This window comes from Myxine glutinosa, chromosome 5 (assembly GCF_964187855.1).
Source record: "Myxine glutinosa chromosome 5, kmMyxGlut1.1, whole genome shotgun sequence".
NCBI lineage: Eukaryota > Metazoa > Chordata > Myxini > Myxiniformes > Myxinidae > Myxine > Myxine glutinosa.
In genome coordinates, this window is record NC_136265.1 from 16,146,015 (window position 1) to 16,217,871 (window position 71,857).

A 71,857-nucleotide genomic window follows, 5' to 3' on the forward strand; every position below is an offset into this window, starting at 1 on the left:
TGTGCAAGATTGAGCATCATACGTTTGATAGATGGACCAGTTTCAAAAGCAGGACACGACTGGCCTTTCCCCTTGACTGCTCTGTCTCGATTCCCCGTCTTCTCAACGACAACTACCTCGTACCTACTGTCCCATAAATCCTCACTCATGATCCACCAAAGGTTCCCATTCAACCAGTCCACCAATCAGTTGGCCGGCTCCAGTCATTGTTGTTTCTAACCAGCCATAGGGCACTTCATGCAAATGAATGTTCAAAAGTCCTGGCTTGCCCTAGACTGATGAATGAAACAGGTGGTGGGGAAAAATGTCTCGAATAAATTAATAATGATCTACAAAATTAAATATCACCTGCCAGTAATATAAAACCTACCTTGCATGACCCATTAATGTGATACAATATTTATAATGTGAAAGCGATGAAAGACATTAGTCAACTGACAATAGCAGTGGCTCAACCATTATATATTATATTTCAGGACACATTTTTGAGTTTGATCCTCGTGGCAAATCTAACCAGATCTTAACCTTGTCATCGTCTATAATACGTGTTTTCATCACACACTAAACATTGGAAGGAAGTGTAAAAATCACCTTTTCCCACCTACATGAGCATTTTTTAACGAATGTAGTGCCCTTACACCCATTTAAATATTTAAACTGGTGCACAAAATGTTTCAAACAATGATATAAATTGATTTGAAGTTTTATTATAAAAGAAAATCCTCATTACCATTCAGCCCTCTTTTTTTTTTTTTTTTTTTTTTTTTTTTTTTTTTTTTTTTTTTTTTTTTTTTTTTTTTTTTTTTTTTTTTTTTTTTTTTTTTTTTTTTTTTTTTTTTTTTTTTTTTTTTTTTTTTTTTTTTTTTTTTTTTTTTTTTTTGTTTTGTTTTGTTTTGTTTTGTTTTTTGTTTTTTTTGTTTTGTATACAAGATCGAGGCTCGTGAAAGAGCGAACATTAATCACACAGAAAGACAAACACACACATAAAACAAATAACATCGGGAGCGGTAGACAAGATGGGGAGAGAGGGGGAAGGACACAAACACAACATTTGAGAGCAGGGACCGAGAGACATGGAGACATCGAGAGATCTGTGGGAGGGAGAGGGCTTTGGGGGGGAGGCATGTGAAGGGGGGGAGGCATGTGAAGGGGGGGAGGCATGTGAAGGGGGGGGTGGGAGAGGTATAAACATATGGACACTTCTCTCAAATATCTCACTAAAGATCACAGGGCAGTGAAATAATTTATTTTAAACTAAAAATGTTCCCAGAAGTAATCAACCTCCTTCATTCCTCTTTTCTCCCACCTCTGGAACAAACTCCCTCACTCTCTTCAATCCCACTCCTCCCTCCAGGTCTTTAAAACGGCTGTTCACCACCATCTCTTATCTTATCTTCCCCAATCCAAAACCTAGATCTTTTCTACCCCCGCTAATTTCACCCCGTATCCACTTTTTTGAGGTGCCGACTTCTTTCCTGGAAGTCCTTGGTGTCCTTGCCTTTTATACCTATCCTGCCTCCCCCCAGGCCCTCTCCCTCCCACACATCTCCCGATGTCCCTGCTCTCAAATGTTGTCTTTGTGTGCTTCCTCCCCTTCTCTCCCCATCTTGTCGACCGCTCCCCTTTTTATATACTTTGTTTGCTTGTTTGTTTGATTTGTTTGTTTGATAAATGTTAGCTCTTTCACGAGCCTCGACTCTGTATACAAGAAAAAGAAAAAAAAAGTGAGAAATAGAATTCCCAAAATTTCATTTGGACCTTGTGAGAAAATTGTATCTGTCTTGAGAAATTGAGTTGAGTACCAGCTTGCTGGGATGAATGATCACGGTGTGTACCCCGGTTTAGAATAGGTACACCGTATCCCTGCGCATCGTAAGAGGCGACCAAGGGTTGGTGTCAGGAAGGGCATCCGGCCATAAAAAAAACATTGCCTCAAACAGGGAACCATGATTGTCATGGGGCCCGCAAGGCCAACCCCCGCTCTAGCGGGGAAAATGGCCTTAAAACGATCATTCATTCATTCATTCATTCTTGAGAAACCAAGGTGCTTCATGTTCGGCTCGATGCTGGAAAGCTACATAGGCAGCCGGCCAGCAAGCCTAAAAAACACTTAGCATGGCATTTTTTGTTAGAAGCTGGCAACCACGCCAATTATCTTCAGAATACCTTGCTGAATAACATAGGGGTGGATGCCAGGCTCAAATTTGCATATTTCGGACATAATGGTCAGTTTTGACCATATATGGTCAAAAATGACTATTTTTGACTAATACGCATTTAATCTACATTTCATCGGCTTTCAGAAAAAATAACACGAAGTTCCGAATACAGGCTCTTTAAACATAACCTCGTTATTCTTGATAAGTGTCAATGTTGAGTGTCAATTCTTGATTGTGCCAACTCAATTTGAAGTGTCAATTCTTGATTGTGCCAATTTATTGATTGTGCCAATTCAATGTGAAGTGTCAATTCTTGATTGTGCCAATTATTGATTGTGCCAATTCAATGTGAAGCATCAATTCTTGATTGTGCCAACTCAATGTGAAATGTCAACTCTTGATTTTGTCAATTCAATGTGAAGTGTCAATTCTTGATTGTGCCAATTATTGATTGTGCCAATTCAATGTGAAGCATCAATTCTTGATTGTGCCAACTCAATGTGAAATGTCAACTCTTGATTTTGTCAATTCAATGTGAAGTGTCAATTCTTGATTGTGCCAATTATTGATTGTGCCAATTCAATGTGAAGCATCAATTCTTGATTGTGCCAACTCAATGTGAAATGTCAACTCTTGATTTTGTCAATTCAATGTGAAGCGTCAATTCTTGATTGTGTCGATTCATTGTGAAGTGTCAATTCTTGATTGTGTCAATTCGTTGTCAAGTGTCAATTCTTGATTGTGTCAATGCATTGTGAAGTGTCAATTCTCAACAAGTAATTCTTGATAAGTATCAATTCTTTGTTTTCCTCGAATTACGAACGTACCACAACACTTCAGGGACTTTGTCATGGCACACCAGTTGTGAAGCACTGAACTACAGTATAGATATGAAGATTACCATTTTCTTCACAGTCCGTCCACACAACCATGCTTTCCCATAATCCTTACACACAACCTTGCTTTCCCACATGTACAGATGTATATCATCTCCTCTGCAGTTATCAAACCCATCCTCTTGCCCCCGGTACACAGAATCCTGTGGTGAGGTAGTTGTCTTCAAACAACTTGCCTTCTCTTCCTGGAAGACAAATCTGACCGAAGGCAACTTCAGATCATTCCAGAAAACCCAGAACAAGTGTGTCAACTCTCAGGGAAGTCAGAAAACAACGTCTGTCCAACCTCAAGACTGAACTCTCAAACCTGCCTCCTCCTTCAAAGATTTGGTGGCTCCTTGTGAAGTCTATCTCAGGTGTATGCTTCCCCTCCATCCCTTCCCTCTCTTCAAAATGGCACCACAGCTGATTGCTCATGAGAACGCCGAACACCTCAATTCTGTGTTTGCTTCCAACTCTTGTATACCCAACCCTTCACTCCTACACCTACTCTACCCTCTCATACACAACTGTTCCTGGATAGTGTGTCTTTCCCACTTAAAGTGGAAAGCTTTCTAGCAAACCTTGACTCCAATTCTTCGACAGGCCCAGATGGCGTCAGTGTACATGTACTCAAAACCTGCTCTGCTGCTCTTCCTTATGCTCTTTGTGATCTGTTCACTTGATTATTACCCCGCACACACGAAGCGAAAAGCGGCCTTCAACATTTCATTCACCTTTTCCGTATGTCTGTTTGCCCGTCTACAATTGTCAGTTTATGATCGAGGAACAACTTAATTTCAATTGAATGTTAGATTTTGAACACGAATCGGTACATGAATCAGAAAATATGTACTTTGAAAGTACTTTGGCCCTGAATTCTTCCAGATAGCACATGCGCAAAGAGGAGTAAAATAATATTTTTACTCTGTCTACCTATCCGACAGTCAAACAAACTTGAAAATAATTCGAAACAGGAAATTGACTGTTTTTAAGGACATCATAAAGGACACAAACACCAGGCATGAATAACTAATGTAACACGTTAAATAAGGTGGTGTAAAAGACACTGCATCAATGACGGTAAACTTCCAAAAAAGATTTTCCTACAAACTGTAAATGTTTATTCTCCAAACTCCAAACTCTCTGCTAATGGCATCCAAGGCCTCTACTCTGGTATTAAGCATGTAGCTCTCAACGGGATCGTCTCCTCTCTGTTTAAAGGCTGGAGTCCCTCAAGGCAGTGTCATGGACCCATTCTTGTTCCTAAGCGTCATCAATGATCTTTCTGATTCCCTGGAAAATCCTGCTCATCTCTTTGCTAATAATTCCAACCTCTGCTGTACCTTTGACACAGACAAGGCCTTCATTTGAGGAAGGATGAGGTACTGCTCTCCCCTTTGGCCTGGCACCCTTGCCTCACACCTTGCCCTTCTTGATGCCATGGAAAGCAAGGCCCCCAAAATAATTGGGATCTCCCGTGACAAAGCTGCATGTTTAGTCCTGTTACTCTCGCATCGCAGACATGTTATGTTGGTGGCCTTTCTCTACTCTACAGCTATCTTTATGGTCTTGCACCCTCTGCCCTAACATGGGTCTGCTCTTCGGTCTCTGCAGGGCACACATGGTCGGCCAGTAACCCTCTTCTTGTTAAACTGCCAAAATCCAGACCCACTGCTCACCCCACTCATTTCTTCCTCTTTCCAACTTCTCCAATCTGTTCAGTCCCATTCTTCCCTCAAGGGCTTCAAGACAGCCGTTTACCATCATGTTTACCTCAGGCCATTGTCCATCCATACCAATGATTTATTCTACCCCATTCCCAAGCACTCTCATTTTCCAGGTAATTGTGATTTTTCCTCCCCCTCTCCCCGTATCGTTTGTTAGTTGTCGGTTGTTTGTTCCTTATGTTTCATCCCTGCTTTCCTCTTCTTGCTTTGTTTCATTCAGCTTGAGTGCAGCTTGTTCACTCCCATGTGTCCCTCTCCCCCTCCCATTGACCTCACTCTTACTCTCACTTAGACTCTGCTGTTAGTGTTTCATTCTTCCACGAGCCTCGATCATGCATACAAAAAAAACTAACAATCTCGCACAAAGATGCCTCCATTCGATCAAGTATAGTATTGGGACCTTAGGAGTGATACACCAGTCTTTGGGTTTTGCTAAAGTGCTACAACTGTACCTTCCACTACAACGACCCACCCCTCCAAAAAAAACCACAAAACAAACAAAGCAAACACCCACCCTTCCATCACCTCTTTTACATCTTCACAGCTTGAAACATTCATACACTTTTGTCATGGTTTTTGAGTAGGTTTAAACATCATGAGGACTTTGTCTGTCCATCCGTTACAGCGGAAAAATTATTGTGTTCTGGGTAAAAACATAAATGGATCACCTGTTTGTGTTGCAATTGAAATGAATCACATGTTCGTGTTGCATTGAATCTCAATAAAAGTCGTAAAATGTATTTTCGGTGTCACTGTGGTTTCCGCTTTGAGCCTGGGAGGTCGATGGTTCGAACCATGGGCCGAGACGTTCTAACCCTTACTTGACGCTCAGCATTTAGAGACTAGAGTATGGCCTAACCCCATGGGTTGCCATGCTATTGGAGGAGGTGGGGGATACCCTGCTGATTACCTTCTGATATCCTTCACTACCCTGCTGATTCCACAAATAAAAGAGAGATGTCTTGGTGCACAGCCATTTTGATGTATCTGCATGACGGTCGTGTATTATTACGGCCTCCTCAGTCTGGCGAGCCGACTAGTACATGAGCATCAGTAATTTGCAGGTCACAGCACCATAAACATCCTAACGTACAGTAGACTGAAATTAGAAAATATAATTTGATGCAAATGTGTTGATGGATATGCCTCCACCCATGTTAGATGTGTTACATTTGATCTCAATTAAAGGTCATGAGGGAGAGAGGGAGGGAGGGAGAGAGGGAGAGAGAGAGAGAGAGAGAGAGAGAGAGAGAGAATCGCACCCGTGTCCGAACGAAGTGATTCAGTGTGGCATTTAAAATATGAAATAGGCAAAGCCTAGAATGTACGAAACCCTCTAGAATTACCTTTTAAAACCCTTTATGAGGCTGAGACTGCCATTCTGTTTCTGTCAACTGCAGCATCACATAAGTTCATTTACACTGAGATTGAGTGCCCTTTGTCAATTGCACTCTTTCATTCATCACTTTCACAGGAAACTACACGGAATATTATTTCGTCTCCAGAGGCCTAGTTATTGACTTCTGGCTGAATATAAGTGGGGCTGCAGACGTTTCCCAAAATTATGATCAAGTCCCTACTTCCATCTTATGACACACATCGACACAGCTTGCCTTCCATCCAATTAATTATTTAAACATGTTTTGCAGAGAAGGTCATTGAGAAAAATGAAAAAGAACATCAATCAAAGGATATTTTTAATAATATAGTATTGTTCAATGCTCGCTCCAGCAATAATATAAATGTTCGGTAACCGACTAACCGTACAATAACGTACAGTCTTTGTGAGCAGGCCGCCATCGTAATGGAGAAAAGGTCTACCAAAGGTACCGGAAACAAGTCTTCTGTTGCTACTCTTTTCTTCTGGGTCCAGTGCCATGAAAGCCAGGGAGGTTTGGCACATGACCTTTCCGAGCCTGGAAAAACGTGTACGAAAGGGTTATGGTGTCCACACCGATGAGACGTGGATCGTCGACGAAATCCGGATCAATGTAGAAGAACACCGGGAGGTCCACTTCCTCACCAGAATTCAGCCACTGCTCTTCGAAGCAGAAACACTAGGAAGAGGATAGAAAGTGTAACTGAACTACAGAGAGGAATGAATTATATGGGTTTAAGCTCGTAGATGCCAATGCCATTCACAATCAAAGTAGAGAGATAAGTCATTTGATTGTATGTTCATAAATCCTTGGTATGGCGATGCTTATGAACAGAGTAATATATGAGGGGGGCTTCTCCTACCTGCGCGTATCATAGAGAGCTTCGTAAGCGAACCTCTATGGCAGTTGCATGTATATGTAAATCCATTCAAAATTTCACTGTCATTCCCCATTCCCTTGGGAACAAAATTTCATGTTGTCATTTCAAATGTCCCTTCCATGATACGCCATCTTGTCCCTTCCATGATACACCATTTTGTCCCTTCCATGATCTGCCATCTTGCTCACGTGATCTTGCTTTGGTCTGGCGCGACCGTTAAATTATTTTCACCTGGTGATTAAAATCAATAAATTACAATACAGTACTGTACAGAACGGATTTTGAATTCGAAACCGCTCATCATTTACGCCAGCTACACCGACTTATTTTTTCCACGAGCTACACCGGCTTCAGTTTTCCGCCAGCTACACCGACTTCATTTAAGCCAGGTACACCGATTTCAGTTTTCCGCCATCTACACTGACTTCATAGAGAGCTTCGTAAGCGAACCTCTATGGCAATTGCACGTATATTAGAGAGCTTTGTAAGCGAACCTCTATGGCAATTGCATGTATATGTAAGTCCATTAAAAATTTCACTGTCATTCCCCATTCCCTTGGGAACAAAATTTCGTGTTGTCATTTCAAATGTCCCTTCCATGATCCGCCATCTTGCTCACGTGATCTTGCTTTGCTGGCCGATTTCTCAAGCGTTAAACGAAGGCCACACAAAGAACGTGACGTATTTCCGTTTTATTTTTCTACTTCCGGCTTTCTTCAAATTAAGGCTTAATTTCCGTTACAATGACAGGAAACAATCCTGAATACACTTTAACTACCTTTAGAGTCGACACCACCACGTAGCTCACATCTCTCAACTAAACAATATAAAAAAGCGATCCTTATTTTGCGAGGGCTGCGTACTCGATCGACTGACCATTGTCGACGAAGCTCTCACTCTACGCAATGCGTATTTTCATATTATAATCTATAATAATAAAAGGCAATATCCGTCCATCCATTTATCTCCTCCATAACTCCAAAACCATGAAACCTAGAGGCCCCAAACTTTGCATGCATACACCTCCAACAGATTGTAATGATGAAAACTGGGTGTTTGGGTGTGTTATAACACACTTTTTGAAGATGATTAACGAGGTGCTCATAAGAAAAAACCCGTAAAAGCTTTACCAATATAGCGGCCCGCCATCTTGGTCAGCCCACTGCCACTCACTGGGTTCTTAAGCCGCCATTTTGTTTTGGCCAATTCAAACATGCCTTGCCTTGGAAACATGATCGATTATCATTACATAATTGAAGCATATCATCAAAATGTGGATTCGGATATGAGGAGTGGATCCTGTAGACTAAATAAATGTCCAAATCTGGAGTGAAATCTGACTAAATTTACCATATCTAGCGATTTTTATAACTAAGTGTATATATTCATTTATTTAAGCGGGGCTGTCATTCTCCTTCTGGGGTTATATATTTTTATTTAACTTAATAATAATTCTCAACTTAATTCATACTTCCTTGGGATAGGGGTTCACTCCACTGTACCTGCAATCTGTTTTTAAAATTCCTCGGCCATTTCAGCCAGAAGTAATCAGCTTGATATTGCTTGCCAAGGCAGCCATTCCGTATAACCCATTTTGTTGGAGTGCTTGCTGGAGTGCTTAAGCCGCTTGGCGAGGGCTCGACAAATGGTCAGAAATACCTGTGTACTTAATTAGTCACAAGGCCGGGGAAGTTTAGGTGTGCTATAACACCCTTTTTGGATATGATTAACCACCACTTGGTGAACACTATTCAGGCTGCTTTTGCAAGCCATGGTGCTGCAGTAGACAGAGCTCCCTTTTTGTTTTTAAGTACTCATTTTTATTGACTAACATTTTTGTGTGATATTCTAATCCTCTCCTCCTTCCTCCTCCTCTTCCCTCCCCACACTCTCCTCTCCTTTCCCCCCCTCCTCCTCCTATCTTCATATTCCAGTCAGTAAGCGACTCATTGTTACCTGGCAACGCCAGATACTTTTGCTACGCCAGTAAATGGTAAACGCCTCTCCTTCGTTCGAAGCGAATGCCCAACCAAAACACGTTCAGGCTTTGTTATAACATCAGCATTTAATCACCACACTTTATCAGATGACGAGGCTTGAGGCAACAGTACACCAAGAAGAACAAGACACTGGAACCGCCAGGACGCGCATGCGCAAATAGCCATGATGCATATGCCTACGTCACCAACAGTAATCACATTAACATATAATAGCGCTAGTGTACACAAAATGACAGATTCCCCCCTTCCCCTCTCCCACAAACACTCCCCTTCTTTCTCCTCCAACCTCTACAATTCCCTCAATCATCCCCACTTTTTTCACTCCCATCCTTCCTTTTCTTCGTTAAATAGTCACATGCACAGTACGTTCGCATACCAGCCCTGTACATGTGGGGCGTGGCCCTAAATAACTGAATGGTGATTGGCCAAATTAGAATCTTGCTTTCTCATGTTTCGGTTTTGGCCAATCACTATTCAGTTATAAGATCCCGCGCTTTTGCGTTTAGGGCCCGCTTGAAGGCCTGCCTTTTTTACAATGAAAAAAGGTAAAAAGTCAAACATTTGAACAGCCTTGGACGTGCACCTTGACCCCATGGCCAAGGCACAACGTCAACAAGGCTGTCCCCATAACAATACACATGCGCCTCAACCCCAAGGCTGAAGCACATGGTCATTCAAACGCATGCATCATGCCCGCGCTTTTGCCATCAGCTTCCTGCTATTGCAACAGCCTGATGGTGGGAAGATGAGACGTCCCCATCTTTATATAAAAGGAACCTCATTTCTTCTGTAGCGCTTTATTCTAAAATGTTTCTTCTGTCAAATAATAATACAAATGGGACCGATGGAAAGGTAATAATCCATTTACTTTGTTTGGAAGCTAATAATCGATTTACTTGGAACCAAGATTTGTTTGTCCAGTCACCTCTTCCTGCCTGTTTTTAAAGCCTGTGTTTCTGCGATTGACGAAGAAGAAGCGGGACCTCAAGCTTTAATGTAGTGGTTCCAACGGTAATAGTTATTATTCTATGACAGCAGAAACCCTTTACATGGACATGGGAGGAGCACACAAATTATATACTGTAGAGTAATACTTATCGAAGCAATATAAAAATATATAATAATATACGGAAGGAGCACACAAACAACAACAACAACAACAACAACAACAATTGCGTGTTATAAAAGATCCTTTTTACCTCTGCCACCAAAGGTGGATGGAGGTTATGTTTTCACCCCTGTCTGTCTGTCTGTTTGTGAACAATATCTCAAAAAAGTTATTGACAGATGCGGACGAAATTTGGCAGAGATGTGGCGTATGTGACAAGGACGAAATGATTAGATTTTGGGGAAGATCCGGATCCGGCCTGTAGAATTTTTAAAGTGATTCTTCACCATTGAGTGATATGGTCAACCAGGCGGAGGTATGCTCTCTACTGAGTGCCGTTATAGTTTCACATGTTTTACTTCATTTTACATCCACATTCACAGACATGTAATATGTTTAGTCAAGTACAACATGCTGTCCTTTGATTAAACCCGTCAGTGAAGTGACCGGAGGCACGCCAGTGGTATTGATTCAATATAGTTTTAAAAAATTGAAAAGGTGACAATTAAAACAAAGCACAGCAATATTAATAAATTACTTCTAAGCAGTAACTATACTTGATGAGGGCACAAATCGAGAGGGAGTCCTTACAAGACGAACACGGAACACGTAATCTCAACTCAACTCCTGCTGCAGGCCTGGCAACAATAAAGACAGAAGAAAAAAAAAAAACGGGAGGTAAGAGGGAAAAAATGTTGTCTCTAACAGTGTCGGCATGTTGGTATGGGTGCTGCTTGTTGGTATGGGTGCGGCATGTTGGCTGTGGGTACGCTTTACCCGGCGGTGGTTTTGGGGCGTGTTGGACATTGACAAGCAATGGAGTTATTGGCCTCGATGTGGTTAATTTTTGCCTGCAGGTCGGCGACAGCACTGCCTCACCCCACATCCCAATATACTGTTACGTTTGTGGGGGGTAGGCAATGATTACCTTAGTCCAGGTATAATTGTATAGTATACCATGCTCCGTATGTCGCGATGAAGAAGAAGAAACCCCATGTATCATAAGTAGGAAATTTGTTTGGGCCGGATGTCGTGTAAGCGCGTGTAAGTGTCCCCATGAGAGGGGTGGGGTTATGTTAATTAGTTAGGGATTATGGGTAATTAATCCCCTGTATGTAATGGCCTCTGTTATTTCCCCTCTGTTCCTTATGACAATGCAGCAAACACACATAAGCAAGAAATTGCGCATTTATAACACTAAATAAAAGTGACCGGAACAAGACATTGAACCATACCGCTGGCGCTGCCAGAAGCCACATCACCACATCAAGCAGGCAGGCCCGTAAGGCCACACCCCGAAGAGCAGCGATTGGTCAGGACACCAAGAGCGATGAGATGGCACCAGCTGATAGGAGCGGACACGCAGACGTTGTCGGATGACGTCAGAGCCTTGAGTACAAAGGAGTTGGAGGGCTGACATTTTCTCTCTCTGCTTCGGGATTTCATAAAGAACGGTGTTTGACATTTTTGTCTCTTTTGGTTCTATCGCTCTCTTCAGGCTGGCCTCCATAGCGAACTCTCTCTTTTAGGTCAGATAGGCTCTCTGCATCTGGATTTCATAAAGAACGGTCACACATATGGTGCCTCTTGAGCTGGACCTGGAGGCGTTGGTGGAAGGTGGACGTATTTGCGTGCACTGTTTGCGCTGGGTTCCGATTGAAGGCATGGCCGCATTTTCTTTTCTTTGGCATGTTCGGGCTGGTGAATGAGATTGACGGGAACGAGCGGGAGTGAGTGGAATGGGCGCGGCCTGCTGACTTCGCGCTCGGCAGCTAGAGGAGCGGACTGCACAGTGAGGCCTAGTTCCCGCTCGTGGGCAGTGCAGCCTGTGTTTCCCGCACAGGTACGTGGAGGCCTGTGACGATCCGGGACGATTCTTGACAAGGTTAAAGAGCCGCTCGAAGCTAAGTACAAACTAACACATTTATTTTCCAGTTATTTTTCCCCTTTGTGTGTATACGAGTCTGTATGGGGACGTCCCGTTTCGGAATATTATTTTACTGTGCAATATTTTGTTCACAGACATTTTTTCAATAAAGCCAGTATTTTTGTACACTTTAAATCCGTGTCAGTTGAATTAATCATTGCAGGTTCGAAGACGACTGGTGGGACCCATGACGGTAAGTTCGTCATTCTCCTTTCTCTCATGTGTAAAGAACACCGTCATTTTTGACTAAATGCCTTGGAGTTAAAGCTCGTTCGGCTATTTGTTTCCTTGGAGGATTTTAATCCCTAGTAACATGACAATACACTTTATAGCTGCCTTTGGTGGCCTTAAAATAGACATCAAGGCCAATATGTGTTAGCTTAAAACCCCAACAAATGCACAAACACACCAATGCACAAAAACACACACAAACACTTGAAAATATTTATAACAACAACAACAACAACAGGCATTTTAAGGCCATTTTCCCTGCAAGAGCGGGGGTTATCCTTGCGGTCCCCATGACAATCTTCTCCATTTTGCCCTATTTTCTGCATCTCCCCTTATTAACCCCCTTGCCCGCATTTCTTCTTCGACCATCTTTAGCCAAGTCTTTCTCGGTCTTCCCCGTCCTCTACTTCCTTCTACATTCATTTCCATCACTCTTCTCAACCAGTCACTTTCATCCTTCCTCAACACATGACCAAACCATCTCAAACTGTTTCTCTTCACAGCATCAATCACAGGCTCTATTCCCATCATCTTTTGCAATTCATCATTGTGATGATGCGATGTGTTTGTGATGACATTGTGATGACAATTCCCATTTCGCAAACTTGAAAATATTTATAAGATATGATGAAATACAAAAATCCACATCATTGTATCTCTTTTGGTTTGGATGTAACAATTTTTTTTAAACCAGAACAAGACTTTGTGGACAGCCTGTAATTCATTCCTAAGTCTAAAATTATCTTAATATAATCCATGGAAAGTTTACCCATTCAAATTTTTTGAATGTCTCTCTAAGTTGTTAAACTCATTTTATTCTCTTCTTTTCTTTAAGTGCCAGGTGCATCAACACTCAAGACATTCCTCATTGAACCTCCCATTTTGGAGCTCTTTCAACCAGCGCAAGAATAAAAGGCATCCTTTCTTTTTTTTCTATGGTGGTATTTTTAACCATGGCCTTCTGCTAGTACGAAATAATCCTCACTAATTCTGCGCCAGCTGGACCAGGTCCAAGCAGCCTGATGGGGTTTGCAGAGTGGAGTTTGAATCTGGGAGGGGGCATGCATTCATAGAAAGGATATACAGTGCCCCCCATACGTATTGGAATAGTGAAGTCAAATTTGTTATTTTTGCAGTATACTCAAGCAATTTGGATTTGAGATCAAAAGATGAATACGAGGCAAGGGTACAGAAGGTCAGATTTTATTTATTGGTATTTCTATGGATATAAGTTTTACCATTGTAGAAAAATAGCACTTTGTATGTTCAGTCCCCCATTTTAGGTAAGCATAAGTATTCGAAGAGATTATCTTAAAGGAAGATAAAGTCGTGTAATAGTTAGTATTTGGTTGTAGTCTGGTTGCCAAGTGGCATATTTGGATGGAACCTTGCAAGTAGGTATACACAAACTTTTTTGTGGCTTATTGGCCTATGGGAAGTCTAGAACAATATAAGAGAGGGTGCCAGACTGAAGATCTTTGAAAATCCAAGATGGCCACCACTCAAGCATACAAATCTACATATTATGACATCTTCGCAAGGATACATGATAAAAACATAATTGAATGTCTTTTTACATGATTTCACTCTTAAGGAATCAAATGCTGAGATTATTTACCAAAAAAAATTACAAATAATTTAACATGGTGGCCATGTGAGAAACGAACACCTTATTTTTGGCCTTATTACATTATGGTATCGGTATAATGAATGGGTTTATTACTTTACATAGGTGATGCATGAAGACAGTGAGGTCTCGGCACCTCAATGTTACTTCTTCAAAATATGCAACAAAGGTGATGCGGAATCAGTTACAATCGTCTAGAGCCAAAGGATTCAGACAATCATCGACGCAAGTAAGAAAAGGAGCGGTTCTCTACACAATGAATGAGAACGACAACTACAGCCTGATGAAAAATTAACAAGAAAATAGCACAGGTCATGTGTGTCAACATACACATCCCATCAACATGTAGGAAGATCACTGAAAAAAAAAAAGAAAAAAAAAACTGCATCAGTGATCAACCCCGTCATCTCACAGCGAACCTCACATGACAAGGAGGACATTGAAGACCCGAGTGGAAGAAGTACTTGTCACAAAACAACACTATGCAAAATTATTACAGACAAAGATTGCTACCATACTATAGATGGAATTCCTGGTTCTAACCAAATCTTAATAATCACCAAAGCTTATTTCAAGTGTTGATATCAGCAAACAGTCACCGAGCTTGGCACGGGTCTCACAAAAAGTGCAAATCAAGTCACACTTGGCCTTGATGTTGAGCTTCATCATCGCTTTGGATGAAAGGAAATAATCAAAGTTCTTCACGAGGTTGGGTGTGTCACAACATATGATGAAGTTTTTGAGGGTACAGGGTACCTGAGGGTACAGGATTATACCGCACGAGGATTAAAGCGGGACAGAGGCAGAGCCAGTTCTTGGACCGACAATTACGATCCACGTTTCAATCCCAGATGGAGTTTGTGAAACGTGCAACGGTCGTAGAGTTCACACAACATCCACATGTGGATGCAAAGCAGCGACAGTCACAGTGAAGATCAGTCTGTGTCGACACCAAGATTGTCCAAGCAACAGTTGAAAGATACCGACTTGAAGGGTCTCACATCAGTGAAATACCAACATCATCATGGACCGAAAAATCCATTTCCAACTAACGCTGTACACAAAGAAGGGACCTCAGTTGCAACCATTGACAAGACAACAACAAGCATGTCATCTGCTTTGAATGCTGATGTGGAATGGCCGGTGTCCGTCGTGACACAAAAAACAATGGAGAACCCGGGGTGCAATGGGGGCGGTTTCATGACAATGAAGGCAGGAGAAAAAGGAGCTGTAAAGATAGCAATAAAGTACATCATTGGTCCATTGGTAGATGCACCACCGGCACACCCAGACACTGTTTTGACTCTGACTATGTTCAATATGCTGGAAGACGTCACCAAAGGACAACAACAACAACAACAACAACAACAACAACATGCATTTTAAGGCTATTTTCCCTGCTAGAGCGGGGGTTAGCCTTGCGGGCCCCATGACAATCTTCTCCATTTTGCCCTATTTTCTGCATCTCTCCTTGTTAATTAACCCCCTTGCCCGCATTTCTTCTTCCACCATCTTTAGCCAAGTTTCAACTTTAGCCAAGTTGCAACACCACCTTTAGCCAACCTTTAGCCAAGAACATGCAACAACATGTTCTTCTGCTCTTTCACTCCCTCTTTCTGTTCTCTTCACCCTCTCTTTTGCTCAAGGTCATCTGCCATCTGCTTGGAAATCAGCCAACATCACCGCTTTGCACAAAAAAGGTGCAAAAACAGATCCCAGCAACTGCAGACCAATCAGCCTTCTCCCAATTATCAGCAAAGTCATGGAATCCATCATTGCTTCAGATATGAAATCTTTCCTCTTCTCCAATGGCTTGATCTCTGATCATCAATTTGGTTTCAGACCTGGTCACTCTACTCTGGACATGCTGCTTCTGCTTTCTCAACAATGGATGGAGGTCCTCAATGCCAAACAGGAAATTAGAGCTGTCTCCCTTGACATTTCACGTGCCTTCGATACTGTCTGGCACCCTGCTCTGCTCACCAAACTCTCCTCCTTTGGTATCCATGGAAATCTCCACGCATGGCTGGCGGACTTCCTCTCTGGTCGTAGTCAACGTGTGGCCCTGAATGGGTTTCTCTCATCTCCTCTTCCTGTTCAGGCTGGAGTTCCCCAAGGTAGTGTTCTGGGCCCTGTGCTTTTTCTGGTCTTCATCAATGATCTCTCTGACTCTTTTGAAAATCCTCTCCATCTCTTTGCTGACGACTCTACGCTCTGTCGCTCCATTCCTCATCCCTCAGTTCGGCAGTCTGCAGCCTCCTCACTCTCTGCAGACCTGGACAAAATCACAGACTGGGCAAACAAATGAACTTGTCTTTCAATCCTGATAAATCTCACACTCTTACGATGTCTCTCCGAAAAGACCGACTGGAAAACCCTCCCATCCACTTTCTGAATAATCCTCTCCAAGAAGTTCTGTCACTCAAGCTTTTGGGTCTCACTATTTGCCATGATCTTTCCTGGGAAAACCACATTTCAAATCTGGCCTCCAAAGCCAGTCGCCGACTGGGCATCCTCCGTCGTGCGAAGTCCTTCCTTGGCACACCTGAGCTCCTCACCACATACAAGGCTTTCATCCGCAGCTCTATGGAATACTGCTCTCCCCTCTGGTCTGGTGCTCCTGCCTCACACCTAGCCCGTCTTCACGCTGTTGAAACCAAAGCGTTCAGAATCATTGGAATCTCCCGCGATGAAGCTAACTCCAAGGGCCTTTCACTCACTCACCGCAGGCAGGTTGGTGGTCTTTCCGTCTTCTACCGACTCCTCTCTGGCCTTGCCCCCCCAGCCCTCTCTGGGCTGTCCGGCAAATATTCCTACAGGTCGCACAAGATCTGCCTGCAACCCTCTTATGGTTAAACTGCCAAAATCAAGACTTTCTGCTCACCTTCACTCCTTCATTCCTCTTTTCTCCCGGCTCTGGAACAAACTCCCTCACTCTCTTCAATCCCACTGCACCCTCCAGGTCTTTAAAACAGCTGTTCACCACCATCTCTTATCCTCCCCCATCCAAACCTTGATATTTTCTACCCCCGCTAATTTCGGTCCCATTGTGTTTTATACCTCTCCCCCCCACCCTCCCCCTCCCACGCCTCCTGCCCCCAAGCCCTCTCCCTCCCACACTTCTCCCTGCTCTCAAATGTTGTGGTTGTGTGCTTCCCCTTCTCTCCCCATCTTGTCTTCCGCTCCCTCTTTTTGTGTGTTTTGTTTGTCTGGTTGATTTGTTTGTGAAATAAATGTTAGCTCTTTCACGAGCCTCGATTCAGTATACAAAAAAAAAAGAAAAAAAAAGTCTTTCTCGGTCTTCCCCGTCCTCTACTTCTTTCTACATTCATTTCCATCACTCTTCTCAACCAGTCACTTTCATCCTTCCTCAACACATGACCAAACCATCTCAACCTGTTCCTCTTCACAGCATCAATCACAGGCTCTATTCCCATCATCTTTCGCAATTCATCATTTGTCTTCCTCTCTCTCAACGATACTCCGCACATCCACCGAACCATTCGCATTTCCACCCTTTCCAGCCTTCGTTGCTGCTCCACATTCATGACCCATGTCTCGCTCCCATAAATCATAACACTTCTCACACATGCAGCTTACACCTTTCCCTTCAGCTTCACCGACACTCCCCTCCTCATCAGCACGCCACCAAAGGACAATAACAGAAATACACGTATGTGCTTTGCGATCGTCAGTTATTTAAGATTGCAATCCAAATTCAATGGGCTGATTCTGTGCATCAGAAACGTCTCGTAGTAAGGCCTTAAGTGATGCACACGATGATGTCCTTCTTTGGTTGTATTGGAATGCTCATGTAGGGGTCTGGCCTAAATTAGTTATGTTCCAATAGTTGTGCTTACCTGAAATTGGGGGACTGAACATAAAAATTGTGACTACAGACTCAACTTTGACCGGACATTCAGTGACAGAAATTTGTAACAACAATGATCATTACAAGGAAGGTGCCCGAATGCTCATGGTTCATCGACCGATGTTAACCATACAAAATTCCTCATGGGTTTGACTGTAAATTTAAATAAATTAACTCTGTCCATAAAGTAGATGGCTGAAAGAGGAAAGAGGACAGGTAGAGCCACACGAAGGATACCTCTGCAAATCACATTGTTAAGTAGGACAAAACCTGCACCTGGATCTTGTTGAAATACTGCGCGGCGTCGAGCGGCAGGACATTGTAGGTGGAGATGCCTATGATTGGTTCATCCGTCGGGTTCTTGGCTTTGTAGAAAGCCAAAGCTGTCTCACCTGGAACAACCTGTAAAAGAGAACAACATGTGATATCTGCTGTTTTGAAACTTGGCATGTGCGGTAAGGATGGGTTGTATTACATGACATTTTACATGACACCGATACACCATTCGACGACATCACTTCTGGCAAGCCATACCATCTACGCAGATCGAGTTACCAACCCTGTTACAGTAGAAACTGTTAACTGGGATCTTGCAATGTTACCATAACCTTCTGATGTTTTGACATCATCACAACAAACATCTTTACGGTGAAGTCACAAGCGTTCAAACTTTCTTCAAATACGAAGAATTTGTACATTTATCTGCAGGGTCCTTAGAAAAATATTTCCAAACATTGCCCTCAGCATGGAATATTAAATATTAAAATCCCCACATTTGACTTACGTAAACCTCTATCTGCTGAGGCCTGAACTTCCACTGCATGGCTGAATGTACATCGGCATTGAAAAGCACCCTGAGAACACGGTCGCGCATTGGCGTCATGGACGTTACTGTGTCCGTCGCGTGTCCAGCAACCGCTTGGCCGCCCAGTCCTGTTGCCTGTGGAAGCATCACGTCAGGTCACACCTTTTGAGAATATAATTTCTTCCAGGTTTTAACCCTTTCAACTAGATACGAGTGCTGCAGCAGTAGATAGGGGTGCATCTGGCTTACTCATAGGCGTTGCGATTTGGCAGTGTGTGGTGCGTGAGTGTGTGCCTGACCAGCAGTGGTCAACGTAAGAGGAGGTAGCTCACTGGTGATCAGGTCATTGACGTGTTAGTCCGTGGAGACCAGTAGTGGTCGACGCACGAGTACGTGGCTGATCAGCGGTGGTTAATGTGCAAGTGCATGGCTGACCGGCAGTGGTCAACGTGTAAATGAATAACTGACCGGTGGTGGTGGAGTTGTGAATATGTGGCTGACTAGCGCTAGTTAACGTGCGAGAGCCTGGGTGACCAGCAGTAGCCAACGTGTGACTGCGTGTTTGACCAGCCGTGGCCTACATGCGAGTAGGTGGCTGCCTGGTGGTGGTTAACATGTGACTGCGTGTCTGATCGGTGGTGGTCTACATGTGAGTAGGTGGTTGCCCGGCGGTGGTCTACATGCGAGTAGGTGGTTGCCCGGCGGTGGTCTACATGCGAGTAGGTGGCTGCCCGGCTGTGGTCAACATGTGATTGCGTGTCTGACCGGTGGTGGTCTTCATGTGAGTAGGTGGTTGCCCGGCTGTGGTCAACATGTGACTGCGTGTCTGACCGGTGGTGGTCTTCATGTGAGTAGGTGTTTGCCCGGCGGTGATTAACATGTGACTGCGTGTCTGACCGGCGGTGGTCTACATGCGAGTAGGTGGTTGCCCAGCGGTGGTTAACATGTGACTGCGTGTCCGACCGGCCGGAGGTGGTCTACGTGTGAGTAGGTGGTTGCCCGGCGGTGGTCAACATGTGACTGCGTGTCTGACCGGCGGTGGTCTACGTGCGAGTGTTCCAATTATTTCTTGCACTCCAAAGGGATCGAGATTTTCTTTCTCCCCATTGAATTCAAACAATCTCAATGCTAACAGCAAGTGCATCACATTGTGTGACGTCACCTGGCAGTAGAGGCGGTACAGTGGGACCACAGCATACGACACTCCCAGCATCCCAATCGCACTCGCGGCGATGTACGTCAGCACGGTGCGGTTTCGCCGACGTGCTTCACCACCTGCAGGACGTGGTGATGGTGTACCATGGGCTGAACGGAGTGCGACATTGCGTCCACACCACAGCCTGGTCGGCAGCGAAGTTGCCTTAAGACAAGGCAGTGGAAAGTGTCTCAGGGCAGCAAGGATGGCCATTAAACAGCCCAAAGCGGCTTGTACAAATCCCTCGGTGATCAAGGCATGGACGTGCACCGCAGATCGCACAGATTCTGCACCAAACAGAAAAACTGCAGTGGTTAATCAACGTGCTCCACAATGCAGCACCACCTTGGTGCCATTATACTTGAATCGCAATTTCATACCCTGTTCCAGTAGAAATTCGATCTTACACTCCAAATCGAAATCAAACGTTGTTTTTAAAATCCAAAGACGTCACGGAAAGGAATTATTATTATTGATAATAATATTATCGATATCCCAAAAATCGGGTTCGACCGGTAAAGTAAAGTTGAATCCGTACTTCGTCTCCCGTGCTATCTCAAGTAGAAAACCATTCAAACCGCACATCCCCGGTTTGGGTGAAAAAAAGTCAAATCAAATTCCCCACAACTACACGCACAAATCTCACGTGCACTTCGCACTCCTCACGCACTTTCGTGTTTACGGCGTGACGTCACTACGTCATCCTCACGCACTTCCGTGTTTACGGCGTGACGGCACTACGTCATCCTTACGCACTTCCGTGTTTATGGCGTGCCGTCACGAAGTTATTATCCCCACGCGGTATAATCGTATTTTGGAATCATCACGTTGATAAAAATGCTGTTTTATTTCATCGCAATCTAAATATTTTTCTTTTTCTTTTCCCTTTTAAGGTGGAAATCGACTGAGCAGAGGCGGAGATTTGATCGTCCTCTCGATGTGTCCAGGGGGTCGGTGGTTCGAACCCAATAGGGCAATAGACTACATAGTACATGAGCCAGAGCCTCCAAATTTGGTCTACGGTACCATCCAGGGGGAGTAATGCTATGTATGCTTTTTGACAAGGTGTATGTCCCGATATATTGAAAATACATGATAGCATTCAATAACTCTCGGCCGTCTCCATGTAACAACCCTTATAATTATATCCAACCATAACATGTGGAAAACCTCACTTGTAGGACCTAAAATCACATTGGTCAATTTTCAAATCAGCTTCAGTTGCCCACAAGCACCCTAAAATATGAACTTTTAAAATGTCTTTTATTATTTAAAATATATCTGTTGTCTTCTCTGGTGTTGGCTTAGCCATTAGGGTGCCGGCTTGGGATCCTAGGATCCTGAGTTCGAATCCCGGTCGATCGCTGAATTAGTGCCAGGGCGGGTGACTCAGCCTGTTATCCTCCTGAGGTAGGCAAATTGAGTACCAGCTTGGTGGGATGAATGATCCCGGTGTGTACCCCGATTTAGAATAGGTACACCGTATCTCTGCGTAAGAGGTGACTGAGGGTTGGCGTCAGGAAGGGCATCCGGCCATCAAAACATTGCCTCAAAAAGGGAACCATGATTGTCATGGGGCCCGCAAGGCTAACCCCTGCTTTAGCGGGGAAAAATGGCCTTAAAACGATCATTCATTCCTATTCATTTCAATAACAAGGGCCAACGTCAACAGTTTTTATCACAGACCAACACGAAACTAGGACGCAACTTCAACTAGAAAGCATCTGAAAATGCAAAGTCCGTCTGCGACTGTTTATATTCAGACATCTTAGTCTTCTTCCGTATGCTCAAAATAACGAAAACAGTTTTTAAAAAATACAAAATGAAAATTGACGCTTTTATGCAACCTTGACCTTTGACCTTTTGACCTAAAAAAAAACAATCGGCTTTTAGCTTTGGATTGGTGAACCAATTCAGTGACCCAATATGCAAACTCTTAAAATTTCATGTCAATCAGATGAAAATTTATGGTTTTATGTAACACTGACCTTTGACCTTTGACCAAATTATTTATTTGCTTTCTCCGTATTCTTATAATAAAGGTTTGTTGAAAAATTGATGACAAAATTCAAATGGCAAATTTAAATTTCAGGTCAATCGGATGAAAATTTATGATTTTATGTGATGCTGACCTTTGACCTTTTGACCAAATTATTAATTTGCCTTCTCCATATTATCATAATTAAGCTTTGTTGAAAATTTGATGACAAAACTCAAATGGTAAAAAGGTTACCGCCCAGACAGACAGTCAGGCACACACATCTCGTTTTTTCATTTCTGTTCCTTACAATTCTATCCCTCTCTTTCATTCTCTTTCTCTCTCACACACACACACACACACACACACACACACACACACACACACACACACACACACACACACACACACACACACACACACACACACACACACGATTGCAAATCCCCGTCTCCTGCTGCTAAACATGCATAGGGAAACGGGGAACTAAACAGGGGACGGGGAACTAAACAGGGGAACGGCTAAACATGCATACATACATGTACATGTATATGTTACCTTTTACAGTCCGGGTTTCTTCGAATCTGTCAATGTTATCCCACGACAAGTTTGTGAACACGTATGGCTGGATACTAGCTGGGATAACAGGCCGTTTGTTTGTGACTGCTGCAAGTTTCTCAAGGCCGAGGACAGTATCATCCTCTTCTAATTGTGAATATGATACGCCATGTCCTAATCGGTTCAATGGGTGAATCAGCTCTGTGTTGCCTGACAGTTTTAACCTTGTATGGGAGTAAAAAATGTTTAGGCAGCTTATGTTTTCCTTTACTGATGGCATATAGGATGTCTTGACTAAATTATTCCATGAGTTTGAATATTCTCCTGGGTGGGCACTGAATCTCTGGAGCGCCTGTCAAAAGCCCAAGCGTAAAGCTACGAAGGTGTTCTGGTACAGTGATCCACATCATCCTGATGATAGGCCATGGTGTTAGCCGTTTTGCATTCTTTATTTTGGACCTCAGGAAAGATGCTGCTTGATCAATTGCTTTTGACTTCTCTGTAGACTTGTTTCTTCAAATCTCAACTTCTGTTTGAGCTTTGGTACATTCACTAACAGCCTCTTGCAGAGTAATGCGCAAGGTACCACAGTTGAAAGTGCATGTCAGAGCAGAAACTCGACCATGCAGTCCAAGGGACTGTCCGTGGAACTCCGATATAAAATTGGGAGGAGGCATAGATCTGGGGAAGGGTATAAAACAATTAGTAGCGTGTTGAAAGTTCCCAAGAGCACAGTGCGCTCCATCATTAGGAAATGGAAAGAATATGGAACTACCCAGACTCTTTCTAGAGCTGGTGATCTGGCCAAACTTAGCAACCAGGAAAGAAGGACCTTGGTCAGGGAGGTGACCAAGAACCCAATGACCACTCTGACAGAACTACAGAGTTCCTTGGCTGAGATGAGAGAACCTGCTGGAAGGCCAACAGTCTCTGCAGCACTTCACAAATGTAGGCTTTATCGGAGCATGGCCAGATGGAAGCCACTCCTGAGACAAAGGCACATGACAGCATGCCTTGACTTTGCAAAAAGGCATGTGAAAGACTTTGAGAGCATGAAGCAAAAGATTCTGTGGTATGTTGAGACGAAAATTTAACTCTTTGACCTGAATGCAACGCGCTACATCTGGCGCAAAACGAGCACATGTCATCACCCATCTAACACCACCCCTACCGTGAAGCATGATGGTGGCAGCATCATGCTATGGGGATGCTTTTCAGCGGCAGGGACTGGGAGACTTGTAAGGATAGAGAGAACAATGAATGGAGCCAAATACAGGAAAATCCTTGTGGAGAACCTGCTTGAGAGTGCAAAAAACCATAGACTGCAGCAAAGATTTACGTTCCAACAGGACAACAACCTGTTGGAATGGCTTCAGCAAAACACTGGAATGGCCTCAGGAAAAGACTGTGAAAGTCCTTGAGTGGCTCAGTGTTAAGGTCTGTGACCTTTCTTTTCTTCTTCCTTCCTAACAGTGTTACGGTCTGTGTAACTTCTTTCTTCTTCCTTTCTTCTTCCTAACAACTCAGCCAAAGCCCAGACTTGAATCCCATTGAGAATCTGTGGAAAGAGTTGAAGATTGCTGTTCACCGACGCTCCCCATCCAACTTGACAGAGCTTGAGCAAATCTGCAAGAAAGAATGGGAGAAACTCCCCAAATCCAGATGTGCAAAGCTGATACAGACATACTGAAGAAGATTTGAAGCTGTAATCACTGCCAAAGACTCTTTCTTCTATTAAGTATTGACTTAGGGAGTGGAATACCTATGTAAATGAGATATTTCTGTATTTTTTTTAAAAATTAATTTGTAAAAATTTCCAAATAAAAAAATCCACTTTCACATTATGGGGTATTATGTGTAGATCTGTGACAAAATATCTCAATCTAATCCATTTTAAGCGCAACAAAATGCAAAAAAATGTCTGTTCCCCCTTCTTTAACACCCCATTATTCCACCTTCTTTAACACCCCATTATTCCCCCTTCTTTAACATCCCATTATTCCCCCTTCTTTAACATCCCATTATTCCCCCTTCTTTAACATCCCATTATTCCCCCCTTCTTTAACACCCCATTATTCCACCTTCTTTAACACCCCATTATTCCCCCTTCTTTAACACCCCATTATTCCCCCTTCTTTAACATCCCATTATTCCCCCTTCTTTAACATCCCATTATTCCACCTTCTTTAACATCCCATTATTCCACCTTCTTTAACATCCCATTATTCCCCCTTCTTTAACATCCCATTATTCCACCTTCTTTAACATCCCATTATTCCCCCTTCTTTAACATCCCATTATTCCCCCTTCTTTAACATTCCCCCTTCTTTAACATCCCATTATTCCCACCTTCTTTAACATCCCATTATTCCCCCCTTCTTTAACATCCCATTATTCCCCCTTCTTTAACATCCCATTATTCTCCCTTCTTTAACATCCCATTATTCCCCCTTCTTTAACATTCCCCCTTCTTTAACATCCCATTATTCCCCCTTCTTTAACATTCCCCCTTCTTTAACATCCCATTATTCCCACCTTCTTTAACATCCCATTATTCCCCCCTTCTTTAACATCCCATTATTCCCCCTTCTTTAACATCCCATTATTCTCCCTTCTTTAACATCCCATTATTCCCCCTTCTTTAGCATCCCTTTATTCCCCCTTCTTTAACATCCCATTATTCCCACCTTCTTTAACATCCCATTATTCCCACCTTCTTTAACATCCCATTATTCCACCTTTCTACTTTTCCTTGCGATTAAATTGCAAAAATTTAATTTAATTATTGCAAATTGCAATTTAATTGCAAATTTAAATTGCAAAAAATTGATTTAAATTTGGAAATTTTTTTTTTTTTTTTTTTGGCCACGGAACGGGCACCCACGTACGGGCACGTCCTAGTACAACAAAATGTGAAAAGTCAAGGGGTTGGAATACTTTCTGAAGGCACTGGACTTGTAGTAGAGTAAGGCTATTAGACTTAACATAGGTAAAACTAGAGAGTATGACTTATGAGGAGATAGCTGGCTGATGTAGATGGGATAGGTTAACAAGAGGAATGAGCATCAGAGAAATGGGAAATCTTGATGGAGCAAATGTATTCCAATGAGGTGTAAGCGGGAGTGTATTTTTTTTTTTTTTTTTTTTTTTTGTATACAATATCGAGGCTCGTGAAAGAGCGAACATTAATCACATGAACACACAGAAAGACAAACCGACACATAAAACATATAACATAGGGAGCGGTAGACAAGATGGGGAGAGAGGGGGAAGGACACAAACACAACATTTGAGAGCAGGGACCGAGAGACATGGAGACATCGAGAGATCTGAGAGAGGGCGAGGGCTTTGGGGGGGGGGGGGGGCGTGGGAAGGGGGCAGTGGGAGAGGTATAAAACATATGGACACTGCCAGGACTTCCAGGAAAGAAGTTGGAATTTCAAACAAGGTGGATCTGGGGTGAATTAGCGGGGGTAGAAAAGATCAAGGTTTTGGATGGGGGAAGATAAGAGATGGTGGTGAACAGCTGTTTTAAAGACCTGGAGGGAGGAGTGGGATTGAAGGGAGTGAGGGAGTTTGTTCCAAAGGCGGGAGAAAAGAGGAATGAAAGAGTGAAGGTGAGCGGAGAGCCGAGATTTCGGCAGTTTAACCATCAGAGGGTTGCTGGCAGATCTTGTGCGACCTGTAGGAATATTTGGGGGACAGAGCACAGAGAGAGCTGGGGGTGCAAGGCCGGAGAGGAGTCGGTAGAAGACAGAAAGACCACCTACCTGCCTGCGGTGAGTGAGTGAAAGGCCCTTAGAGATAGCTTCATCGCGGGAGATTCCAATAATTCTGAAAGCTTTGGTTTCAACAGCGTGAAGCCGAGCTAGGTGTGAGGCAGGAGCACCGGCCCATAGGGGAGAACAGTATTCCATTGAGCTGCGGATGAAAGCCTTGTATGTGGTGAGGAGCTCAGGTGTGCCGAGGAAGGACTTCGCACGACGGAGGATGCCCAGTCGGCGACTGGCTTTGGAGGCCAGCTTGGAAATGTGGTTTTCCCAAGAAAGATCATGGCAGATAGTGAGACCCAAAATCTTGAGCGACAGAACTTCTTGGAGAGGATTGTTGAGAAAGTAGATGGGAGGGTTGTCCAGTCGATCTTTTCGGAGAGACATAGTAAGAGTGTGAGATTTGTCAGGATTGAAAGACATGTTCCACTTGTTTGACCAGTCTGTGATTTTGTCCAGGTCTTCAGAGAGTGAGGAGGCAGCAGACTGCCGATCTGAGGGAAGAGGAATGGAGCGGCAGAGAGTGGAGTCATCAGCAAAGAGATAGAGAGGATTTTCGAGAGAGTCAGAGAGATCATTGATGAAGACCAGAAAAAGCACGGGGCCCAGAACACTGCCTTGGGGAACTCCAGCCTGAACAGGAAGAGGAGATGAGAGAAACCCATTCAGGGCCACACGTTGACGACGACTAGAGAGGAAGTCCGCCAGCCATGCGTGGAGATTTCCATGGATACCAAAGGAGGAGAGTTTGGTGAGCAGAGCGGGGTGCCAGACCGTGTCGAAGGCACGTGATATGTCGAGGGAGACAGCTCTAATTTCCTGTTTGGCATTGAGGACCTCCATCCATTGTTGAGACAGCAGAAGCAGCATGTCCAGAGTAGAGTGACCTGGTCTGAAACCAAATTGATGATCAGAGATCAAGCCATTGGAGAAGAGGAAAGATTTCATATCAGAAGCAATGATGGATTCCATGACTTTGCTGATAATTGGGAGAAGGCTGATTGGTCTGTAGTTGCTAGGATCTGTTTTTGCACCTTTTTTGTGCAAAGCGGTGATGTTGGCTGATTTCCAAGCAGATGGCAGTTGACCTTGAGCAAAAGAGAGGGTGAAGAGAACAGAGAGAGGGTGAGATAGAGCAGCAGAGCAGGATTTTAGGACCCGTGGGCTGATGCCGTCGGGTCCAGTTGCAGAATCAGAGTCGAGGGTTGACAGAAACTTTTCCACCTTGTCAGGAGGAAAGGACACGGAGTCCAGGAGCAGCAGGGTACGACTGGGTATGGTGGGTACAGAGAGGGATGGGTTTGGGACACAAGATTTAGAGGCAAACACAGAGTTGAGGCATTCAGCTTTTTCACGTGCGGAGTCAGCTGTGTAGCCGTTTGAGGTAAGGGAGGGGATGGAGGGGGAACAAACACCAGAAACGGATTTGACCAGACGCCACCAGGATTTGGAAGAGGGAGACAGATAAGAGAGTTCGGTCTTGAGAACGGAGAGATATTGTTTCCTGGCTCTCCTGAGGGTGGACACACACTTGTTTCGGGCTTTGTGAAAGGAAATGAGATTTCCTTCCGTTGGATTTGCTTTCCAGGAGACGAAGGCAAGTTGTTTCTGGGCAACAGCCTCACCACAAGATTCCGTGTACCATGGACGGGAGGAAGGGTATGACAACTGAAGACGAGATGGGATAAATCTGTGCATGAGAGAGAGCAATTTACTTTGGAAGAATTCCCAGGATGAGTTGATGTCAGAGGTGGTAGAGATGGGAGACCAGTCCAGATGATTGATGGCTGCTTGAAGACCGTGCCAGTATTCCAATGAGGTGTAAGCCAGAGGTATAGAGGTTGCCCAAGGAGGTAACCTGTGTTAAAAACTAGAGAGTTCATGGAACACGATACCCCACACAGTGTTCAAGTATATACAGGGGGGCCTTGCCGTTCGCGGGGGATACGTTCTTGAAAATCCCCGTAAACCAAAATCCGCAAACTTAGGGGGTAATGGGGAAATTGGTTTAGGAACTTTAAATTTTAAACAAGTCAGGAGACGACGATGGTTCACGAGCGAGCGGTATTCAATGACAAAGGACGGACTACAACCGAAACAGGCCCGGACTGGGGGGTCGGGGGCCCATGTGGCAGGTGTCGGCCCCCGACATGCGGTGTACATGCCTATTTACAAAGGGCCCCAATGCGCTGCGTGCGCAGGCCTTTAAGGGCCAGCTGTATGTAATTGTGTGTGGTGCTGGCCTGGAAATGTCAAAACGAAGGTTACTGACCTTGAAATGAGATAGAAAATAATGTATAATCAGTTATGAGGTTAGTTAGCTACACAATACTGAAAATTCGGTTCGATTCCGACAACTTTGAAAATTTGACCTTTGTGAAGGTCAAAGGTCGAAGATTCTGAAATTTGTTGGAAAACTTGTATTTCATGATGTATGTGATAATATAAGATCATGTACGACATTTCACCCTATCAGGAAGCGAACAATGTAATAAAACCATCAAAAATCGACTTTTCTAATTTTCGTGACCTTGTGACCTTGACCTTGGGGCGAAAATGAAAAATCGGGCTCCGTGGGGCTAGACACATGACATCGGCCGAACCAAATACCGAAACCCCTGTCAGATTCCACCAACTTCCTCGGAGAAGATGTAGCTTGAACTCGATTACCCCCTAAAAAGACATCTTTTTCGGGCGTCGCTCCGCCCACTCTAGGCAGGACACAACTCGATCATGATATCAGCCTCCCACCCAAGTTTCATCAAGATCGTATGATATCATCGGGTAGTTATGCTGCGGACAGACAGACAGACAGACAGACAGACACACAGACAGACACACACCTGTGACGAATATAGTGGTCACTCTGTTTGATAACACGTGAACCAATTAGTCCAAACTGTACGTTTATTTAACATGTTTGCGCATTATTTTTGTGCTATTTATATTCATGATTAAAAGGTGAAGTATGATTACCTTCGCAAAAGCGGAAGGTTATGTTTTGATCGCTGTGTATTTATTTGTATGTCTGTGTGTGTGTGTGTATGTTATTCGCATAACTCAAAAAGTATTCAACCGAATTGCATGAAATTTGGTGGGATGATTGGTTATTATACGGGACACATTTGATTAGATTTTGGGAGCAATGGGGTCAAAGGTCAAGGTCAAGGTCACGAAAAGGTCAAAATCGTATTTTTACCAAGTACAGAACAGTAGCTGCGGCGAAGGTATGCGCTCTACCGAGTGCCCGTTCTAGTTATGACATAAAATGATTATGATTATGACAAAAAACATAAAATGAAGTATCATTTTCCTGTATTAACCCATAAAGCTCGTCGGGCCACAATTTTGGCCCTACCAACTATGGCCATTATATGGGCATGTTCTAGCCACTATTTCTATGCAAATGAGTTTAAACTGACGTCAACCCAAAGAACGAATCATGACTTGGGATATATAATACTCGGGATAACTTTTTAAAGCTTGCTTCTAATTGGTGGAGAAAAACCGATGACAAAAAAGTATTTCTGTGCTACTAACCAGTAAATCCAGCACTTTATGGGTTAGGGACATAAAATAAAGTTAATTTTCATAAGTTATTATCTTATCTGTGTAATAAAACGCTTGTTTGTGTGTGTCTGTGTGGTGTAAGATAACTGCTTATTTGTCAGGCCTACGCTTATGGCGTACTCTCGCGAGATCTCACGCGATCCCGCTCGAGTCACAAGAGCATATGTATGTTATTTAAAAAAACACAGAACAGGAACAGAACAGGTGTTATGTCTGGTTGAGGACTTTGGGTGGGAAAGGGGCTTGAAGACAGATTCTATCCTGTTAAAAATCTTACATCCGCCATTTTGGAGCTCACTGCTATGTGATGCACAAAGACGCCTTGGAACTGTGTTTTTCACAATCGCTATGCACTCCTATACATATTCCCTTCATTGTAAAACTACAAAAGCGACAGTTGAAATTTCATTTGAAATTTGTCTTTAGGTCAATTTTTACTTTTAATGATATGTTTGTATGCATGAAGAAGAAGATAATTGGATTTGGGTCGTTTATTGTCACATATCCTTTCTGTATATAATCCCTGGTGTTGGGCTAGCGACTAGGGTGCCGGCTTAGGATCCTAGGATCCTGGGTTCGAATCCCGGTCGATTGCTGAATTAACGCCAGGGGGGTTGACTCAGCCTGTCATCCTTCCGAGGTCGGCTAATTGAGTACCAGTTCACTGGTAATTCCCTGTTTGTCGTTAAAGGCGGCAAAAAGGGTTGGCGTCAGGAAGGGCATCCGGCCGTAAAACATTGCTTCAAAAAGGGGACCGAAAAACAACAACAACCACGGTTCCCGAAAAAGGCCAACCCCCGCTTTGTGGGGGAAAATGGCCTCTAAAGGTGGTTATTTTTTATATATTTTATATCCTTTCTGTATATCTCGTGGGATTGTGAGTTGGCATTCTCTCAAGCAGGGATTAAACCCATGTAATAAAAGGTCTTTGTCCGAGGTCATTCTTTACTTTTAACGGTGTGTTTATTTATGCATCAGGAAGATCATTGGATAGGCAACCGTGACGACCTGCTCATGGTCACATATCTTTTCTGCATATCTCATGGGATCGTGGGTTGTACAGGTGACCATGACTGGTGGGAAGGGGGTTTGAAGGCTTGAAGTGGGGAGGTGGTTGGCATTTTCTCAAACAGGTCTTAAACCCATGTTCTTCTAAAAGGTAATTATGTACTTTTAACGGTGTGTGCATATGTGCATCAGGAAGCAAGATGTGGGCGGCTGCAGACCAGGTTTGCAAAGCCGTGCATGTTTGCATGGCCGTGCATGTTTGCATGGCTTAGGACAAGGTGGACAGCCACGGAGAACGTTGGGGGCAGCCAAGGACAAGGGATTTCCGGCTGCGGACCAGGTGTGGACGGCCGTAGACAAGTTGACAAGGTGTGTGCATCTGCGGACAAAGCTTTGGTGGCTACAACAGCAGGACAAAACTACGACAGCAGGATCCCTTTGGAGATGTAACTTGACATACACTGAAGATGTACAAAAAATTAGTTATAGTAATACTTCTCGAAGCAATAGAAAAATATATTGTTATGGCACTGGGGTTCAGGGGTTACCATGAGGAGATCTTTGGACCTGCTCCCTGACTTCCAGACCCGAGGCCACCAGGCCACGGATAACTCCACGGCCCGATGGGTTGTTAAGCAACCGTGGATATAGTTTGGGATAAATGGGTCTAACAGGGTCTTCTTGCCTTTATGTCGAGTAACCTGTTCGTGAACCATTGACCTCAGCTAAGGACTGTGCCCTCAGCGTTCACCCATCTTCCAATTACTATGACTACTAGGGCCGAGCGAACATTGAGTGAACGCTGACTAAACACTACCGAAACGAAACACTGGGGCAGAACTATCGGCTGTCCACTACGTACAGCCTTATGTCGGATCAATGGAAGAAAGGACAAGAACAACGCAGATGGAAAATGTACGATTATTTATTACAAAGCAATGGTGAAAAACACTTTGTTTACATCTCTTTATTCACTAAAGCAAAATCAAAGGCAAAGGGCATGTATTTACAGCAAAAACAAGCAAAGGTGATACGACATGAAAAGAGCAGACTTATCCTGAGTATACTTATACAATCTGAACATGAATACATGAATAATGAGTCAAGGTACCTGCATGCATTCCGCTAATAATAATAATAATAATATGCGATGGTGCCGTGTGGCACGTCAGGGCCTCCATTGCGTCACTGCGTCACTCCGGACCCAGGGTAGCTTGTCCTGGACCCAATGCAACCCAAAACAGCTCGTTCAGGTAGGCGAACCTTCGAGCAGGTAGCACTCAAAATGAAGCCTCCCTGATGTACACGCAATGGCCAGCTCGTATTTAGGTGTCCCTGAAGTGCACACAACAACCCCGTATCGAGCCGTGTCCTGGGCTTTATACTTGCCATGCAGGGCATGGCTTTCATGCGAGCACAGCACACACGAGCTTCTTCAGGTGCATGTATCCCTTTCCCATTGTTGTGCATTTGATGCGGGCGGTTGCCACTATGCAGCTGGTGGAAAGTCCCATCATCACTGAAGAGGATTTTAACATAGCTGTTACGGATTCGTCACTTCCGTTGTGGTGGTTTTCATCCACTGTAAATATTTCTGATTCCATGTACTATTATTGTTTTCAAAAGGTTTATTGTCCATGAACTGTTTTCCAAAGGTAAAAAAGTTAATGTTAAAAGAAACAGGAAACCGGATCGGGAACCGGACAACGAAGAGGAAGAAGAGAGAGAAAAGGGCGGAGCGAGGGAGTCGGACAAGAAAGCCGAGATGCTCCGAGTTCGGAATCGAACGTTGGCGAGCAAGAGTCACGAGCGAACTTTCGGGTTTCCGGGAAAGGAATTCCTGCGACAGAGTTGTCATCGCTGTGACCGATCAACCTGCGTCTCAGGTTTTTGGCGGTGGATTCCGAGGAGATTTATCGCCGGGCCGTTACGTCTCAAGAGCGGGTCGTCGGCCATTTTGACTTGCGCAGGACTTGTGCTTCGCTCGCGGTTTCGTCTCTTTTCGACCATTTTCACCGCATCCAGACGTCGATCTGCAGCGTGTGTGTGACGTGACTTTTTGAAGGTTACTTCATCCATACCCGAGGGTGTGATCTCTCAGTCGCCTTGAGGGCGCCTTTGTACAGCTTCGGTGGTGTGACTGTACTTGCCATCCGCACAGGATTCTGGTCCCGATTGGACATCGTTCTGGCGATCGCTGGAGCGAATCAACTTCGTCTTGAAGCTGGGAATAAGAGACATTGGGGAATGTTCTTGTTTCACTCACTTGGAGCACAGTGAGTTATATATTACAAAACTGATGGTACCATCATAGGACATATTGATTGTACTTTTGAATACTATTGTTGTTGTACTGTTATTATTGTGTGATCTTAATACAATATTTGTTTGTGAGTAACAATTGGGGTGGCTTCTCCGTTGATCTTTGACACACAGTATAACACATTTTTCTGCCATGACTCCTCTCGGGGCTCGGAGGTACACCGTGACCAGGGGGTCGGGGAGGAGCACGTAACGTAGCCCTCGCCCCTCCTTTCTCCCCCGGCCCCTCCTCTTGTGTCCCAAGGTTCAGCTTCCTGGACAGTACGCAGCTTGCTTGAAAAGGTGTTCAGGTTACTTGCGCTTGGTGTGTTTGAAAAGGCGTTCCCGGTGACGAGTGTCAAGGTGCAAGAAGGTAAAATGGCCGATTCGGAAGATTATTGCTAATAACATTAATTGTTACTGATATGGGATTCGGTTCTCATTATGAGTTTGGACGGAGGATAATTGTTAGTATTGAGAGAAATGTCAACCAACAACTCGGACGTCACTTGGTAGAGCTCATACTTCCGGCCCGGCTGAAGAGTTTTTGTATCCCACTGAAAGGCTGGATCTGGATTCAGACATGAACCAAAATCGAATCCGCTTGTTCTTGTCACCTAGCCAATGCATCCACCAAGTTTTGTCATACCTTGTCCACAACTTTTTCAAATCACGCTATATCTCATTCTCGGCCCCATCTCTCAATGCTGAAGAATCTGTTTTAGCCAGTACGTCTTGTATATCTGTTGTATATATAATATCAATATCCTTGTATATTTGTTTTATTCCTATCGCTCAATGCTGAATAATCAGGAAAGAAATTCTTGGATTCGGATCTTCACCAAAATTGAACCAATTCTTCCTTGTCACGCTTCCAACCTGTCGATCAAGTTTTGCCCGTATCCGTCCATAACTTTTTGAGATATCATGCTTTATATTGTTTTTGGCCATATCTCTCAATGGTGAAGATTCACTGAAGAAATTCTAGTATCCAGAACTGGATCGGGATTTTTAACGAAATCTAAACAATTTGCCCCTGTCACTCACCAGAGCCTGGTGTTGGCTTAGCGGTTACGGTGCCGGCTTGGGATCCTAGGATCCTGGGCTCGAATCCCAGTCGATCGCCGAATTAACACCGGTGGGTTGACTCAGCCTGTCATCCTTCTGAGGTTGGCAAATTGAGTACCAGTTCACTGGTAATTCCCTGTGTGTCGCAAGAGGTGACTAACAGGGTTGGCGGCAGGAAGAGCATCCGGCCATAAAACATTGCTTCAAAAAGGGGACCACGGTACCCGAAAAGGCCAACCCCTGCTCTGTGGGGAAAAATGGCCTCTAAAGGTGGTTCTTTTTTGTTTTCTACTCACCAGACCTGTCCACCTACTTTCGTATGAATCCGTCCACCACGTTTTTGAGATATCAGGCTACATATCAGTTGTGGGAAGGAATGGGGACAGGGGAGGGTGGACAAAGCACGGAAAGAGCAGAGGATAAAAGACCAGGAAAGAGGCTGTAGAAGGCAGAGAGACCACCGACCTGTCTGGGATGATGAAATGATTGGCCCATCAACTCAGCTTCATCGTGAGAATTTCCAATGATCTTGAAAGCCTTGGTTTCCATGACATCAAGCTGAGCAAGATGTGAGACAGGGGAACCAGCCCAGAGGGGAGAGCAGTATTCCATCAATCTGTGGATGAAAGCCTTGTAGGTGAATAGCAGTTCAGGTGTGCCTAGGAAGGACTTTGTATGATGGAGAAATGCCCAGTCGGAGCTGGCTTTGGAGGCCAACTTTGAAATGTGGTTTGCCCAAGAAAGATAATGGTTGATAATGAAACCCAGGAGTTTGAAAGACTGAATTTCCTGACGAGGATTGTTAAGAATGTAGATGGGAGGGTTTCCCAGATGGTCCTTTTGGATATAGAAAGTGAGAGTGAGCTTTGTCAGGATTGAAAGACATATTCCAAGTGCTTGACCATCTTTCCTCCTGCTTGAAGCTCATATACCAACTCCGTGAGCGTTGATTACCGAGAGATTTATAGACCGATCCCATATTAACTAAGGAGTGCTTTGAGTGTTACATCAGCCATGGTGTTGGGCCCTTAGCTTTTAATTTGATTCACTTTGTCTTCACTAGCCACTTGTGAACCTCTGAACTCGATCCTGATGAAACTTAATTCTTGCATCAGTAAAATCAGTTGATCTCTGAATATGATGCTCGATACAGGCAGCAGTCTGCAGGTGGCAGGATTGCTCAGTTGGCAGTGCACTGCCTTCTGGTCCTGGGTTCAACCCCAAGGCAAACGACAAAATCGCCATTCCGTGACACTTCCAGCAGAGAGCGATCGTGCCTCGGCGAAAGGATGTGAATCGGGTGGATGTAAATATCCCACGTCCTTGGGTCATTGCCATGGCCACACAGATCCTTTTGATGAATTGCATTGGACGATTATGTTTTTGATGAAGTAACGAGTAAACTGACCTGAAAATAACAATTCCTTGCTGGAGTACCACAACCAACGTGTCCCCATGCCAACAGTTTGGCTACGGATCTCACAGTTCTTTAACACCATTGTAAGGCGCATCAACAAAGCATCTGGGCCCTACCAGATGTTCAATGCACTGGCAGATGTCGTCCTGCTGAATAAGTGCATTGTATAGCATGGTTCTTGCGTAGTCTACAAGCAGATGGAACGGATTATATGACCTCAAGTGGCCATCGCTGTTATCAATCCGAATTTGAGTAAACAGCTTGCGGCTGTTGAGACTTGCTCGGCCAGTACTGACACTGACCGGTTGCATAAAACTCCTTTAACCTTAAGGAAAAATTTCCTCTAAGGTACACTGTAATTATTTTTTTTTATCCAAGGATTTCCGAAAGATGTGCTGCATAAACAAACCTTAGGAAATCCTCAGCTAAGGATTTCCTTCATTTAATTGGTTAATTTATTAAATTCTTTTAGTCAGGTCAGTCTTTTGGAACTGCACTGGTAACATGCAACCCAGTGCTACCTGCCGCATGGTCGGGTGGATGACTGTGACACCCTGCCAAAAACAAAAACAACACCAACACCCGTAATAACCCTAACCCTAACCCTAACCCTAACCGTAACAACCCTAACCCTAACCCTAACCCAAACCCTAACAATCTCGAAGGGAGCCACGACAGCGGCTTCAGCGATTACGAATGTACGAGATACGGTTGGTGTTTGGTGTGCCCCTGTACATCCTTCTGACCTGTGGTGAAGCTCCTGACCTTTGGTCACCTTCTGGCTGTTTGTCCATTGCTCATTGCACCTTAAGTCTCCTTTCAATTTCACTTACTCCCTTTCTGCTGCCCTTTTTTCTGAAGAGGGGTAAAGTGGGGCTGGTGGGTAGATGGGTCTTATGGGTGTTTTGGGTCTTCAACTGTCTTGAGTCTAATATCTCAAGCATGTAAAATAGGGTGTTAGGTGTCTTCAGGGTCTTTAAAGACTGAGGTGGTGGATGAGAATACCCTTAGGACAATCCCCGGATAGGATTTGGTCTGTGTGCCTAATTTGGTGGTTGTCAGCCCAGCGGTCTTTGCAAAAAATGCAAACAGACAGACAGACAGACATCTGACGAATTGTATTTACTAGCAACGGTACCCGCCGTACGGGTGGGGCTTCAATTGGGCGGCCCAAATGAAAAGGTAAAATATCAGAAATTGAAGGCTTTTTTTATTTTAAACAATTTATATAAACATCCGTTAAATCATATCACATGCAAATCATCAAAATCTAAACAGTATCTATCTATAATTCCATTAATCTCTGTGTGTATGTGTGTGTGTATGTGTGTATGCGACAACGATTTCTCGACAACTACCGGTCCGATATACTTGAAACTTGCCAGGTATATTGCTGGGGACCCGAGGATGTGCCTTTTCAAGGTTTGAAATTAATCGGACAAGTACTTACCGAGCTATGGCGATTTAGCCGTTCGCCGTTCGCTTTGGCGTTGCGAATGGACCAAACCATTTCATGTAAATAGAGGGGGGGGTTCTGTGGTCGTTGCGAATGGACCAAACCATTTCATGTAAATAGAGGGGGGGGATATAATTTTAGATAGATATATAGTACGGGCATATATATAGTACGGGCATGCCCTAGTTTGTATAATTTCAATAAAAGCCACATCACTGTTCATATCGGTAAACATTATTCCATCGTGTTTGGAAAAACTGGAAAATTGGAAAATTGGAAAAATTTGAAAGACAATATAGCCTATTTTACTCCAGGGGATCCCCGGATTACCCACCCAAAATTTCATTGCGATCGGTTCAGCCATTTTTGCGGTACCTGGGAACAGACGGACAGACATTTGGTGAATTATTATTGTAAGATCACACGCAAATCATCAAAATCGAAACAATATTTGTAGAATTTCAATAAAAGCCACATCACTGTTCATATCTACAAATATTATTCCATCGTGTTTGGAAAAACTGGAAAATTGGAAAAATTTGAAAAATGGGAAAACAATATAGCCTATTTTAGTTGAGGGGGTCCGAGTATTACCCACCCAAAATATCGTTGCGATCGGTTCAGCCGTTTTTGCGGTACCTGGGAACAGACACAGACAGACAGACAGACAGACAGACAGACATTTGGTGAATTATAGTAAGATTAGATTACACACACCTCGCTGTGTGACAATGAGCACATTACGTCATAATGTTTGGGTTGGCTGTTTGACTGCATCAGCCGAGGGATGGCAGGATAGTTCAGATGGGATTGTTATAGGTCGACTCACTTCTGAGTTGTTTGGTCATGGAATTTTTTTTCCTCCTGTGGAATCAAATCAGACTGAAAACTGTACAAGGTTCATTGTGCACTCATAAAATAAGGCACTACCCAGCTAACACAACACCGTTGGGCCAACGTTGGCCCAACGGTGTTGTGTTAGCTGGCTATGATCTGGTCGAGCTCCTGAACAGGTTATCCTTACTTAGGCCTGACGTTTCGACCACCTGAGTGGACCTAATCCCCGGATCATTTTTACACCTATCCCTGCTCCGTTCTCTTCCCACAGATACAGATTCGAGCCAAGTGAGCAGCCCAACATACAAGAAGGAAAAGCACTCCAGAAAACATGGACCTAGGGGTAAGCATGGAGGTCGCCATGTTTTGATCTTTAGCAGCACATGACATCACCTATTATGTTTTGGTGGTGTAATGATACCTCATGGGGGTGGCTGACACAATTTGGAGGAAATGGACTCGGAAACAAATTGAGAATTTAGTTACGAATAGTTGCAAAGAATAGAAATAATGGAAAATATAGCCCCATGGGACACTGACTGTTATTTCCCCCATGGTTTCTGAGAAGATTTTAAAATAAATTACCTGAATTTCAGGCAAAACCCCCTTTGCAGCCTCTAATAGGATGGGAAAATATGTTTTAGTGAATATGAGGGATCAGGGGAGGGAGCCCGTGACCCCCTTTCCAGGGGAGATATGGTCATGGGGAGCACAACTTCAGGGTAGGCCACTGGCAGGCATGGTCACTGTGCCTCATGGCGGTTTGGTCTAGATCCGGTTGTCGGTTTCCGAGAAGATTTTTGAATGAAATTATATTTGGGGGCAAAATTCCCCTTTTACCCACCCTCTAGAGAGCGCATCTGGATGGGGAACACACCCCATGAGACCTTGCTGTCCTGATGCATTGTACCAAATTTGGTCCATAATCGGTCAGGTTGTTTGGGAGGAGATGTTTGAATCAAGTGTTAACGTATGTACGCATGTACGGACACATACACCGGGACCCACTCTATGAGGTTATTTCGGAGAAAAAACCTAAATATATAGTCCTGGGGTGGGGTAGCGGAAGGGGAAGGGACGGTGTGTGAAGGTCCTGAATGAGGGGGTCATAGGCATCTCCTTCATGTTCCTTGGGAATGGACAAAATTAATTATGGTGGATAAATTAAGCTTCAAAGGCAATTACTTGCAAGTTTGGTTGAAAAACCCTTTTCATTAGTGTGATAAGCAGCCAGAAACAAAGCCAACAGGATAGGGAAGAAGGGATAAGACATTATAGGTCAAAATATTTTCCTCCGCTTGCCTTTCTTTCTATGCACCCCTCCCCAATCCCAATCCTCCATCCAATTATCACAACAATGTCGATAACCATCTAACCAGCCTGAATATTTTCCGTCCCTCCCCAACAGCATATCTTGGAGATGCACGTGAATTGGAGGCATTCATTGCTTACCTGGACAAAACACTGGCAGGTACAACTGAAAGTTTATTTTTCGAATTTACAAATGTAAACACCCCCTGCTCAGGACGGTGTGTGTGTGTGTGTGTGTGTGTGTGTGTGTGTGTGTGTGTGTGTGTGTGTGTGTGTCGTGAACTCCATTTGCGGGTGTCAGGAGGTGGAACGGAGTCCTCCCAGGACCCAAAGTATCCACCTCCGCTTCAGTAAGGGATCACAGTTCATGGACCAAACTTCAACTTTTTCTGAGTTTTGTTCCAAGGGCTCTTTTCAGGATCGTCACCGAACCCCGGATTGCCTCCAGTTGTAGTTCATTTGTGGTAATATAGAGCCTTAGCCTATGTATTCAAAAAATCGTTGCCATTGCTACACCAGGCAAACAATCACTTCAGAGATAGGAAGAGGTGTCCTGAAGCAAGAACACGTAATGAAGGCGTGATTTTAAATGACGCTTGTTATATGTTGCATGGGGAACACGTGCTTCCGAATGAAGGAGGAATACAATGATTTTTGTGTAAAATTCTTTAGATTCTCATTCACCAGTTTATTTTGAATGTGTAATATGTGCAGTCAATGTTTGGAAAGTTTCCAAGACTGTGTGAAATTGGACAGCTTGGAGCGTGTTTCGCAATGTAAAATCAATTAAAATAAAGTCGCCCTGCAATAATGGTCCTCTTCGTGGCCAACTTCCATGAAGAGCGCCTTTTGGAAACTCAAAGGTTGATGTTTCAGGAAGGTTTCAAGGAAAAACTTAAATAATATTAATATATGCAACCATCCTCAAATTATGGGTGTCCTTAAGGGGAAAGTCGAGGAAATACTTAAGTAAATCCTCAAATCTTTCCTTAAGGATGCTTTATGTAACCGGGCCACTGTCCTTAGCTGAGGTCATTGGGTCACCAAAAGGTAACGACGCAAAGGCGAGGGTTCCCTGTTAGACCCAATTACCCCAACCGGCATCCGCGGTTTCTTAATAACCTGTCAGGCCTTGGAGTTATTCATGGCCTGGTGGCCGCATGTCCGAGGAGCCCCCTCGGGGTAACCCCTGAACCCAGTGCCGTAACAATATGTACTGCGTTTACTTTATCACCGAAACATTTTCTTGTATATCAATTTGTAATTTTACAACTGCTGTGATAAAAAGTCACTGTCGACTGTATCGCCATGGGCCACAAACATCGGTTGATAAGGAACAGCTGGCTTGGCAAGAGATTAACAATGTATACAGTGATTCAAAGGTATGTAGATCAGCGATTAATGATAAAGGATAAATTTAATTCGAAATGTGGAACTGCAGTCTACGGGCATCTCTAGGTGTTCAGTATAACCATGTTCAAACAGAATAGTAATACCACTCATCGCACAGCGATCCTGCTGGTTAATTACTTTCGTTGGGCATTTCTTAATCTCACTCAATATAATTTTGAAGTTACATTTTTGGTACATTCCTTAATCATTTCTTCACTCAATATAAATTTCGAATAGTAGAAAAAGTTAAGTTTAATGCTTTGGCAATTTCAAAAGAGGGAGGGAGGGCCTTGTTTAGGTTATAAGAATTGGTAATTTCCTTAAATTTTCAGATTTCACTTCAGATTTTGACACTTATTTAGTCCATGAGTTCTGATCCTCAATTCCTAAATAATATTTCGATTATATACTTCAATTAGTCTGTGAGAGTTGATTGAGAGTTGTGAGAGTTGATGTCAGTGTTTCCAAGGCAAAACATGTTTAAATAGGCCGAAAATAGCCGATTAAGACCCCTGTGAGGTGAACGCGAGCTGACCAAGGCCAAGCCTGTTTTTGGTTTTAATTCCATAAGGTCAATAATTATCTTCAAAAGGGTGTTTAAAATTACCTAAATACCCAGTTTCATTCATGCACTCCCTTGGAGTACCCTTCGTATACATGCAATGTTTCGGGCCACTAGGTTTCATGATTTTGGAGTTATGGAGGAGACACACTGACTGACACGCACACACACATGCACAATGCACATGCACATGCACACACACTGACATTTATTATTATAGATTGTCCGAGCAATTGTATTCTGAAAGTCCATTTATTCAACAATGTGCAATTCTTTCTGAAGCTGTGATTCCGTACAGTGCAGGGGGAAATGGAGGGGTGCACTATCAAAGGGTTTGGTCCGTATGGAGTCGATCCAGGATAGATGAATCCACTTTAAAAAGGGATCCCTAGACCACTTGGGACTGGGGATACATTTTGGAAGATTGCATGAACACCAGGAATCTCCGATTTTCCAACCACATTCATCCAACCACAAAATAGCATCAGTTTCAACATTTATTATTCATTTATCTTTGGGTATGGTGAATATACTTGTCTGATTCTTCTTTTATACGCAGCAGATGGCTTTGGATAGCATAATTTGCTGGGGTGAAGCTGAGCAGCTGACTGCCTCCTGTATAGTAGGGCAGGAATTTGGCATTTGTTCATGGTGCTGGCGATAACTCGCCTACTTTTCATGAAGGACACCATGGGATCTTAACATACACCAACTAATGCTGGCAGACAGAACGCCCAGTTTCCGAGGGACGGCACACACTGATGAATATCCATGCCTGCAAAACACCAGGATGATAGTTTTTGTATGTAGGTTGGGGATTCAAACCCAGGCTAGATGTCTCAGAGGCGAGTGTGCATATCTTTAGGTCATCCTGCCATCCCTAAAGTGAACTGACAAAAGTTGATTTTAGTAAAATAATTCATAATTTTGCTTTGATAAAGGCACACAAAGTAGCAGTTTACCTATTTTATTGTTACGTTTGTGAGGGTAGGTGTTCACACGAGAGGTGAAACTATGGTAATTAGATAGGGGTTAAGATTTGTTTTTCCCCCAGTATGTGGTTGCACTCTGTGGTTTTTCCCTACGTTTTTATAATTACAGCAAGGCTGGCCATAAAACATCCATAAAACAACAACAACAATAACAACAACCATCCCCTGAAAGCCAGACAGTGCCGATCGGCGTCTAGGCCGTGCCTTGATGATGCTCACATCAAGCAAACAGGCTCCCAAACTAAATTCCACCTCCAGAAGATCGTAACCAGCAGGCCACTCCCCCGAGGTTGAGGATTGGTCGGGGTGGTGTGAGAGCAAGAAGGTTCGAGCAGGAGGGAGGAAGAAGAGTCTCTGACGCTCTCTCAGTCTTTTGTCTCTCTCGGGTGGCTCGGCTGCTTCTGGCTCATGTGCACTTGTGAGGAACGCTTTTGGAGCTTTTGTGGAACGTTTGCGAAATCGGAGGAGTAGGTTTTGTGGTTTGTGGTGCTCTCCGGGGGAGCTGAGAGCCGCATTGCGCATTGGCGGTGAAAGTGAGGAAGGGTCGTTTTGACTGCTTGCTCACGCCTGGGCGTTTTCGATGCGCAGCACCGACGCCATTGTTGGAGCACATCCCGTGCAAGTGGCTACACCAGCTGCAGCGACCATGAAGCCCCAAACGCATTTTGGACCAGAGCTGAGTGCCGGCCGTTAAGAAGGGAAACATTTTATTTATGTTCTCTTTCCCCTTGTCTGTTTTTATCTGAGGTGAGGTTCCTCAAAGTAGGAAATATTAGTTTTACCCCAGCATTTATTTTATTCCTTGCTTAATTTTATTAAATCATTATTGTGGCATTTTTCATGTGTTGTGTCGTGTTTCTTTGTTCGTGGGTTCGGGAATAAACCCGTGTGGCTTCGTCCAGCTAGCATCTCGCTGCCTTCATTCCCGCGCGTGCTAAAAATAACCGCCAAGAATTCGGCTGATCGCCTCAGAAATTAAAGACCGTCCGGCTATTCATCCAAGGCTGGTGTTCATCGGCCTACGGACTTGACAATATCAAATGCAAAGCTGAGGCCCACTTTTTTTATGTACCTCAGATCCATATCAGCTCTCGGCAACCCTACCACATGCATATTTTTGGTTTACTTGCATATTTTTAAATCCTTAGAATAAACAGAAACTGAACAGTCAAAATGAAGAAATAAAAACTTTTATTCATTGGTCAAAAATAACAAGTGTAAGACATCAAGTAAAGTTGTTAATGTTAATTTGCTTGGTAAATATTTCACTGATATTCAGGAATTATTGATTTGATTATTATTATTGATTTATTGATTATTCATTACAACATTATTTGATTACATTACATTTATTGATTACAATTATTGATTCAGGAATAAACTGATTACACCCTGGTGTTGGGCTAGCAGCTAGGGTGCCAGCTTAGGATCCTAGGATCCTGGGTTCGAATCCCGGTCGATCGCTGAATTAACGCCAGGGGGGTTCACTCAGCCTGTCATCCTTCCGAGGTCGGCTAATTGAGTACCAGTTCACTGGTAATTCCCTGCTTGTCGTAAAAGGCGACAAAAAGGGTTGGCGGCAGGAAGGGCATCCGGCTGTAAAACATTGCTTCAAAAAGGGGACCAAAAAACAACAACAACCACGGTGCCCGAAAAAGGCCAACCCCCGCCTTGCGGGGAAAAATGGCCTCTAAACGGTGGGTTTTTTTTATTCAGGAAACAAAGTCTCTCATCAACCGTTTGCTCAGTAATCATCTCGACCTCCAGTTCCATGTCTTCCTAACCGCAGCCCTCAGTCATACCCCCACCTCTGTCCAACTTCAAGCCTTGAGCCATTATGAGTAACCAAATCCTATCCTCCATCATCTGCATTCTCTCTCCTTTGCACTCCAGAGATTCCATGTCCACGTGTCCTCTGCGAGTCCTCGATCCAGCAGAGCATTTCAAACTCATCATCACATATCTGCAAAAAGGTGGACAAAACAGTCAACCAGGTTTGGGATGAACATGGTACAGACAGGGACATTTTCTCCCACTATCACAATATTTTATATTTATTTTGTAACCAAATAAACACTTAACCTGATATATAAAAGGTTCTTAAAATGGGTGTTCCAAAAGTTATCAGAATGATACATAGTCCAAGAAAGGCCAACATTTCCATGATTTTAAATATATATACAGATACATATAATTATTAGTGAGGATTAGTGAGCTAATATTTTTATATAAAGCAAATATTTTATATAAAAGGCGAATATTTTTATATGAAGCTAATATTTTATATAAAAGGCGAATATTTTTATATGAAGCTAATATTTTATATAAAAGGCGAATATTTTTTATATAAAGCTAATATTTTATATAAAAGGCGAATATTTTTATATAAAGCTAATATTTTATATAAAAGGCGAATATTTTTATATAAAGCAAATATTTTATATAAAACCGAATATTTTTATATAAAGCTAATATTTTATATAAAAGGCGAATATTTTTATATAAAGCTAATATTTTTTATATAAAAAGCTTTTATTTTTATATAGGCTAATATTTTTATATAAAGCAAATATTTTATATAAAAGACGAATATTTTGATATAAAGCTAATATTTTTATACAAAACAAATATTTTATATAATTTAAGGCGAATATTTTTATATAAAGCTAATATTTTTTATATAAAAAGCTTTTATTTTTATATAGGATAATATTTTTATATAAAGCAAATATTTTATATAAAAGGTGAATATTTTTAGATAAAGCTAATATTTTTTTATATAAAAAGCTTTTATTTTTATATAGGCAAATATTTTTCATATAAAGCAAATATTTTTTATATAAAAAGCTTTTATTTTTATATAGGCTAATATTTATATAGAAAAAGCTAATATTTTTCATATAAAAAGCTTATATTTTTATATAAGGCTAATATTTTTATGTAAAGCAAATATTTTAAATAAAAGGTGAATATTTTTATATAAAGCCAATATTTTTTTATATAAAAAGCTTTTATTTTTATATAGGTGAATATTTTTATATAAAGCTAATATTTTTTATATAAAAAGCTTTTATTTTTATATAGGCGAATATTTATATAGAAAAAGCTAATATTTTTCATATAAAAAGCTTATATTTTTATATAAGGCTAATATTTTTATGTAAAGCAAATATTTTAAATAAAAGGTGAATATTTTTATATAAAGCCAATATTTTTTTATATAAAAAGCTTTTATTTTTATATAGGTGAATATTTTTATATAAAGCTAATATTTTTTATATAAAAAGCTTTTATTTTTATATAGGCGAATATTTATATAGAAAAAGCTAATATTTTTCATATAAAAAGCTTATATTTTTATATGAGGCTAATATTTTTATATAAAGCAAATATTTTATATAAAAGGTGAATATTTTTATGTAAAGCTAATATTTTTTATATAAAAAGCTTTTATTTTTATATAGGTGAATATTTTTACATTAAGCTAATATTTTTTATATAAAAAGCTTTTATTTTTATATAGGTGAATATTTTTCATGTAAAGCTAATATTTTTTATATAAAAAGCTTTTATTTTTATATAGGGGAATATTTTTATGTAAAGCTAATATTTTTTTATATAAAAAGCTTTTATTTTTATATAGGGGAATATTTTTATGTAAAGCTAATATTTTTTATATAAAAAGCTGATATTTTTATATAGGCTAATATTTTTATGTAAAGCTTATACAATTGTGAAAGAGCCTTATATATTTGATGAAGTAGATTATGCTTGCATTCTGCAAGCAGATAAATAAACCAAGTAAATCGAGGATGGGTAATTACATTTTACAGGTATAGTATTTTTTTTTTATGTAAATAAGACAAAAGTTATGAAAAAAACTATTGTTTATATTCTAATGGGTTGCCAGGCAACATTAAGACTCCTCATTTATTACTGTAAGTAGAAGACAAACGTTAAGGGGTGGTTCTGTAACTTAGAAACCAAAGTGGAAAACAAACAGTAATTGCCATATTATTGTAGCTGCTCCCTCGTCGTACATCATAAACAGAGCCGATTTGAGTTATCATCATGTGAAGTTAGAATCCTTCCTTGGTTTTTTGTTTTTTTCAATTGAATTTTGATTAGTAACAATTTACATAATATGCTGGAAGAGAAATAGCGATTCTATGTATTCACTTGTAGTAGATTCTATGTATTTACTTCCCACTCTCCTATCGTGCTTCAACACTATATTACACACACACACACACACATCTCGTTTTTTAATTTCTGTTCCTCACAATTCTATCTCTCTCTTTTATACATACACACACACACACACACACACACACACACACACACACACACACACACACACACACACCGTCCTGAGCAGGGGGTGTTTACATTTGTAAATTCGAAAAATAAACTTTCAGTTGTTGTACCTGCCAGTGTTTTGTCCAGGTAAGCAATGAATGCCTCCAATTCACGTGTATCTCCAGGATATGCTGTTGGGGAGGGACGGAAAATATTCAGGCTGGTTAGATGGTTATCGACATTGTTGTGTTAATTGGATGGAGGATTGGGATTGGGGAGGGGTGCATAGAAAGAAAGGCAAGCGGAGGAAAATATTTTGACCTATAATGTCTTATCCCTTCTTCCCTATCCTGTTGGCTTTGTTTCTGGCTGCTTATCACACTAATGAAAAGGGTTTTTCAACCAAACTTGCAAGTAATTGCCTTTGAAGCTTAATTTATCCACCATAATTAATTTTGTCCATTCCCAAGGAACATGAAGGAGATGCCTATGACCCCCTCATTCAGGACCCTCACACACCGTCCCTTCCCCTTCCCTCCCCCACCCCAGTACTATATCTTTAGGTTTTTTCTCCAAAATAACCTCATAGAGTGGGTCCCGGTGTATGTGTCCGTACATGCGTACGTACGTTAACACTTGATTCAAACATCTCCTCCCAAACAACCTGACCGATTATGGACCAAATTTGGTAGAATGCATCAGGACAGCAAGGTCTCATGGGGTGTGTTCCCCATCCAGATGCGCTCTCTAGAGGGGGATTTTGCCCCCAAATATAATTTCATTCAAAAATCTTCTCGGAAACCGACAACCGGATCTAGACCAAACCGCCATGAGGCACAGTGACCATGCCCTACCCTGAAGTTGTGCTCCCCATGGCCATATCTCCCCTGGAAAGGGGGTCACGGGCTCCCTCCCCTGATCCCTCATATTCACTAAAACATATTTTCCTCACAAACTGCATGACCGATTATGGACCAAATTTGGTACAATACGTCAGAATATTAAGGTATCATGGGGTTGTGCTCCCCATCCTATTAGAGGCTGCAAAAGGGGGGGTTTGCCTGAAATTCAGGTAATTTATTTTAAAATCTTCTCAGAAACCATGGGGGAAATAACAGTCAGTGTCCCATGGGGCTATATTTTCCATTATTTCTATTCTTTGCAACTATTCGTAACTAAATTCTCAATTTGTTTCCGAGTCCATTTCCTCCAAATTGTGTCAGCCACCCCCATGAGGTATCATTACACCACCAAAACATAATAGGTGATGTCATGTGCTGCTAAAGATCAAAACATGGCGACCTCCATGCTTACCCCTAGGTCCATGTTTTCTGGAGTGCTTTTCCTTCTTGTATGTTGGGCTGCTCACTTGGCTCGAATCTGTATCTGTGGGAAGAGAACGGAGCAGGGTTAGGTGTAAAAATTATCCGGGGATTAGGTCCACTCAGGTGGTCGAAACGTCAGGCCTAAGTAAGGATAACCTGTTCACGAGCTCTACCAGATCATAGCCAGCTAACACACCGTTGGCCCAACGTTGGCCCAACGTTGGCCCAACGTTGGCCCAACGGTGTTGTGTTAGCTGGGTAGTGCCTTATTTTATGAGTGCACAATCAAACTTGTACAGTTTTCAGTCTGATTTGATTCCACAGGAGGAAAAAAAATTCCATGACCAAACAACTCAGAAGTGAGTCGACCTATAACAATCCCATCTGAACTATCCTGCCATCCCTCGGCTGATGCAGTCAAACAGCCAACCCAAACATTATGACGTAATGTGCTCATTGTCACACAGCGAGGTGTGTGTGATATAATCTTAGTATAATTCACCAAATGTCTGTCTGTCTGTTCCCAGGTACCGCAAAAACGGCTGAACCGATCGCAATGAAATTTTGGGTGGGTAATCCTGGGATCCCCTGGAGTAAAATAGGCCATATTGTTTTTCCAATTTCCAATTTTCCAGTTTTTCCAAATACGATGGAATAATATTTACCGATATGAACAGTGTTGTGGCTTTTGTTGAAATTCTACAAATACTTTTTAGATTTTGATGATTTGCGTGTGATATGATTTAACGGATGTTTATATAAATCGTTTAAAATAAAAAAAAGCCTTCAATTTCTGATATTTTGCCTTTTGATTTGGGCCGCCCAATTGAAGCCCCGCCCGTAGGGCGGGTACCGTTGCTAGTAAATACAATTCGTCGGATGTCTGTCTGTCTGTCTGTCTGTCTGTTTGCATTTTTTGCAAAGACCGCTGGGCTAACAACCACCAAATTTGGCACACAGACCAAATCCTATCCGGGGATTGTCCGAAGGGTATTCTCATCCACCACCTCAGTCTTTAAAGACCCTGAAGACACCTACCGCCCTATTTTACATGCTTGAGATATTAGACTCAAGACCGTTGAAGACCCCAAACACCCATAAGACCCCTCTACCCACCAGCCCCACTTTACCCCTCCTCACAAAAAAGGGCAGCAGAAAGGGAGTAAGTGAAATTGAAAGGAGACTTAAGGTGCAATGAGCAATGGACAAACAGCCAGAAGGTGACCGAAGGTCAGAAGGAGCTCTACCACAGGTCAGAAGGATGTACAGGGGCACAACAAACACCAACCGTATCTCGTACATTCGTAATCGCTGAAGCCGCTGTCGTTGCCCCCTTCGAGATTGTGCCACCGTGCTCTCTGCCCTGTCCATGTGTAGCTTGACCTGGCAGTCCCCACGGTGGTGGAACACGTGTTTCGGAGGCGGTGTACGGAACACCTTCGGGCCTCGAGTTCTGTTGCAACGGCTTGAAACTCCCGTAGTTCTGGCTCCAGGAACGTATTTGCGAAAGCAAAACCTGAAAGTTTGAAAATCGTGATAAACTCACCGAACAACTGAGTCAGTCGTGAAGCGATTCTTAGGACTAACACAAAAAAGTTATTTGTTTATTTTATTTATTTATTGTTATTATTATTTCATTCTAATTTATATTTAGTATTTATTGTAGTTATTTATTTAGTTATTCAAAAAGTTATTTAATTATTTTATTTTTATTTCTTTCTTTCGTTTGTATTTATTACATTTATTTATTATAGTTATTGACAGTTATTTTTACATTTATTTATTTTACCTATATTTATTAGTTATTATATATTTATTTATTATTTTATTTTATTATTCAAAAAGTTATTTATTTATTTCTTTTATTATTCATTTATTTTTATTTATTTATTTATTACAGTTATTCACAAAGTTTTTTTGTTTGTTTTTTTTAACCTATATTTATTAGTTATTATATATTTATTTATTATTTTATTTTATTATTCAAAAAGTTATTTATTTATTTCTTTTAATATTATTCATTTATTTTTATTTATTTATTTGTTATAGTTATTGACAAAGTTATTTTTATATTTATTTGTTTTACCTATATTACATAGTTCTTATATTTATTTATTATTTTATTATTCAGAAAGTTATTTATTTATTTCTTTTATTATTCATTTATTTTTTTAAATTTCTTTATTACAGTTATTCACAAAGTTATTTGTTTTATTTTATTACCTATATTTATTAGTTATTATATATTTATTTATTATTTTATTTTATTATTCAAAAAGTTATTTATTTATTTCTTTTAATATTATTCATTTATTTTTATTTATTTATTTATTATAGTTATCGACAAAGTTTTTTTTTTTTTTTTTTGTTTTACCTATATTCATTAGTTGTTATATTTATTTATTATTTTATTATTCAAAAAGTTATTTATTTCTTTCTTTTATTTTTCATTTATTTTTATTTATTTATTTATTATAGTTATTCACAAAGTTATTTTCTATATTTATTTATTTTACCTTTATTTGTTGTATTTCTTTATTTTATTTTATTTCTTTATTATTCAAAAAGATATTTATTAATTTTATTATTCATTTATAGATATTATTTATTTTTTTATTACAGTCATTCATTTAGTAATTTTAGTTGTTCAAAAAGTTATTGGACTACATTAGTCTCAATACTGGAATCCTAAAAATCGCCAAAGGTTTGTATTTTTTGAACATGTAAAAAGATGTAATTAACAATACAAGATGTTGTTATCAGTAAAATTAAGAGTAAAATAACAGGTAAACATTTCCCAATGGAACGCGACTTGAATCCATCAACCTTCACCGACATCATGGTTACTCCACACGATAGAAGTCCACAAATTGGGATGATATAAAGCTCCTTGCAGCCTCAAAACGACCCAGTAAAAGAAACTCACGTCCAAGAGGTCTCTTCTCTGCCTTGGCCATGTTGACTCCACCGTGGAATGGTTTACTCTGAGGTTCCTGCCCCGTGTGCCTTATATTGACCAGATCTTGATAATAACTTTCCCTGTGACACGATTCCTCCTGATTTGACCACTTCCTCGAAATTTTTTCCCCCTGCCCGAACAAACCCACGCTCCCTTCCCTTCCCATTGTGGGCTCTTCAGTCCCCCCCTATTGTGCAGCATCTGTCGTCCATGAACCGCCTCCGCCTACCTTTGTACTTCCAAAGAAACGAGCACCTTTTGTTGAATTTATTTTGTCGTCATTGAATGATACAAAGAGATTCAGATGCAAAAAGTAAAGAAAAATAAATCCTGTAGCCACTCAGGGCCCAAGTCCATAAAATGATCTATGAATTTTGTCATCTCCAAGGACACGCTTATGTCGTCATTTAGCAATCTCTGAATTCAACCTGCAACATGTACAATGGACTTCTTTGTCGTTCCTCCTCACAAGATATTTTGACTGTCTGAGAATGACTGTTATTTAAACTTGGAGGTTGGTGCTCTCACGAGCCCATTTTAACCTGCGTGGTTCAGGTAGACGCTCACCATCATCTCTTACTGTTCCCCTCCCCACGTTCCTCCACCTGCAACATTTTATACTCTTGGTCACCTTCTGCTGTACCTCTTCATTTCTTTCTGGCACTTCACCTTCAACACTATATTGCTTTACTCTACTGTGACTCTATCATGTGTCTATCTAAAAAGTCACCTGCAAATAGGTGCAATGGTCGAGCCTGCCACGCCCCCTGCCCTCCCTCCCACCCAGAAAACATACTTCTTCATTAAAAATCGAACTTGTACATAAACATTAAACCATACGTGTCCTTCCTGTGCGTTTACTGTAGATGAGGAACACCTGTTGAACAGACCGTGGTTATGGTGGTCAAAAAGATGTGCTACCAGGTGGAGAATGGTGGAGAGAGGAGAGCTGAAGGAGGAGGAAAGGAGAAAGGTTGAAACGGAGGGAAACATGAGGCTCAATTCGCAGAGATGTCGTAAACACAAAAGAGGAAACACACAATGTACTTCTGTTTCACATTTTGTCACAATTTCTCTTGCTTTCGTTCGTTCCTGATTGTGATGCGGAACGTGGGAGAAATTGTGGCAATTCTTGTTAAGAAATATATATATATATATATCCGGGTTTTTTTCATCATCACTTCTCAGGAGACACGACATTTTCGAATGAGCTTTATAGCTATAGAGTGTTCTGAAAGTATTCCACCCCCACAAGCCTCAACCTCCCCCTCCAAACTCTGTCCCATCTTTGCTTTCCCTCTTCCCCCCCCCCCCCGCACCTGAGTCCTTACCCTCCCCCTCCCAACTCTGTCCCGTCTTTGCTTTCCCTCACCCCCCCCCCCCCCCCTGCACCTGAATCCTTACCCTTCCCCTCCCAACCTTGATGCATCAATCCCCATCCTACTTCAAGCTTTCAAACCCACCCCCACCCCCACCCCCAACACAACTTCTCGCCCTCCACCACGAGTCCTCGACTCCTCTCCCCACCAAAGCCTCAACCTCCCCCTCCCAACTTTGTCCCATCTTTGCTTTCCCTCACTCCCCACCCCCCCCCCCCCCCCTGCACCTGAATCCTTACCCTTCCCCTCCCAACCTTGATGCATCAATCCCCATCCTACTTCAAGCTTTCAAACCCACCCCCACCCCCACCCCCAACACAACTTCTCGCCCTCCACCACGAGTCCTCGACTCCTCTCCCCACCAAAGCCTCAACCTCCCCCTTTCATATTTCCCACGTTTACTCTCCCCTTTCCCTCCTCCTCCTCACCATCCTCCCACTCGTTAAAGCAAACGGGCATTGCCACAACGAAACAGTGGAGTGTTTGACGCTTCCCACTCCCCTATCGTGCTATCAACGAGTTCACAGAAACCAGTCGCCGTCGCCAAATCACAATTTTTAGAGAAAACAGTTGGAAATAATAGTAAGGACCTGCATAACCTCCGCAGTAAAAGCACGACTTGAGAGAATGCCACAGTTATTTGGGTGGTGTATAAACAAGAGAAGGCTGCCTCGATCGCCGAGGCCTATCTTCACAAGGCCCGTGATGCCTATAGGCTCAAAATCCTTGTTCGTTTCACACTGAAGGGAAAACTTGTAGAGAGGGCATGGCGATTGTGAATTTGACGGCACTGAAGATGTCTTTAACTTCACATTGTAGTAAGCACCAAAATGGCAGCCATAGTATAGAAATTGTGGTTGGAGTCCGGTAAACCATCTTACTATAATTCACCAAATGTCCGTCCGTCTGTCTGTCGTCCATCTGTCTGTCCGTCCGTCCGTCTGTCTGTCGTCCATCTGTCTGTCCGTCCGTCCGTTCCCAGGTACCGCAAAAACGGCTGAACCGATCACAACGGAATTTTGGGGGGATAATCCGAGAACCCCCAGGAGTAAAATAGGCTATATTGTTTTTCCAATTTCAGCTTTCGTCTCCAGCGTGTTCAGGTTTGGACTCCCGCCTAATGTTATTGTCCCAGGTACCGCAAAAACGGTTACACCGATCGCAACGATACACCTCCAAGCCCGTGGGATTTCTATGGGTGACCTCACTAGTCCAACTAATGGATGGAACCTGGATGCACGCACGGACGACTCCTTTTATAGTATTAAAGCGCGGCGTTACGCGCGCTGCTTGTGAGCAAGGAGGAAGCGGACAAGCGGTAACATATAAACGCCTTTATTCAAGACTACACTGTAACACTGTACCGCTCCGGGCTGGGCGCCCGGTGTCTCTCATGAGGCCACGCCTACCCCTCGGACGTGGCCACCGCCCACTTGGTGCGTGGAATGATGTCACCACGCCAGTGGGCTTTTGTGTCCGCCACACGCGCCCCCCCAGAATTCCCGCGCACCTGGAGGGCCAGTTTGCGGGGCAGACGAATGACCCGGCCGAAGCGCCCCCTGGCGATCGGCGGCGTCCGGGGTGCAGGGATGCCAGGTGGGATGCCCCTGGCTGCTCCTGGGATGGGTGCAGGACCGGGGGGCGGCGTGGCGGCGGGGCTGGGCGGTGCCGGGGGTCCGCCCGCAGGAGGGCGGCCCCGACGTGGGGGTCGGGCCACTGGCGGTGGATGGTCCACATCGAGGTGGGCCGGCTTGAGGCGGTCTACCGAAACGCGGTCAGGAGTACCGCCGATGTCCAGGGTGAAGTGCTTCGCCCCGGTCTCCAGCACGCGGAAAGGCCCGTCGTACGGGGGCCGCAGTGGTGTCCGATGGGCATCGTGGCGGACGAAGACGTACTCCGCCGTGCGAAGCTCCGGGGCGACGTGCGTCGGTGGGTGCCCGTGGCATGCCGTTGGCACCGGGGCGAACCTCTGGGCGGTCTCTTGCAGAGCGGAGCGCTGCTGTGCCGCGGACCATGGTGCCGTGGAGTCGGGGAGGAACTCGCCCGGCACCCGCAGCGGTTGCCCGAAGACCAACTCCGCCGCGGATGCGCGCAGGTCCTCCTTGGGCGCCGTCCGGAGGCCCAGCAGGACCCAGGGGAGCCTGTCGACCCAGCCGCCGTCGCGGAGGGTGGCCCGGAGCGCGGCCTTCAATGAGCGGTGAAATCGCTCACACAGGCCGTTAGCCTGGGGGTGGTAGGCCGTGGTTCGGTGCAGCTGGACCCCGAGCCCCTGCGCAACCGCCCCCCAGAGCTCCGAGGTGAACTGGGGGCCGCGGTCGGATGAGATGTCTGAGGGGGCGCCGAACCGGGCGACCCAGGTGGCGATGAAAGCCTGCGCGACATCGGCCGCCGTTGTCGACGCCAAGGGCACGGCCTCCGGCCACCGGGTGGTGCGGTCCACCATGGTGAGGACGTGGGTGAAACCCCGCGAGGGGGGCAGAGGTCCCACCAGGTCCACGTGGACGTGGTCAAACCGGCGTTCCGGCACCGTGAACGGGGCCAACGGGGCCTGGGTGTGCCGGTGCACCTTGGCGCGCTGGCACGCGAGGCATGTCCTGGCCCAGCCGCGGACGGCCTTCCGGAGGCCATGCCAGACGAACTTGTCGGCGATCAGCCTTTGGGAGGCCCTCGCGCCCGGGTGGGACAGGCCGTGGATGGCGTCAAACACCTGGCGCTGCCAGCCCGCGGGCACAATGGGGCGAGGACGCCCGAGGGAGACGTCGCACAAGAGGGCCGCGCCCGCGCCGTCGAACGGCACCTCGGTGACGCGGAGGCCCGTGACGGCGGTCCGCAAGGCCTGGACGTCGGGGTCAGCGGCCTGGTCCGCTGCCATCCGGGCATAGTCGATGCCGAGGTGGACTGCGTGGGCGACGGCCCGGGAAAGGCAATCCGCCACCGGGTTGTCCTTCCCCGCGACGTGCTGGATGTCCGTCGTGTACTCGGACACGGCCGAGAGGTGACGCTGCTGCCGGGCCGACCACGGCTCGGTGACCTTGCCCAATCGCGAAGATCAGCGGCTTGTGGTCGACGAAGGCAGTGAACGCCCGGCCCTCGAGCAGATGGCGGAAGTGCCTGACCGCCAAGTGAAGTCCGAGCAACTCGCGGTCGAAGGTACTGTAACGGCGTTCGGGCGGGCGAAGCTGCCGGCTAAAGAACGCCAGCGGTTGCCAAGCTCCACGCACCCATTGCTCGTGCACCGCGCCCACCGCGTAGTCCGAGGCATCGGTGGTGAGGGCGATCGGTGCATCGGGCGCCGGGTGCGCGAGCATGGTGGCGTTAGCCAAGGCGAGCTTCGCGCCCGTGAACGCCGTGTGCATCTGCTCGGTCCAGGTAACGTCGCCTTTGCCCGGCTTACCTCGGAGAGCTTCGTGCAGGGGGCGCAGGAGCTGGGCGATACGGGGCAGGAACCGATGGTAAAAGTTCACCATGCCCAGGAACTCCTGCAGCCCTCTGATCGTGCGGGGGCGCGGAAACCCCTTCACCGCCTCCACCTTGGCCGGCAGGGGGACGGCTCCGTGCCTGGTGACACGGTGCCCCAGAAAATCGATTGTGGCGGCGCCGAACCGGCACTTTGCGGGGTTCACAATCAGGCCATGCTGGCCCAGGCGTTCGAAGAGCGTGCGGAGGTGGCGTAGGTGCTCTTCGCGGGACGCGCTGGCGACGAGGATATCGTCCAGGTAGACGTAGACAAAATCCAAGTCGCGCAGGACGCTGTCCATCAGTCGCTGGAACGCCTGAGCCGCATTCTTCAGACCGAAGGGCATGCGCAGGAACTCGAAGAGTCCGAATGGCGTGATGACCGCCGTCTTCGGGACGTCCTCCGGCCTGACGGGGACCTGATGGTAGCCGCGTATGAGGTCCACCTTCGAGAAGAAGGACCTGCCCGCCAAACGGGCGGAAAAGTCCTGAATGTGGGGGACGGGGTAGCGGTCGGGAGTCGTGGCGTCATTGAGACGGCGATAGTCCCCGCACGGTCGCCATCCCCCGCCGGGCTTCGGCACGATGTGCAGCGGCGACGCCCAAGCGCTCTCTGAGCGCCGAACGATGCCGAGTCGCTCCAGGGTAGCGAACTCCGCTTTTGCCACCGCCAGCTTCGTCGGCTCGAGGCGGCGTGCCCGGGCGTAGACCGGTGGCCCGACGGTGGGGATGTGATGGGCCACCCCGTGCTTGACGGCCCCCGCCGAGAAGGTGGGCCGCGTGAGGGCCGGGAAACCGGCGAGGAGGCGGGTGAATGCGTCCGCTGCCGGAAGCGTACAGACCAACGTGGCCGGAACCGAATCGTTCGGCAAGCCGCTTGGCAAGCCGCTCGTTGAGCTGGGCAACGCACATGCGAGCGAGCTGAACGTCTCGGCCTGGACAAGCCGTCTGCGCTTGACGTCGACCAGGAGCCCATTAGCGCACAGGAAGTCCGCGCCAAGCAGTGCCATGGGCACGTCGGCGGTGACGAACGTCCATCGGAAAACCTGCCCTCCAAACCGCAGAGAGAGGCAGCGTTTTCCGTACGTACGGATGGGCGTCCCGTTCGCGGCAAGCAGCGCGGGGCCCCCACCCGCGGCGTGCTTGTCTGACATGCCGGCGGGAATGACACTCACCTGTGCTCCCGTGTCGCACAGGTAACGGCGCCCGGAGAAGGTGTCCGTTATGAACAGCAGGCTGCTCGAACGGCCGGCGCTCATCGCCACAATTGAGCGCCGGCCCGGGCGTTTCCCGACCCGTTGAAGGAGCACGGCGGATGACACCGCCGAGCTTCGTGGCCGAACTTGGCGTGGAACCAGCACCAGGTGGTGGAGCTGGAGGAGCGCGGCTGGCTCCGCCAGGCCGGTGGAGTCGACGGGTTTCCCCGCGGTGGCGGTTTTCGCCGCGGCGGTGGGCGGGGCGTGGCGGCGTTCACGAGGTGCGTATCAGCATGCTGCTGAACCACAGCGTGCTGTAGAAGATGATGCTGTGGAACATCAGCGTGCTGTAGAAGATGATGCTGTGGAACATCAGCGTGCTGTAGAAGATGATGCTGTGGAACATCAGCGTGCTGTAGAAGATGATGCTGTGGAACAGCAGCGTCGAAGGCCGTGACGGCCACGCCAACGCTCGCCCGCGTGTCCGAAGCGGCGAAGTACTTGTCCGCCTCGGCCGCCAATGCTCGGGGTTCCGTTAGCCCGGTCCCGGCCAACGCGAGGCGAACCTGCGCTGGAAGTTGGCGACGGAAAAGCGCCCGGAATAGCGAACCGGGGGCTTCGTCGCCCAACAGTGACAGCATATGGTCCATTCGGACCGACGGGCGCGTCTCACCGAGCTCGGGGAGATCCAGGAGGCGGTCGGCCCGTGCGTCGTCCGTGAGTCTGAACGTGGCTAGGAGTAGCCGCTTGAGTGCCTCGTACTTGTGGCCGTCCGGTGGGTGGCGAAGGACGGACACAACTCGAGCGGCCGTGCCGGGCCCGAGGGAGGCGACGACGTGGCAGTAGCGCGTGTCATCGCCGGTGAGGTGCCGAAGCTGAAATTGGGCTTCGGCCTGGACGAACCAGACTTCGGCCTGAGCCTCCCAAAATTCCGGAAGTTTGACGAAGGCGGCCATGGCGATGGCGTCGCGTGTGGAAGGATCGCTCCGGCAGATCCAACGTCGAGGGTCACCAATAAAGCGCGGCGTTACGCGCGCTGCTTGTGAGCAAGGAGGAAGCGGACAAGCGGTAACATATAAACGCCTTTATTCAAGACTACACTGTAACACTGTACCGCTCCGGGCTGGGCGCCCGGTGTCTCTCATGAGGCCACGCCTACCCCTCGGACGTGGCCACCGCCCACTTGGTGCGTGGAATGATGTCACCACGCCAGTGGGCTTTTGTGTCCGCCACAGTATATTGATTTATACTGTATATTTACAGTGAGCTGGAGGCAGAGTGCCGGGAGAAGGGTTGGCGAGTTTCTTGTCAGCCATTTAAGGTGGGGTGTAGAGGGTATATTGGCAATTCCTTTTCTGCATTTCTTGTAGGCTGGGAGTGTGTGGGACAGAAAGAAGGAGGATGTGTGACAAGGTGGCCCAGGTTGCCTTGAAAGGCTCACTTTGGATATGGAGGAAGTTTATGGAGGCACGTCCAACAGTGTAGGTTGAGGTTGAATGTATGGTGGTTCTTTCAGCCCAAAAGAGGTACGGTAGTGACTGAGAGTGGAAGAGAAATTGAGGTGTTTATGGTTGTTGTTTTGAGCAGTGTATGTTATGAGGCTTGTTGGTTGGTTGTGTGTGTGTGTGTGGTAAAATGGGTGTATCTTTTATCATGGTAAAAGGTACATATTTCATTTATCACTCATTTTAAGGTAACTCAAATGGTTAGTGTCAAGTTAAAACTTGATGTGTAGTAGATCTGGCGATGACGTCACTGCTGACACATTTTCGCAGAGCTCCGGCACCTCAAAATTTGGCACTTACACCACTGCCACCAAGAAGGTTGGACACCAAATACCACTTGACAATGCGCGAAGAAAACGATGACACCTCCTCGAGTCACATGATTTACCGGAATGATCGGAGCTCCCTGTACGGCTGCACTTGTGAGTTTCAAGGTGAATCAGGTACCTGCTTTTATTGAGTCTCGTTGAGTAATTTCCAAAGCACTGACCAGACTGACTCGAGGCTGGATCACTTTTTCCTCACATGAAGAAGAAGAAGAAGTATAATAAGAAGAAGAAGGTACTTTGAGGAAATAATAATTATTTATTAACTCTTCCAATTATATACTTGAGGTAAGTTCTTCTTCTTCTTTGAAGGTTCCAATTATTCCAACCTTCTTGTGGTGGAACGATTTTGATTCAAGTCTTTCACAAACCGGTTGGTCAGGCTTGACGTTCGACAGAAGGTGATTTTGGGTGGGAATATGGTCAGTGCCAGCGGAAACTCGAATCCTCTTCATGATAAAGGTACCGTGGGATCAATGTCCCTCCAATGGACGGCGCACACATTGATGGATCACCTTGCCTGTGCAAGACCAGGAAGGCGGTTTATAGCCGGCTCTGGATATACCTGTAAAAGTCCAAGGTATACATGACGGTATAATGTGGCGTTATTCTCGATGCCAATCGTACATACTTTAATCCACTCGGCCTGTGTGTGAATTTCTCCATTCACAAATGAGTAACTGTTTATGACGTCATGATATTGCAGTCAGATTTTATCAACATTGTGCGCCTGGATTTGTGTCTGGCAGGGAAATGTCATCACGGCACGAAAATGATGGAAACCAAACACAATCGGGACTCTCGGACTATTCTTAGAATATCATTTCCTTGTGAGCAGCTGTAATCGCTTCACTGCCGTTTAAACCGCAACGCTGGTGACGTGTGTGTGTGTGTGTTTGGTCACGTGATCATGTGACGTGTGAAGTTGTCAACTCGTGCTCGTGGGACCCAGATGAATGTGTGTGTGTGTGTGTGTGTGTGTGTACAAAATATGTGCAATGTGTCACGAACAAGACGCATGTACACAACATACCACTGTACATGTCACATATAACGTGTGGACACAATACAACATATACTGGAGATAGAAATGTATGGATTAATCACGGACAGTGTGACGTGTAGAAGACGTCTCCATGTACATAAGCAGGGAACCCGTGAGTTTAAGGTTGTTTATGTGTCAACACAAGGAGGGTGGCTTTGTGTTAGTTAAATAGGGCTTAAGGATAATATTCCCAGTACGTACATGCCTCCTGTGACTTTCCCTTATGTGTTTACATTCACTCGGCCGGCCATGCAAACGAGCGCTCCATTAACCAACAACCACCACCAACATATTGCCGAACATTCCTGATCGGAAAGTAAACTTGTAATAATTGATAAGTAATTAATCTATATATATTGTTGCGGATATGGGATTTGGCCTCCATATCCGCTTGTAAATATTCCCCTATTTCCCCAATCCTCCCCAACTATCCCCAATCCCCCATCCCCTAGTCCCATTGTCTGTAAACAACACTCTGTAGAACCGACCTTCCCCTTCTTCCCCCATTAAATGTCGTGCCCAGGTCCACCGCATCTCACGTAGACAACTTTCGGACATCTTGCTAGTTATTCTTAGTCTATGTCAGTTAAGGACTCGTTTCCATTAATTCTGACTCTTCGTTGCACCAGAATGTGATTGTATGGCACCAGTAGTGAGTTTAGGACCTCCCCATACCTCCTCCCATCTTCCTCATGAAACCACAACAACCACAACTACAACAACAACTACCACAACAGCGCGCGGGGAGTGTGCGTCCTCACTCCGGCTCGGTTAGCCGCCATTACCCATGTGCGCCGACAGGGTTACCGCGAAGGGGCTGCCTGTCGGCCCCTCGTCAAGGGCGGAGCCCGGTAACCCCCCGCACCCAATGAGAAGCAACGGGCCGATTCCATCTGGGGCGGAGCTAACGAGCCGAGGGCGTGTCACTCCCCGCCGGATATACGCAGCGACTTACCGGATGTGAGACGAGATGCGCCCCCAGCTTGGAGAAAGAACGTCACCTTCTAGCGCTGAGAGAGACCTCCCGCATCTCTGGACCAGACCGGGTCGATTCTGCCCCGGAGCCAAGAGTGCACCTTGAGCCTCGACTACCTGCCCTTCCTTGCCATCAATCCCCGTGTGAGTCAGTTTTGTCCTGTTTATCTGTCGTCTGTCGGGGCTACTATAAGACCGTAATTAAGTGCCTACCTTCCTATGCTGTCTCTCTCGTCCTTGTAATCTAACGTTCCGAAATATTATAACCTCCTCCGGAGGTCTTGAGAACTGTACCCCTGGTGTCGTGTCATTTTCACCCAGCCGTTGTGTCCTTTCCTCAATTGATTTAGCGTAGCGCGACTCGGCCAACGTTCGAGTATAATCGGGTAAACTGTGCAGACGCGGTCATACCAAACCGCTCGGTAAACCAACATCCACAACCGCGTCTGTAACATTTGGTGTCGAGGAGTTGGATTCGGACCTGGGACTAAATTTATTAGGCCCAAATTTTGGAACACCAATTGTACCATTAGGGTAACAATTGGTGTTGGGAAGTGGAATTCGATCCGGAGCGCGTGTCACGCGCTCGAAATTATAACGGCGAAATTTTATTTTGTTTTACGAAAATAAAAACCCGAATTTTGAAAGTCGCGCTATGGCAGACCAAGACGGCTGGGTTCCGATAGAGGAGAGTGAGGCAGGGTCGATCCAGGACCAAATTGAGGGACATGAGGAGAGCGAAGCAGCGAGGGTAGCAGACGCACAAAATGGCGCCTCGCACATGGCCACGGCGACCGCGCCCGCGACCGTGGTAGCGCCCCTGGTGGATTCGAACCTTTTCCTCCTGCAAATGAGGGCCTTTATGGAACAAATGGGAGACCAAATTGGAGGTTTGAAAAACAGTATAGAAGCTCAGGGTGAGCGATTGGAGGGCAAAATGGGGGTATTGAGGGACGAAGCGAGGGGTACCGGTGAGGGGTTAGACAACGGGATAAAAGAGGTGAGAAATGGGTTAATGGGGTTAGAAAACAGTATGGAAGGCAAATTGAGGGACATGAGGGACCAAGCGGAAAGGGAAGTTAAACAAATGGAGCAGCGGATAGAGGGGGTCAGAATGGGGGTAGAAACCAAACTGGATGCTCACAGGGAGGAAATGGAGCAGATGAGGGTGGCATCTGGGCAGGAGATGCAAGTGATGGGAGAGGGGATCAGAAGAGGTGTGAGTGAGGAGGTCGGAGGAGTGCGCGAGGAGGTGAGGCACTGTAAGGAGCACATGGAGAAGGAGGTGAGAAAGGGGACTATAAAATTGCAAGGGGGCATAGAGGACCTGACGCAGGAGGTGGAACAGCTGACGGAGGGACAAAAAGGACTAACGGAGCAGGTTCAAAGGAACACTGCGGTATTAGGAGGGTTAAAAGCGACACAAAACGACATAAAAAACGACTTGATAGCGACAAAGAGGCAATGTCAGATGGTACGTGAGGGACTGACAACGAGGTTGGACGAGGTGATAGAGGTAATGGAGACGAAGGACCGGCAGGTGAGGACGCACATGGAAACGGTCAAGGTAGCCTTGGAGGACGAGCTTGAGGAGACGTACCGGGGAATAAAAGAGGTGAAGCAGAAATTAGAAGAAGTGGAAGAAGGGGTGAGCGAAATTAAGAAGCGACGGAGAGAGGATAAGAAAGAGATAAAGGAGGAAGTAAAAGAATTGGTCCAAAGTCTGTGTTTGGATCGTGATGATGTGCTCATTAACCGGATGAGGGATTCGCAGGTGATGGAGGAGAAGCGAAGAGGAAGAGGACCCGGTGTAAGTGGTGACCAATATGGTCGTGCGTATGATGCGCCAGGTGATTTAAGGAGCTTGGGGGTCGAGATGGACCCGGGTGTTCGTGAGAGGCCGTTGGTGAAGTGTGCGACAGGTCTGGTGTGCGAAAGAGGAGGTGTGCGAGAAAGTCCGACTCTGGGGTGTGTGAGGAAAAAGTGCGTGCCAAGGAGTGAGGGTGCTGGCGAGAGTGAGTCGGTCGTAGCGCGTGTGCGAGGGAGCACATGGAAGTGCGGTGTGGTAAGTGTTACAGAGGGTGTGACGGGAGAGTGTGCGCAAGAGTGTGCGCGAGAGAGGTGTGTAACGGACGGGTGCATGAGGAAAGAGTGCGCTGTCAAGAGTAAGGGTGAGTGCGCTGTCAAGAATGGAGGTGAGAGTAGTGAGAGTGACAAGGAGCGTGAGTTGGTTGTGACAGGTGAGAAAGGATGCACACCTGGAATGGTAGAGCGTGAGTGGGAATGCACGCTGGAATTGGTAGTGAGGCACGTGGTTGGGTGTGCGAATGAGAGCACACCTGTGATTGTCACAGAGGAGGTGACCGAGGAGGGGGCGCGAAGAGGTGTGTTGGTGAGGTGTGCGACCAACGAATGTGTGCCAAAGTGTTCGGTGGTCAGGTGTGTGACCAAGGCTGTGAGTGGAATGGGTGTACCTGGGTGTGTAAGGAAAGGTACGAGGAGCATGGAAACGGCTGGATGTGTGAGCAAGGAACGGGCTGCGGGGTGTAAGCGTCCAGGTGAAGCATCGACGGTAACCGGTTTAGAGGTTAGAGCGACTTTTAGCCGAATCGGGCCCTCGGTGCGTGCTGGGCTTCGCTTTGAACGGCCGCGTCCGTGCTCCACTAGGCGGAGCGGGCAGCCCGATAGAAAGGGTCGTCATGGCGACCACTTTTTGTTGAGGCATTCCGGCAGGTCGAGATCGGGACATTGGATGGCTCCACGCCGAGATGGTGCGTGGGATCTCGGCCCGGGTAAGCCCCCGTCCCTGCACCGAGTGCCGGACGCATCCAGCCACTGGCACAGAACAACCCGCATTCATGGCTTGGCTTTACGAAGCCGGGCTTTGGACAGGAATTGGCGCACCGAGAGGCATTAGTGAGTAGACTGGGTGATGAGGTTAGTGTTTTGGACCCAAAATTAGAGAAAAACAAAATTTGATGATTGGCAAGGGATTGGCAGTAATGATTGGCAGATGATGGGTAGTGATTGGCAAATTTTTGATTTGTTGAAATTTGATGTGCAAAATTGGTAGTGAGCGATGGGCCCGATGGGTAAGGGGGGCATCCCTGCCACCCTTCCCATGTGGGGCAAATGCGCTATAGTTTATGGGGTGTATGGCAGTGAAAACTAGCCCGGGTGGGTTAGGATATTGATAGGGCCCTAGAAGATGACATTAGGTGACGTTAAGGTTAGTTAGTGACTGATACCTGTAGTGGGGACGCAGGTAGATTAGTGTGGATTATAATGACGAGGGAGCGCAATAGTTTAAAGGGACGACTGGGACGCGCAAGTTTCAGAAGGGAGTAGTTAGCTGAGATGATGCCGTGTGTGTGAGAATTGAACAGGTGTGATTGCACAGGTGTGCAACTGGACAGGTGTGTGGAGCAGTGTGTGAGTAGTGAGTGTGTGGATCAGCGCGAATGCGCTTGGGGAGAGAAGGGTGCAGGTGGCACCAGGTGTGAGAGCACAGGTGTGCAAGTAAAGGTGTGTGGGGAGAGTTGGAGTAAGTGGTACGGAGTGGTGTGCATGGTGCGAAGGTGTGGATGGGGGAAGAGTGGACCCCTTTCACGAGTACCCGGGGCGGGTAGTGTAAGTGTTAGGTAGAGGGTATAGGTAAATTGTGGTTGGATATTGGCATTTGTGGTGCGGTTGCAGAATGGTATTGTGGATGGGTGCATTAGTGTTGTGGAAATGGCTGGGCGTGTAGCCTGTTAGTGTGTGTAGTTGGTTGGGCACTCCACCACTGTGAGGATGTCGGCCAGGTGAGGCCGCAGGTGGGCTCTGGGAGCCGTTAGTGTCAGTGGGTGCCTGAGGATCCCGGGTGTGGATCGGGTAGCCCAGTGCCAGAGAGGGCACTGAGTGGGGAGAGCGCCAGAGGGCCTTCCCCAGGTAGTTAGGTTAGGGTAAGGAGCAGGTAAGCTCGGAGGCAACTGCAGTGGTGGAGGTGTGCAGGTGGGTAGACCCGCTGGGAGAGGTACACGCCACAGCCCAGAAATTGTGCGAGGGCACCGGGAGATGAATCGGGGGAGTGAGACCCCAAATTGAAAAGCACCACAGTTTGGTTAATGGGAATTGGTTTTTAGAACCCATAGTGTAAGTTGGCCAATGGATTGGCAGGGAAAGACCCCGGGTAATGTAAAGTTGTTAAAGTCATTTAGGAAATAGTTAGGATTGATGAACCTGTCGCACCATACGCAGCCACTTACCTGTGGTGATGATGATGACTCCACACCTGTGTTTTCTTTGTTCTGTGTGCAGGAAATGGGAATTGCTGTGTGGGTTGGTGAGACGCATCACGACGTGGATGAGACATTGGGGTGATTCCATCTCTCCCTCCTTAGGAGGGACTGATGATGAATTGGTAATGGCAAATTATGATGTTGAGTTGGAGATGGCAAATTTTGATGAGAGTTGAAAATGGCAAATTTGATTGGTTAGGAGGGAGAGAAGACGAATTTGGTATATGGGAGGAACGGGGAAGACAGTAGGGACGTTTGTTGATTTGTAAAGTAGATGTTTATGGGTAGTGTTGTGTTTTGTGGATACAGTAAGGGGTAAGGGAGGGGCCATGTAGGTTACCTGGTGGGGGGGGGGGGCGTACGGTAGGAACGTACCTGTCTCACCTGGTTCCCATGTGCCCCCAGTGTGCATTACCTTACATTGCGTGCACTTTTGCGCCCTTACCACCTTACTCACTTGTCTTTTCTTTTGTCTCCCACCTCCGAGGATCTGGCTTTGGGGCAGAGAGAGAGGAGAGAGAGGTGCTGGCTCCGCAGTTGTGGGCCTGCACTTTCGCTGCTTGCTGCCTGGATCGATACACCATATGGACCGCAATTTTGGTGGCCACCCACAATGGACCGCAGTTCTTTTGCGGCCAAGCACCACCCGTGGATGGACCTATGGGTCAACGTGGCACCTATGCCATACAGGTGAACCACTTTTAGTTGGCCCCCTGACGGCCACAATACAGAAATGGACGCGGTTGGCGCCTTTCTTTATTTTTGAAAGAAGCAAGAAGGCCAAGTGCACCACACAAAGGCAAGACCAGCGGCAGAACATCGGCCGGCTGCGACACCACACCATGATTATTAAACATTTTATTGGTGCACCGGATGGTGCTGACTGTGTGATGGGGTGGTGCTTTTGGTGCTTGGAAGGGGTGCTCTGCACATTATTAAAGGCCGTAAGGCCACAGAGCACTCGTGGGTTGGTGTATCGATGCTGGCATGCGTGCTCTCTCTATGCATAACATCTGCATGTGTTCCTCCAAAAACAGGTCCTGGATCGTAGTGTAAATATCAGCGTAGTCTTGTAAATAATGCTCCCTACCGGCTGTATGTTTAGTTTGCGAATTCTTTCCGCGATTCGGTTATCCTGTGGGTGTGTTTCTGTGAGGAGAAGGGTGCAACGTCGCAGGGGGACATATTTACTCATTTGTGAATATCTGTAAAACTGTCGCACTCAGGGTAGAGTTAATAGTAGAGGGAACTACATCTGAGTGCCACACTAAAATAGGTAAAAATTTATCGGGTCGGGACGCCCCGAGGGTAGAGAAGGGTGCAATGTTGCGGATATGGGATTTGGCCTCCATATCCGCTTGTAAATATTCCCCTATTTCCCCAATCCTCCCCAACTATCCCCAATCCCCCATCCCCTAGTCCCATTGTCTGTAAACAACACTCTGTAGAACCGACCTTCCCCTTCTTCCCCCATTAAATGTCGTGCCCAGGTCCACCGCATCTCACGTAGACAACTTTCGGACATCTTGCTAGTTATTCTTAGTCTATGTCAGTTAAGGACTCGTTTCCATTAATTCTGACTCTTCGTTGCACCAGAATGTGATTGTATGGCACCAGTAGTGAGTTTAGGACCTCCCCATACCTCCTCCCATCTTCCTCATGAAACCACAACAACCACAACTACAACAACAACTACCACAACAGCGCGCGGGGAGTGTGCGTCCTCACTCCGGCTCGGTTAGCCGCCATTACCCATGTGCGCCGACGGGGTTACCACGAAGGGGCTGCCTGTCGGCCCCTCGTCAAGGGCGGAGCCCGGTAACCCCCCGCACCCAATGAGAAGCAACGGGCCGATTCCATCTGGGGTGGAGCTAACGAGCCGAGGGCGTGTCACTCCCCGCCGGATATACGCAGCGACTTACCGGATGTGAGACGAGATGCGCCCCCAGCTTGGAGAAAGAACGTCACCTTCTAGCGCTGAGAGAGACCTCCCGCATCTCTGGACCGGACCGGGTCGATTCTGCCCCGGAGCCAAGAGTGCACCTTGAGCCTCGACTACCTGCCCTTCCTTGCCATCAATCCCCGTGTGAGTCAGTTTTGTCCTGTTTATCTGTCGTCTGTCGGGGCTACTATAAGACCGTAATTAAGTGCCTACCTTCCTATGCTGTCTCTCTCGTCCTTGTAATCTAACGTTCCGAAATATTATAACCTCCTCCGGAGGTCTTGAGAACTGTACCCCTGGTGTCGTGTCATTTTCACCCAGCCGTTGTGTCCTTTCCTCAATTGATTTAGCGTAGCGCGACTCGGCCAACGTTCGAGTATAATCGGGTAAACTGTGCAGACGCGGTCATACCAAACCGCTCGGTAAACCAACATCCACAACCGCGTCTGTAACAATATAAAACACAGTTTGTGTGTGTGTGTGTGTGTGTGTGTGTTTGTGTAATGTTACCGATAGACTCCTAAACGGAGAGGCTCACGTGCTTGATATTTGGCATAGACATGGCCATTGAGCCTGGGAAGAACATGGCCGACCTAAAAAAATATTTCATAATATTTTTTTACCATATTTTTACCTCAGCGCATTTCAGCGAGGAATATTATGCACGGAATCTGAGGCGGTGGCAGAGCAGCGCGCTGATTCGCTCAGAGCGATCACGTGATGTTCCAACTTTGCCACCATAATCTCACAGTTATGCATTCGCACGTAATTCATTTTTTTCACATTTCAGCGAGGAACATTGCCATTCACACCACATAGGTTTTTTTTTCTTTCATCTTTAGATCCATATTTTTTGCCATAATGTAGCGAACGTAGCATAACGTAGCGTAGCTAACGTAGCGTTAGCATAACGTAGCGTAGCGTAGCGATCCTCGCTCAGGATCTTCGTCAGGTTCGCGAGCGAGTTAGCCAAAACGTAAAAGTGAAAATATATCGAATTTTTTTATTCATATTTACCTCAGCGCATTTCAGCGAGGAACATTATACACAGAATTTCAGCCGGTGGCAGAGCAGCGCGCTGATTCGCTCAGAGCGATCACGTGATGTCCCAACCTTGCCGCCATAATCTCACAGTTATGCGTTCGCACGTAATTCAGTTTTTTCACATTTCAGCGAGGAACATTGCCATTCACACCACATAGGTTTTTTTTCACTTTCATCTGATATTTGTGATTTATTTCAAACAAACTGTATTTCCCATCTACACGCCATGTATTCCTATTAACGTTATGTAAAGTACATAAATTGTGTGGATTACATCATTTGTGGATGTGATCAATTGCCAGTAACCATCTATATCCCTCCCCTCCCCTTCCCTCCTCCCCCCTTCCCTCCTCCCCCTCCCTCCCGCTCCCCCTCCCTTTCCCCCCTCCCCCTTCCCCTCCCCCTACCCTTCCCCCCTCCCCATCCCCCTCCCTTCCCCCTCCACCCTACCCTCTCCCCTTCCCCCCTCCCCTCCCCTTTCCACTCCCCCTCCCCTCCCCCCTTTCCCCCCTACCCCTTCCCCTTCCCCATCCCCCTCCCCATCCCCCTCCCCCTCCTCCTCCCCCCTCCCTCTCCTTTCCCCCTCCCTTCCCCCCTCCCCTCCCCCCCTTTTCTCCCCTCCCCCCCATTCCCCTCCCCTCCCTTTCCCCCTCCCCTCCCCTCCCCCACCCAGCAATGCCGGGTACTTCTGCTAGTTATTAATAATTGATAATTACTTGATAAGTAATCCTTGGCACACCTGAGCTCCTCACCACATACAACGCTTTCATCCGCAGCTCAATGGAATACTGCTCTCCCCTCTGGGCTGGTGCACCTGCGTCTCACCTAGCTCGGCTTCACGCTGTTGAAACCAAAGCTTTCAGAAACATTGGAATCTCCCGCGATGAAGCTAACTCCGAGGGCCTTTCACTCACTCACCGCAGGCAGGTTGGTGGTCTTTCTGTCTTCTACCGACTCCTCTCCGGCCTTGCCCCCCCCCCCCCCTCCAGGCTCTGTCTGTGCTCTGTCCCCCAAATATTCCGAAAGGTCGCACAAGATCTGTCTGCAACCCAGTGTCGATGTGTTCCCCCCCCCCCCTCCCTTCCCATGCCTCCTCCCCCCAAAGCCCTCTCCCTCCCACAGATCTCCCAATGTCCCTGCTCTCCATCTTGTCTCCCGCTCCCATTATCATATGTTTTATGTGTTAGTTTGTCCTTTTGTGATCAATATTATCTATAGAGCCGGGGAAAAGCATAAGTGCAGAGGACTTACAGGAACCAACCAGCAATGCCATCGATGACATAATCAGTCATGGGTCACAGAGTGATGATGGCAGCATTGATGACGCAGAGACAGAATCAAGCGAAGTAGAAGAAAGCGAGGATCAGATAAGTGATAGCATCGAGTCTGAAGAGGAAGCCTCGATCTTGTATACAAAAAAAAAGAAAAAAAGTAAAGCTTTATGGATTGGCCACACCCCCGCTGTTGGTTTCCCTTCTCTTCCTTGAAGCTTGCAGTGGGAGAAGGAAGGCATCCATTTTCTAGGTGTGTACATTGGCACTCTAGCTTTCATGGCAAGGAACTGGATTCATCATAGGAGGGCCTCCTCCTGTAGAATATTTTAATGATTATTATGACGTCATAGTTCACATGGTACAGGCGCCATCTTGGAAAAACTTCGCACCTCTATATCTCTGAAACCACTCCATGGAAAAAATTGAGACCTGGCTCATTGTCAACTACTCCCCATGGGGAATAAGATATGTTAATGACGATGTCATCGGTGCCTTCGTTATGACGTCATAATTCGACAAATACAACACTTATCCATCCAAAAATTATTTTTTAAAGTTCAGCAACTGTTGGTCTGATGGGCACAAAATTTTCACCATCGGAGCGCATCCTCCTTTAGAATATTTTGATGATAATCGTGACGTCATCGGTCATGTGGTACAGGTGCCATCTTGGAAAAACCGAAAAATGTTGCACCTCTATATCTCCAAAACCGCTGCATGGAAAAAATTGAAACATGGGTCATTGTAAAGAACTCCATATGGGGAATAGGTGTTATTAACGATGACGTCATTAGTGCCATTGGAAGCCCGAATTGCAGAACAAGCTCGGGCGTTAATTTTGTAAAGGCCTGTGGGGGTCACAATTGATTGGGGATAGAGTGAATGATTTGGTACAGGAGCGGCTAGAGACTTGGGACAATACCATCAAGGGAGAGGTTGCTCGGGTCCAACAGAGTCTGCGACGCAAGGGGAGTCGGTCCGAGAAGCATCACCAGAACGAGATTAAAGTGACCCAGGGGACCCTCACCACGAGCCCCATTTGGGCACAGGAGGCTGCGAAATTGAGCACCCAACTGAGGGGTTGTTTTGGCCCCGAGCTGGATTCGGGCGGGGGGTGGGGGGAGGGACATTGGAAAAGGCGATCCCCATAGTGAATTTGGAACGGCTGCAAGGAGAGGGGAAATACCCGAAAGAAGCACCCGAAAGAGGGGTTGTAACCTGCAGCTGCGGTTGGGCACACGAGGACAAAATCTTTAAAATTAAATTTAAAATTAAACTCAAATTTATACGGGAAATTGATTTGGAGCAGCCTTGGAGGAAATTGGTCCCCGAGCTGCGGAATTTGGACAAGGGGAGGTCGTTGGGGTCGGCCTCGTGGAAAATTTGCCCCTTTCAAAATTGGGTTATGCCAGGCAGCTGGGGAGCTGCCCTGACTGGGATTTTGGACGTGGGTGTCGTGTCTCGACCCGGGCCCCATGGGGAGTCTGGTGGAGTGTGGTGTCTCTGGTCCATCGGAACAACGCCTGAGTGTGTGTTTCGGGCCGGCAGGGTTGCCGGACCCTGGAGGGGTTGAGACCTCTGGGGGTCTGAGGTGGTTATTCACGGGCACCTACCATCGTGCTTCATGAGGACCACTAGGGGGAGGTATTGTACGCTGCACTTTTGTGGCTGCACCATGGATGGCCAATAAGGGCCTGATGTGGTGACTGCCCGGGTATAAGGTCTGGCAGCCTCTCCCTGAGACTCTGGGACAGCCAGCATGTGGTGACCTGCCATGCTGTGCTGCTGGTCTATGGACGTGGGCCAATTCACATGGACAGGGACGGATATAGCCCACTGGACAACCATTGGAGCATCTGTGGAGCATGATGGGAAGAGCATGATCTTCCACCGATGTTCCGCTGTGATTTCTGGGCTCGTGGCTTGAGAAGAGCCCTGGGATAAATTGGGAATAAATTTGGGAAATTACCACAAGCCGAGCATACAGGGCCATGCTTGGCTGGAAGCACCCTTCTATGGTGAAAATAGTGAATGGTGGAAAAATTGGCATGGGTAATTTGAGGGTTAGATGCAAAATTGAGGGGGACTTTTGTGAAGCCGTGGTGGACACTGGGGCCAGTGACACCCTCATTGATCCGAGTGTGTTAGACCAAAGTGTTGGAGGCTGGGACAAAATTTATAGGTTAGTAGGACACAGCGTTCAACTGGCTATGGGGCGACGGCTCCAATATTTGGCCGCGGGGTTGTAGGGATGGAGTTTTGTGCAGTCTCGAGGTCAATGTGGTGGTATGGTGGCCGAGGTGTGTGACCAGTGTCTCTTGGGATTGAGTTTCTTGGTGGAACACGACTGTAAACTAGACCTTGGGCGAAGTCATATGTGGTTGGGCACTGAGGGACTGCATTCGGTCAGATTGGGGGATGACCTGAGGTGCAGGGGACGTGGCTGTGGGGATGCCACCCACTGTGACCGTGCCTCCCAGGTCTGAGGCACTGGGAATGGCGGTGTTGGCAGCAGGTGCTTACCACATTGGCCAGCTTGGGCTAGTGGAGCCGTGGTCCTCACAGGGGGCCGAAGGATGGATGGTGGGTCGCAATCTTGTGGACACTCGTGGGCCTATGTTGGGGGTTCGGATGCTCAACTTATCCGATAGCGCTCGCACGGTAAAGGGGTGGAGCTGTCGTTGCCCAGTGTAGTAGTGTAGTCGAGGTCACCGGAGGAGGCGGATCCACATGCTTGCCAGTACGGCCGGACAGAGGAAAACATTTGGGGAAAATAGATTGGCCCAATGGGATAAATGGGCAATTTGGCATGGTGGATAACACTCTTGGACTCGACCAACCTGCA

The 71,857-nt window shown here is 45.6% G+C and overlaps 3 protein-coding genes across 3 annotated transcripts; 1 reads left to right on the forward strand and 2 right to left on the reverse strand.

Annotated features, from left to right (window-relative positions):
• Nucleotides 1-6,444: 6,444 nt before the first annotated feature.
• On the reverse strand, nucleotides 6,445-20,495 carry COX11 (cytochrome c oxidase copper chaperone COX11). The gene is made up of 5 exons (XM_078777641.1): nucleotides 20,458-20,495; nucleotides 19,755-20,074; nucleotides 18,572-18,727; nucleotides 18,064-18,189; nucleotides 6,445-6,821 (listed from the first exon to the last, which is right to left on the reverse strand). The coding sequence occupies exons 2-5, from the start codon at nucleotides 19,998-20,000 to the stop codon at nucleotides 6,615-6,617; spliced, it is 735 nt and encodes a 244-aa protein (XP_078633767.1). The 5' UTR covers nucleotides 20,001-20,074; nucleotides 20,458-20,495; the 3' UTR covers nucleotides 6,445-6,614.
• Nucleotides 20,496-20,543: 48 nt separating this feature from the next.
• LOC137427910 (uncharacterized) lies at nucleotides 20,544-51,748 on the forward strand. Its single transcript, XM_078777642.1, has 6 exons — nucleotides 20,544-20,588; nucleotides 20,681-20,809; nucleotides 33,238-33,345; nucleotides 38,022-38,093; nucleotides 39,159-39,221; nucleotides 51,457-51,748. The coding sequence occupies exons 2-6, from the start codon at nucleotides 20,725-20,727 to the stop codon at nucleotides 51,684-51,686; spliced, it is 558 nt and encodes a 185-aa protein (XP_078633768.1). The 5' UTR covers nucleotides 20,544-20,588; nucleotides 20,681-20,724; the 3' UTR covers nucleotides 51,687-51,748.
• On the reverse strand, nucleotides 43,182-50,836 carry RGCC (regulator of cell cycle). Its single transcript, XM_068117719.2, has 5 exons — nucleotides 50,558-50,836; nucleotides 48,932-49,147; nucleotides 47,621-47,692; nucleotides 46,435-46,497; nucleotides 43,182-43,970 (listed from the first exon to the last, which is right to left on the reverse strand). The coding sequence occupies exons 1-5, from the start codon at nucleotides 50,754-50,756 to the stop codon at nucleotides 43,963-43,965; spliced, it is 558 nt and encodes a 185-aa protein (XP_067973820.2). The 5' UTR covers nucleotides 50,757-50,836; the 3' UTR covers nucleotides 43,182-43,962.
• Nucleotides 51,749-71,857: the final 20,109 nt, after the last annotated feature.

Coding starts and splice junctions, on each gene's coding strand:
- LOC137427910 (XM_078777642.1), top strand. CDS start 20,725: ATGTGTCCAGGGGGTCGGTGGTTCGAACCCAATAGGGCAATAGACTAC. Junction 20,810..33,237: donor GCCTCCAAATTTGGTCTACG/GTACCATCCAGG, acceptor TTGTGTCCCAAG/GTTCAGCTTCCTGGACAGTA. Junction 33,346..38,021: donor GAGTGTCAAGGTGCAAGAAG/GTAAAATGGCCG, acceptor CTCTTCCCACAG/ATACAGATTCGAGCCAAGTG.
- COX11 (XM_078777641.1), bottom strand. CDS start 20,000: ATGGCCATCCTTGCTGCCCTGAGACACTTTCCACTGCCTTGTCTTAAG. Junction 18,190..18,571: donor CTCAGCAGATAGAGGTTTAC/GTAAGTCAAATG, acceptor TCTCTTTTACAG/GTTGTTCCAGGTGAGACAGC. Junction 6,822..18,063: donor AGTATTTCAACAAGATCCAG/GTGCAGGTTTTG, acceptor TCCTCTTCCTAG/TGTTTCTGCTTCGAAGAGCA.
- RGCC (XM_068117719.2), bottom strand. CDS start 50,756: ATGGGAAGGGAAGGGAGCGTGGGTTTGTTCGGGCAGGGGGAAAAAATT. Junction 47,693..48,931: donor CGGCTTCAGCGATTACGAAT/GTACGAGATACG, acceptor CTCTTCCCACAG/ATACAGATTCGAGCCAAGTG. Junction 46,498..47,620: donor CAGAAAACATGGACCTAGGG/GTAAGCATGGAG, acceptor CCTCCCCAACAG/CATATCCTGGAGATACACGT.